The sequence below is a fragment of the Beta vulgaris genome, chromosome 9 (genome assembly GCF_026745355.1).
Source record: "Beta vulgaris subsp. vulgaris cultivar EL10 chromosome 9, EL10.2, whole genome shotgun sequence".
Lineage (NCBI taxonomy): Eukaryota > Viridiplantae > Streptophyta > Magnoliopsida > Caryophyllales > Amaranthaceae > Beta > Beta vulgaris.
Window position 1 is genome coordinate 25,685,569 of NC_079210.1, and position 72,089 is coordinate 25,757,657.

Consider the following 72,089-nt stretch of genomic DNA (forward strand, 5'->3'; position numbering starts at 1 on the left):
AGAATGAATTAGAAATGATAGCTGCTCTATTGAACTGGAAACTTATGGATTATCAGCAAGTTAAGTCTTGCTATTTATAAAGGGGTTATATATGGAACATCAATGATACAAAATAGGGATGAGAGAGAAAGCTGAATTGGAACTTTTAAGAGTAATGTTTTGCTACAGTTTTGTTAAAATACTGGGATCTTTATAGATTACATCATATGTAATTTAATTTGATAAAATAAGCTGAATTGCTTCTCCTCATATCTCTATTCTCTGTTGCAGTTTGAGAAATGAAGATATATTTTTGTTGCATTCAAGTGGTTTTCTGTTTCTTTTGTTGTGTCTCCAACGAACTTACTCTGATGAACTCTTTTGCTCTTGCAGTTGATCTGATGAAGCCTGATGCTACAGTAATCCTGCGTAATGCAAAGATTGACATGTTCAAGAGTTCAATGAGGCTTGCAGTTGACAAGTGGGGTCGTGTTGAGGTCACTGAACCTGCAAGCTTTCAGGTTAAGGAGGATAACAATCTCTCCCTTGTGGAATATGAGTTGGTGAATGTTGTCGAAGAATGATTGGAAGCTGTTAGGTCTAGCTTGAAGTGAATTTGTTTTAAAATTTTTGGTTTGTGAATTAATATTGTTATTGCTTTGCAACTTTCATGAGTTTCAACTGCAAATCATCATTGAAGAAGCATTGCCTTTTGTGTATTCGTCATACTTCTATTCATAGAATAGCGTTTTGCTCTTTGATGTTTACCTTCCAGAGTGCAGGTTTTTCTCAAGAATATACTCAAGATGAATATAACTTACCCGTCTGGAATTCTTTAGTCTGACTTTTCTGAGTTCTCAGAAAACGGGGATATTGTATAGCCTTCTCCTTTTTTGGTCGGTCAGCAGTCTGAGTTATGCTTAGGATGGATAAAGATATCAAAGGGCCAAGCTTGGACCTGGCCTGGCCAGGCCAAGCAGGCCTTTGGGTTTGGTCAATCTCAGGCTGGTTTTACTGGCCTGTGCTGCTCAATCTCAAGTAATTTTTACGTAGTGTAAGAAAAAACAGAAAAAGAAGGGTGTAACTGTGTAAGGGTATCATTTCTTGCACATTCTTGGTACGTATTGTCTCTTTCAGTTATAGTCGGATTTAGCCTTATTATGTGTCCATGAAAATCTACTTGCAAATGCTATTTAGCCATTTAAATTTCATTGCACCTAATAGTACCATTCAAATTTCATGGTCTAAAAAGATAAATATATAACATAACGAAGCTTTGAAGTGGCACATTGGGGGCTGAGGGGAGACGGGTCGAAGGGAGTATTAGGTAACAAGTAAAATTAGTGACCCTCCAACCCATTATAAGCTACAAGTTATAACCAAATGCACATAAAGAACCGATACTTAGCTCCACATACCAAAACATGTTCCAAGGCACTAGTTAAATGAGAAATGATAAACATATAACTGATAGATATTTGCAAACATCTATCAGGGATAAGCAAATAATAAAAGGTTGAAAAGGTGGTGATGTGGGTTCCAGGAAATATAACTATTTGTAGTTACACGAACACTAGTTGTAGTAGAATGAACACTATTTTTCAGCTCGTAATTTTCGAGATCACTTTTTTGTTTGACTGACAGTTTGCGGTTTTCGAGATCACTTTTTTATTTGACTGACAACTTGTTCCCATATACATTGACAGATTTATCCCTGATAGATGTTTGCAAATATCTATCAGTTATATGTTTATCATTTCTCCTAGTTAAATTAGCAACCTCCAACCCTTTATGAGTTATGAGCTACAAAGTTGTTGCCAAATGCACATAAAGAACTAATACTTGGCTCCACATACCAAAACTTGTCCTTCCAGGCATTTTTTTTCATGTCCAACTTGGTTTAAACTATGTCGTGTTGAGCTAGTTATGGGCTAAAAAATTGAAAATAATGGGGCTGTCTGCCACATGTTATTCCATCATTTGTCTACACAAGCGACTAAAACAAACGCTCGTAGGGTTTTGAGGAAACTAGTTAAGCGCTCTTGTCTCTACAGAAGATTTCTATACATTGTTTGCGTCAAAGGGGCAAAAATAGAGCCCTACATAAAGTTGAGATAGAAGAAAAAGTTGAAACCATAATGAAATTAGGAGTTCAAATGTGGTTACAAGGAGATTCATATCAAGTTCTAGCTATCATCACATGGAATCCTCTTCGCTGAATTTTGAATAGAGCCGCCATTTAGCTATATTCTTGTGTGGCATCATGTTTTGCTTCTCTGATGCTTCGTCATTACTTGTCTGCAGTTTGTACATCTGAAATGTGAGCTTTTGCACCTTCCAAGATACTAATAGAAATGATCGCAACATCTTTTACACAAAACACAACTACAGTCTACATGGAAGTATTCAACAATGGAAATGAAAAGAAACTCCACCCCCAAATAATGAGTAATTCACATACTAGCAAGTTTATGCTTCTACAATGGATGTTAGCACGGAGACACTAGTAACATAGGCCGCACACAGACTTGGCCTTTTAAAAATGCATCTGGTCAATAAGTCGTAAATTCAGTTAGAGGAGATAAATTAGGGGTGACTTTCAATCAAGCGTCCTCACATAAGAGTGATTTGGGCCAAATAAACTATGACAAAATTTTAGAGACACCATCATCTTCAAGGAATGTACCCTACCCTATGATAAGAGTGAACTTAGAGAACTTAACCAGTGTCAGATCTGAACAATTTACAGAAAATTACAGAGTAAAAGCACCATCAAATAGTCTCAATATACTTCAGGTTTCATCCCGGCTAACCTTAATTATAACAAGCTAGGAAGCCACAAGCACCAGACCCCCCCCCCCCTCGAAACATTCAAATTCTCTATCTTATTCTCTTCATCTACTTCTAATTATATAAAGTCTCAAACCATTTGCCGTCAATCAATTTCAATTTTATCCATGTCTTTAATAAGTTGTATCAAAGTTGAATGAAAATAATTGGTGAAACATCTATAACTCCAAGTGCTTCCAAAAAAGGGCAAAATAAATCAATCTTGTAATAGGCTAATAGGTGAAGAAAGCATTTAAGGTGAGAAAGCAGAGCATATTCAAATGCTACTGGTAATGATACAGAGATTGATCCTACGTGTCGTTTTGTTGAATATACGGAGAGGGAGGAGTAAAAGTGGGTTACCTTAATTTGTTATAGAACGCTTAGTTGCCAGCAAGAAAGGTTGCCAATCCCAGTTCGACCCAACTAAATTTATACCAGCTCAAACCACTAAAAGAGCAAAAAGATACTTCTTCCATTTCAATTTAGTTGTGACACTTTTAAAATCACGGACTCCTAGGCAATATTTAGAGGAGAGAGAGAGAAAAGAAAAGGTCCATGATGATAGGAGAGAGATACAAAGATTTATTAACCAAAATGAAAATGTCACAACTAAATTGAAATTTCCTAAAATAGAAAGTGTCACAACTAAATTGAAACGGAGGAAGTAAGAGAATTTAATGGACTTCAATGATTTTCATAGTTGTTGTACATTCAAGCAAACTAACCCCACAAACATAAATCGAACTCATATAAATTGGGTTTAACGCTGCAACGCGCCCACAAAGAGTAAAGATTAGAATATGGTATCCATTGACATTTCCCTAATAGTGCCCAGAACATCTGCTTACAGCATTCTTCAGATTTATCAATTCTCAAATCATCTAAAATAGATTTACTCTAATCAAGAAATAATTATTTCTATTCAAATATCTAAAGCCAAATCAAAACTTTGATAGTGCATTCAACAGTAGAACCCTAATAATGACATCAAAACATCAAAATCCATATCAAATAATCAAAACCATGATTCTACAAAAGAAAATCATCAAATAATCAGACATTTATACCATCTGAAACCCAACCATGGCAAGGACACGAGGTCGAAAGCATGGAAGTCATCAACGCAGAAGCAGTTGCCGTGTGAAAAGGCTGCATTGTCTCCAAACAAACACTCAGTTCAGCCGGACACCTACACAGTACCCCAAAATTTTCAAATATATCTTTTATTTTTGTTTGTTCCCCTGAACTTTCCATATCTATGATTGCATTCTCAAGGAACTGAATAAAATGCTATAGTTTTTTAATACTAACATAGAATAAAAATATGGACATCCTTTAGAATTTGATTGTTCAAAACTCAAAAGTAACATTGAATTTTTCCAAATTTTCTTTCAATCTTATTTCTGTCTCCTAAAATCAAGGAAAAATCGATTCCGATTATGGATTAAAGGTGCAACATTTGATTCAATATATCTGTCAGAAAATAGGGATTACCTGAAGATGCGACGAGAAAGAGCGTTATTTGCAGATCTGGGGACGGAGCGAGAAGATTTGACACCGGAAATTAATTTAGTGGCGAGGCTCTGAAAGGGAGATGATCGACAAATGGACCTTGCGGTACTGATGGTGGCCATTTTCCAACAAAGGTTTATGAGAAATTGAGAATTGAGATTTGAGATTTGGGAATTGGAGGCAGCTTAAACCCTGACATATTGGAAATTGCATCAAGGTCCTTCAACTTTGGCTATTTTTTCTGAGTCATATATTATGTTTTATTTTTGATCTATATGAGCCACGAAAGCAATATAAAGTACAAAGAAGGTAAAGGTAATCATTTTGGCTCGGCTCGTGGGTCCGGCCCATTTTTGGGCCGGGTTTTGGGCAGAATTTTTGGGCCCCGAGCCCGGCCCGGTCCTATTTTTTTGGTTTTGGGCAGGCTTTGTGCAAGCCAAAAACGACTTTTTAGTCTATTTTTTGGCCCGGCCTGTTTTAGCCCGCAAAGCCCGCTAATTTAGGCCCGAAATAGCGGGCTTTGGACAAAAAAATCGGCCCGAATTCAGGCCCGGCCCGACCAATGGGCAAAATTTTTTGACCGTGGCCCGGCCCATGATCACCTCTAAAAGAAAGGGAGGGGGATTTGAACCTGTAACATATCGTTCACAGCATCTCAATCTTAACCACTAGGTCAAGACATCCTTGGTTCGAGTCATAGATTATGTGAATAGTTATTTGTCGTCTTAAAATCTCCAAGTGTCGCCTACTATTTTGATAAAAGTTGCCCATTGTTTCTCTTACTCTCCTGTCTCCATTCTTTAACTCTTCTAACACTCTTCAGTTACTTTTAGCAAGGCTTTGTCGGAAATTTCTACCAAAATTTACAGTGATTGATGGACAAGAATTAGTGAATAATTTTGTTTGTTCAGAATGTGGTGGAATGAGCAGATATTGAGCATGCTTTTTTTTTAAAGGAGAAACAAACTAGGCATGGCTCCTAAAATGAGACCAACCTACAACATCCTTTTGCATGATGGAAGAAAAAACAACATCATTAGAAGAGAGCAAGTACACAAAAGAAGAAGCATAATGACCCCTATGAGCTATAAAATTCGTCGCTTGATTAGCTTTTCGAGAACAATTATTGATGGAAACCTCTATAAACATCTTTAGATCCGCAAGATAGTCCACTACCAAAGACTGAATAACCCAAGGAACCTTCCAACTCTACCTAATAGCATTAATAACCACCAAATTGTCCCCTTCAACAACAAGAAAATAATTCTTGTGGAAAGAGCCTTTCGCAAACCTTCTCGAAGCCCTAAGCCTCTACCTTAAGAATAGAGTAATCTGAAGAAATAGCCATAACCCCGACTAGACAAAGCTGCCACAAATTATTCCGAATAACAAAATCAAAAGAAACTTGACCATTCTCTAACTTCAACCCATCAAAAATAAGCTTGAACCTCCCCTCAGCCGGAGGGGACCACGAAACCAATGCACTAGAGAACTGAGGAGGGATCTGCCCACCCGACACAACATCACAAACCTCTTCACTGCTACGCGATGCCTCCCAATATGTAGCAAAATTGGAAATATAATATGCTACCCCAACCACAGAGGTAAAATCCTCTAGGAAAATAACTCTATTACGTTGAAACCAAACAAACCACCAAATAATAGAAAAATTGACTAAAGCAGCAGAGGAGCAAACTGATCTAAAATAATTAAGATTCTCAACAACATCATCGAAAAAGGGACCAACAGGAAATAAACTCCACCCAAAAAAATCATGGAGAGCTTGGAAAACATCTTGTAGGAAAGGACAATGAAAGAACAAATGATTCGCATCTTCAGAATGATGATTACAAAAACAACATTCCTAAGAAAGAAAGACATAACTTTTTTTTGGAGCCTAACCTTTGCAGGCAACCCATCTTGACAAATTTTCCAAAAAGAATTTTTAATTTTAGGAGGAACAACAACTTTCCAAAGCCAACTAAAAGAAACCGGAGTTAAGGGTCAATAGCTAATCCTTGAACCAATAAAGCATTGGAGTTAACCGAATATTCACCATCCGGAGTAAGTCCCAAGACAAGAACATCATCTTCCAAAGCAGTTGGAAGAAACATCCCAATAATGGCATTAATAATATTCGAAGGAACTAGATCCTCCAATAAAACCTTGTCCCATTATCTAGCATCATTAATAGGCCGATTGACCTTAATATTTTCCATCCCAACAACCTGGGAGAAAACACACGAAATAGGATAAGAAAAACCCAATTATCATCCCAAAAAGAAATAGAATCTCCCGAATTGACAATCCACATAAGACCTTTTTTGAAGACATCTCTAATGGACATTAGCTTTTTCCATTGCCAAGAGAAATTACTAGAAGGGGTGTAATCTAAAACAGAATAATTTTTTAAATACTTTTTAGAAACAAGATTAACCCACAAATTTCTAGGATTCTTAACAGATTTCCATATTAGTTTCATTTGGAGAGCTACATTATTAACACGAGCTTTGGGAAAACCCAAACCACCATACTTCTTAAGGGCACAGATCCTATCCCAACAAAATCAAATTATGAACCGAAGCCGGCAACAAGAAACTATGCATTTGGAAGTTAGCTTTAGTAGACAAATTGGCCTGAATTAAGTCTGTTCTACCAGCTTGAGAAATAGAATTAGCCTTCCATCTCGTCAATTGAGCCTTAAAAGACTAAACCACTTTTTCAAACGTATTCTTGGTGACCCTCGAATCACTAATAGGACACCCCAAATAGCTGCCCAAGGAAAACGAACTATTCATATGTAAAATAGAACTAAATCTAACAATAACCTCATCAGGATTATTTTTTGTGCACTAAAAAGAGGACTATTAAAATTAACAAGCTGCCCCGAACATAGCATAATATTTATCGAGCACTGACTTAATAATTTCACAACTTTTATTAGTAGCTTTAGCAAATAATATGGTATCATTAGCAAAAGTCAAAAAGGAAATTTTGATCCCAGATCTACCTAATTTAACTTCTAGTAATTTATCACTACTCATGGCACGGGCATAGATTTCCTTAGCCAGAAACTCTGCACTTAGAATAAAAAGATAAGGCGATAGCGGGTCCCGGCCCCTTGTCTGATTCCACGAGATGGAAAAAATCTGTCACTTGAAATACCAGTGACTAAAACAGGAAAAGAAACGGAAGCAATACATAACTTAATCCAATGAATCTAGTTCTTATCAAAGCGCATCTTCTCAAGCATAACATTGATAAAATTCCATTCTAAGCGATCATACGCTTTTTCCATATTAAGCTTGATAGCAATCGACCTTACTTACCAGATTTATTCTTAAAAGAATGAAAGACTTCATGAGCTACCAATATATTATCCTGAATTAAACTTTTCGGAACAAAAGCTCCTTGAAGTGGATGGATTATTTTCCCTAAAACAATTTTAAGGCGGTTAGCTAATAATTTAGCTATGATTTTGTATATCGTAGAACTGATATGTCTATTTTATGTAGAGTTTTCACCGCCATCCCTCATTGATTATTGGTCTTAGTTGCGCTCTTTGGAGCCATTTTGAGTACTAATGTGCTCCCTGTATTGTGTTTGTAGTTTCAGGCTGATTATTGTAGAAATTAGCATGTTTTGGTGCATTTCCTACTCATTTATACCATTACAAGAGATGATGTACTTTTGGGAGCACGATCATTTTACTTGAGTTAGATTCTACAATTCAATAGCTTTCCGACCAGTAGTCACTTGCTTAATTTCGACAAATAACGCAAAATTTATGACACTTTGAAGATTGGAATTTGGCGTCATAGACCTGATGATATCCCGGTCGGGCGACTTGACTTAGCCACATTTTGAGCTTGAAAAGAGAGCAAGCAAAGCTTCCTTGCGGGCCCAATCGGGCAACATCCGCCCAACAAGTTGGTCGGGCGAGACGATTTCATTTGTAAAAGAAGAGTTAAAGACCACCCGGTCGGGCGTAGCGAGCGATTATGGCACTTGACAACCGCCCAATCGGGCTTATTCCGCCCGGGTTGGTCGGTCAGGGATATTTTTAAGGAATCTGAAGCGCGTGTTGTGCTGAATCTTATTTTTATATAAATACTTATCCTTTTAGGTTGGAAACACTATGTTTTTCTCATTATAATTTCTGTCTTTAGTTTTCAAAGCACAATTTTCATTACTCAAGAACCCTAGTATTACTTTTTCCTAATTTACATTGAACTTTTAACAGAAGCTTTGATTTTGTAAGATTGGTTCTGCAATTGATATTTATTTTCTTCTCTTTTTATTCTTATTCAATCCTTGATTATTAATTCATCATGAGTATGTTTTCCCAAATTATGATCAAGTAGTTTATTTCTAGGGTTAAGGGGATCCATGAACATTTATGAAGGGATGTCTATAAGTATTGATTTTTGATGATGTTTGTTTATTCCTATTGAATGTATTATCTCTATTCAATCCGATTTGCCAGATTTGATTGTTATAGTATTTTAATATTAGGTTATGCGCCGAGAGGTATAACCTTGATATTAAGGGTAGTTTCAATAGGTAGAGTTGGTATTAATAAATTGCGAGAGCCTTCTAATATCATTCTATAATTAATTTCGACTCGAGAGAGCAAATTAACCTGTTTGACTGTGATATTCAATATTGATTGTTGTGTTTCATCCTGGAATATTGTTCATTAGTGAACCTACATCATAAGGTTTTTTAGTATTGATATTCTTGATATAATTATTGTCTAGTTTAGTATAATTACAAACAAACACTCGTATCCTATAATCTAGATTCGATCGACAATTAGGAAAATAAGACTGTTTTCCTTGTGGATTCGACCCTACTTCCCTGGCTACTATTTGTTAGAGGACTTTAATATTACTTTCAATTAGGTGATATGACTTTAGCCTGTCAAATTTTGGTGTTGCTGCAGGGGAGAATGGTTTTGTTCCATTTTCTTTAATTGTTTTAGAGTCTAGATTATATATTCACGTCTTAGAGAACACTTGTTCTTTGGGATAAAATCTCTTAATTGTTTGTTCTTTAGTTCGTCTATGCGTAGGAGCTTGAGTTCTGGTGGCTTCCCATTTTATCCTGAAATTGAAAGATCCTCTCATAGACTAAAGAATTTCTTCAGACAGTTGCGAGATAATTCAGGGGAGAGAAACCCTTGGATTTTAATTCTGATTCTAGATGTATTGTTTCTACTACTCCAATAGAATCAATGATGGCCCGGAGACTTACTGACTTTTCCCACCCCTCCTTGGCTGAACTTCCCAAGAGTAATCAAATGCCCGAAATCGAAGATGTTAATTTTGAGATCAAACCTGCATTGCTGAACAAGATTGAAAGGAAACAATTTGGTTGTGGAACTAATGAAGACTCTAATCTACATTATCAGGACTTCTGCCAATATTGTTCTACTGTCAAGCAGCAGGAAGTAACACAAGATCAAATTCGGGAGATTCTTTACCCATTTTCACTTTGAGATAAAGCAAAGATGTGGTACAATGGGATTAATCGAGCCACTCTTGGGATCATAGACTGGAAGACATTGGCCTTAGCTTTATACAAGAAGTACTACCCTTTAGAGAAAACTGCTAGGTTGTGTAGTCAGGCCACAAATTTCACCCAAGGTAACAACGATTCTTTACATGAGGCTTGGGAAAGATTCGAGGACCTCTAGAAAGAATGTCCCCATCATGGTCTACAAAAATGGTTCCTATTTCAGTGATTTTAAAATGGTTTGAGGAATGAGTCAAGACTTATTATTGACTTTGCAGCAAACGCGAGAGATTCATGAAACTAGAAATTGATGCCGTACATGACTTAATCGAGGAGATTACTATCCATAACTCTCAATATGGCAACCCTCGAGGAATAGCTACCAAGGGAGGCAAGCATGAGATTGATTCTATATCCCTATTGGCTGCACAGATGAATGCCATCAATAATAAGCTCGATAATATGCAACTTTCCTCTCCTGCGAGTGTTGATGCTTTTGGTAATACATCTGACATCTTGTGTGATTATTGGGCTATAGTTGGACATTGGTCACAGGAGTGTTGGAGTTCACTCGAACAAGATAATGCCTTCCTGTAATATCCCTGTTTTTAAGCGCAATTATTTAAACGTTAAATATATTTATTAAGTTAATTATGTTCCCAAAATTCTTATATTCATTTGAGTTGTGAAGTGTTATTTTTATTTGTCTTGTTGTAATATATTCGTTATATTAATTTTTTTATGGAGTTATTATTATATTATTTTATATATCGCGTTTAGTTAGCAAATTGTGGATTTGTATTTAGCCGATTAGGAAACCGAAGTCGGGCTCTCATCCCTTCTTGTTGTCGGTTTAATGAAACCCCAAACCCACCCCAATTACTTCTCTCTCTCCCTGTGTCTTCTAATCCCCAAAACCTCAAAACTGAAAAATCCCAAACCCCAATTGAGGAAACCCAAAAACCCCAGACCCGTGAAACTCTCTCGCTCGCCTTCGCCTGCGCGTCGCCGGCGATTCTTCCAGGCTCGTCGGAGTTTCCCCCTTGCCGGCGCCGTTGATGTTCTCGTTTTCTCTCTCCTCCTCTGTTTCGTTGCTGTTGTTGTTGTTTTAAGCCGTGCTGCCGCTCAATCTTCAAGTCGGTTCGTAGTGGTTGTGCCATCGCTGCTGGGACTGTTATTGTTGCTCGTGTGTCTTATCCTCCATCCTTTTGTTGTTGTTGACTTCTCTCCTCCTCTGTTCTGCGACCACCGCGGCTGGTGTCGTTGTGGCTGTTTTGTTGCTGCTGCTTTGTTCGTGGAGTTTGTCGGTGCTCCACCGCTGGGTACCGAAGCTTCGAAACTCCTCCTCCATCCCTCTATTCTTTGCTGCTCACGTTGAGCGGAGGTAATCTTACTTATTCATTTTTAATTCAGACACTTTTTTTCATAATGCCAAGCCCCAAGTTGTTTTTTGTTGTTCTTGCTACTGATTGTTGTTGTCGTTGTTGTATTGTTGTTGTATTAAATTATTGGAGTAGTAATTATTAGTTGTTGTTTTATTGTTGGTGGTGGAGGTGGTGGTGTTGTTGCTTTGTTGGTATGGTTGATGTTGTTGTTGTTGTTCTATTGTGGTGGTGTTGGTGGAGTTGTTATGTTGTTGTTGTTGTGTTGATATTGGAGTCGTGTGTTTGATGTTAAGTTTAAGAGTTATAAAATGGATTTCCTTAGGTTTTATTCTGGGATTTAGTTTGATCGGTGTAGTACGTTGTTTTAAGAAAGGTTGATTAGATTAGTTTCTTTTATTGAGATTTTGTGACAATGGTTTTAGTAATTAGTTTTATTTGTTATTGAGGTTAAGGATTGTTAGGAGTTCAAGGGAGTTCATGGAGTTGTGGAATTCTCAAAGTCTTTATATGTCAGAGCTACAGAATGGTTCTGCGTATGAGGTAACTTTTATGTTCAGTAAAATCATTTACTCATACCCATGTGTGTATGGATCTCTGTTATGTTTTTATAATACTTATGTTCGTACTAGGGCCATAGTTATGAATGTGATGTTATGAGTTGATTCTGGAAATGTTATTTGATGAATATGAATATAAATATGCAACTGTTTTGCTGGCTAAGTTTATGAACTGAAAATACGAAGTGGGTAAGGTATGGGTGGAGGATGGTTACTTTTTGACCTGAAACGATCGGCTACGCTCCATAACGAACATTGGGGGTAGTATTGCTGGGCTCCATAACGAACCTTGGAGGTAGTGTTTGTCCTTTGTCCAAAGCCCGTACTTGCCATTGATTTGCTTAAGAGAGTGATCTATGCCAGCGTTGTAACGAGATGAAAATGATTTGAAAAATAAAATGTTTATAACGGGCCGAAGTAAAGATTACGAGTTTTCCACTCATTTTGGAATTTTGTTTGTTTTGTATTTCTTCTCTGAATTTGCAGGTTTGATATTCAGAGCTCGGAATTCGAAGTGGAGCAAGATTAAGGTGTCATAGTGGCTTAAGGATTAAACTTGTATTTTAGATAGCTGATTTGAGAATAGTTATTTATATTTCGTTGTATAATATTTTGGGAATTTTAGTCCAGTTCTTGTGTATTTAAGATATTTTTCCGCTGCGATTTTATTAATTAAGATTTGTATTCCATCTTATGGTTGTTGAGTGTGTTTCTGCTAGCAGCTCGGAAGAGCGGGCTGTTACAAGATGGTATCAGAGCAATCTTGCGACCGTATGCCTAGTTGTCTCCCCAGCAAGGGTAAAAGATTCTTGGGATAGTCTGAAATCAATTTGGAATTATTAGTGGTTGAGAATTGATGCTCAGGAATTAGGAATGTTGAAGGTTAAGTTTATGATTGTTGCGCTTATGCGTGTGCTATATGATTTCAATGCCTTGTATTGTCTATTTTATGTGTTGAGAAAATTCAATGATTTGGTTAAGTAAATGATTTTCAAACTAGATCTCTGCAAATGAGATGACAGGATTCCTATGCCGAAAATTTTTCCCCTTTTGTTTTCTTTGCTCCTCAATTTTGATATTTAGTTGAAGTGGATATACAGAAGCTGATGGTAGAATTAAGGTTTGGATGACTGATATCTTACGAGTTTGAGATTTTGATTCTATTTAAATTATTATTTTCAAGTTTCGAGGATGAAACTTTAAATAAGGGTGGTAGTATGTAATAGCCCTGTTTTTAAGCGCAATTATTTAAACGTTAAATATATTTATTAAGTTAATTATGTTCCCAAAATTCTTATTTTCATTTGAGTTGTGGAGTGTTATTTTTATTTGTCTTGTTGTAATATATTCGTTATATTAATTTTGTATGGAGTTATTATTATATTATTTTATATATCGCGTTTAGTTAGCAATTTGTGGATTTGTATTAACCCGATTAGGAAACCGAAGTCGGGCTCTCATCCCTTCTTGTTGTCGGTTTAGTGAAACCCCAAACCCACCCCAATTACTTCTCTCTCTCCCCGTGTCTTCTAATCCCCAAAAGCCCAAAACTGAAGAAAACCCCAAACCCCAATTGAGGAAACCCGAAAACCCCAGACCCGTGAAACTCTCTCGCTCACCTTCGCCTGTGCGTCGCCGGCGATTCTTCCAGGCTCGTCAGAGTTTCCCCCTTGCCGGCGCCGTTGATGTTCTCGTTTTCTCTCTCCTCCTCTGTTTCGTCGCTGTTGTTGTTTGTAGTGGTGTTGCCGCTCAATCTTCAAGTCGGTTCGTAGTGGTTGTGCCACCGCTGCTGGGACTATTATTGTTGCTCGTGTGTCTCATCCTCCATCCTTTTGTTGTTGCTGACTTCTCTCTCCCCTCTGTTCTGCGACCACCGCGGCTGGTGTCGTTGTGGCTGTTTTGTTGCTGCTGCTTTGTTCGTGGAGTTCGTCAGTGCTCCACCGCTGGGTACCGAAGCTTCGAAACTCCTCCTTCATCCCTCTATTCTTTGCTGCTCACGTTGAGCGGAGGTAACCTTACTTATTCATTTTTAATTCAGACACTTTTTTTCATAATTCCAAGCCCCAAGTTGTTATTTGTTGTTCTTGCTACTGATTGTTGTTGTTGTTGTTGTATTAAATTATTGGAGTAGTAATTATTAGTTGTTTTTTTATTGTTGGTGGTGGAGGTGGTGGTGTTGTTGCTGTGTTGGTATGGTTGATGTTGTTGTTGTTGTTATTCTGTTGTGGTGGTGTTGGTGGAGTTGTTATGTTGTTGTTGTTGTGTTGATATTGGAGTCGTGTGTTTGATGTTAAGTTTAAGAGTTATAAAATGGATTTCCTTAGGTTTTATTCTTGGATTTAGTTTGATCGGTGTAGTACGTTGTTTTAAGAAAGGTTGATTAGATTAGTTTCTTTTATTGAGATTTTGTGACAATGGTTTTAGTAATTAGTTTTATTTGTTATTGAGGTTAAGGATTGTTAGGAGTTCAAGAGAGTTGATGGAGTTGTGGAATTCTCAAAGTCTTTATATGTCGGAGCTACAAAATGGTTCTGCGTATGAGGTAACTTTTAGGTTCAGTAAAATCATTTACTCATGCCCATGTGTGTGTGGATCTTTATTTGTTCTGTTTTTGTAATACTTATGTTCGTACTATGGCCATAGTTATTAATGTGATGTTATGAGTTGATTCTGGAAATGTTATTTGATGAATATGAATATGAATACGCAACTGTTTTGCTGGCTTAGTTTATGAACTGAAAATACGAAGTGGGCAAGGTATGGGTGGAGGATGGTTACTTTTTGACCTGAAACGGTCGGCTACACTCCATAACGAATATTGGGGGTTGTACTGCTGGGCTCCATAACGAACCTTGGAGGTAGTGTTTGTCCTTTGTCCAAAGCCCGTACTTGCCATTGATTTGTTTAAGAGAGTGATCTATGCCAGCGTTGTAACGAGATGAAAATGATTTGAAAAATAAAATGTTTATAACGGACTGAAGTAAATGTTACGAGTTTTCCACTCATTTTGGAATTTTGTTTGTTTTGTATTTCTTCTCTGAATTTGCAGGTTTTATATTCGGGGCTCGGAATTCGAAGTGGAGCAAGATGAAGGTTTCATAGTGGCTTAAGGATTAAGCTTGTATTTTAGATAGCTGATTTGAGAATAGTTATTTATATTTCGTTGTATAATATTTTGGAAATTTTAGTTCAGTTCTTGGTGTATTTAAGGATATTTTTCCGCTGCGAATTTATTAATTAAGATTTGTATTCCATCTTATGGTTGCTGAGTGTGTTTCCGCTAGCAGCTCGGAAGAGCGGGCTGTTACACTTCCAATCATAGCAGTTGAACAACCCATACTCCAACACATACAATTTAGGATTGAGAAATCATCCGAATTTGTCATACAAGAACACTAATGTCTTACATCTCCTACACCACAACCACAGGCACAAAAATTGAACCGAACATAGTACCAACAACCTTTTCAACATCCTCCTGGTTTCTCTAGACCACCATTCAATCCATCTCAACAAGTATATCTTGCCAATCCCATGATGGTTGAGATGAGAAACATGATGCTGTAGATGCAAAAAGACATACATAAAGTTCTTGTTTCGACAATTCTAAAGCCGGAGATGGCTTTTTACTAATGAATCGATATTCAAAATCATTCCATTCAATATATTTTTTTTCTATTAAAGTGTCGGATTTCTTCTCATAGGGACCCACTGAAATTCCTTCTAGAGCTTGTTGAATAATTTTTATGGATTCGGCCATTTCACCAATTCCTATTAAATAACGAGCTAATGAATCTCCTTATTTTTGCCATTGGACCTCCCAATCAAATTCGTCGTAACACTCATAATTATCAACTTTACGAAGATCCCATTCTATTCCCGAAGTTCGTAGCGTTGTCCCTGATAAACCCCAATTCAGTGCTTCTAAACTGACAAGGAACATATTGAGTCCATTTTAGCTCACAGCAAGATCTTAGAGAACTAGTTGGCACAGTTGGCTACTTCGAACTCTACTCGACAACAAGGTGCTCTTCCAGCACAATATGTTCAACCAACAAACACGGCAAATGCCATCACTCTCCGCAGTGGTTCTCATTATAATGGACCACCATGCCTACTGATGATACCGTGAGTGTGAGAAACGATGGGGAATGGGTCCGAGATGAATCTGAAACTAACAAGGAGAACTCTAAGCAAGCGAATGAACATGGAGAGACAAATGAAGCCAAAAAGTTTGTTATTGAGGTTCCTCCTATCAAAATTCCTTTTTCAAATCGTCAATTCAAGAGTAAGTTGGACCAACAATTTGGTAAGTTTTTGGAAGTTATCAAGAATCTTCAGGTAACTGTCCTTTTCACATAATTACTTACTCAAGTGCCTGCTTATACAAAATTCATGAAAGATATCTTGACTAGAAAAAGGGTTTTTAATGAGGTGGAGACAGTTGCATTTACTGAGGAATGTAGTGCCTTTTCACAAAATAAGTATCCACCAAAATTAAAAGATCTTGGTAGTTTCACTATTCCATGTCACATTGGCAGACTATTCATTGATAAAGTATTGCGTGATTTGAGTGCTACTGTGAGTGTTATGCCATTATCTGTTTCCTCAAAATTAAACATGAGAAGTCTAAAAGTTTCCAATATTACTCTGGAAATGGTTAACCATTCGGTTAAATACCTCCTAAGTATTCTAGAGGATATGCCTGCTAGGGTAGGCAAACTTTTTACTCCCGTTGATTTTGTTGTGCTTGACATGGAGGAAGATACACGAATTCCAATTAATTTGGGTAGGCCATTCCTTCATACTGCATGTGCAGTAATTGATGTGAAAAATGGTAACCTTACATTATGTATAAGAGATGATGAGGTCACCTTTAATCTGAGCATCGCTTTGGAAAGTCCTATGCTAGAGGGAAAATGTTATAGTATTGATGTGGTTGATGTAATTTGCCATGATATAAATGACCCAAGCTCTCTATGGAGATCCCTTGGAGGCGTTACTTTGTCTTGATTCTTCCACATGTGATGACAATATTTGGAGCAATGAGGTAGATGCTATTGAAAAGGCTCTAGCAAGCGAAGAGTTTGATCTTCGTGAGTGTCACAAGGTAAAGAGGTTAGTTCAATCTGCGTGCAATATTGAGGTAAAGAAACCCGAACTTAAACCTCTCCTATCTCACTTGATGTATGTGTTTTTAGACGAGCATGAGTTAAATCCTGTATTCGTCAGTGCTGCACTCGATCAAAGCCAACTCTCCTAACTTCTGGCTATTTTGAAAAATCATAAGAAGGATATCGGGTACAGTATTGATGATTTGAAGGGTATACGACCCAATTTTTGTATGCACAGGATACACCTTGAGGATGATCATAAGCCGTGCATTCAACCATAAAGGAGACTAAATCCAAACATGCAGGAAGTGGTTGAGAAAGAAGTGATGGAACTACTTGATGCAGGTATTATCTATCCTATTGCTGATCCATGTGTAAGAAGGGAGAATCCAGATTTTTCCGAAAAATTCAAGTGTGCACCATGCACACGATCATGCGCCAGATGCATGATTGTGCGCCCAACGCACATAAATGCCCTGCGCCAGATGCGTAGCCTGCGCCTAGTGCATGGCGCCATGCCTAGCGCAGGCTCATGCATTTGGTGCAGTGTTATGATCAGTTTTATTTTGCACGTTTTTCGATGCATTGTTTTACGCATTAGGGTGTAAAGAATAAAAATATTTTCTAAAAATTTGATTTTGCTTTATTTATAGAAAATTCAAAAAGAATAAGAATATTTGTGTTTTCAAAGAAATGTGATGGTGTCATTAGGGTGAGGTCATTAGAGTAATGTTATTAGGGTGATTAAGGATGAAGAAAATCATATTATTTGGGTTTAAAATATGATTTTCTACTTATTTGAAATCCTAGTTCATCTCCCTCATTTCTCTATAAATACCCTCCTTTTACTTCAAAACCAAGTTGAGCTAAAAACAATTCAACTTCACAACTTCACTCTTACTACTCTTCTCCTCCTTAATTTTTCCATCTAAGGAAAATTCATAATTAGTAAGTAAAGAAGGTGAGCTAAAAACCACTCAACTTCACAACTTCTCTCTCTTCTACTCTTCTCCTCCTTAATTTTTTCATCTAAGCAAAAGTCATAATTAGTAAGTAAGGAAGTTGAGCTAAAATCAACTTAATTTCACAACTTCTCTCTATACTCTCATCTTCTCTACTTCCTTTCTCTAAAAATCACATTCAAGAAAAAAGAAAGAAAAATTAGAAAGTCATTAGTAAGTAAAGAAGTTCATCAAAATAAAAAACACCAAACAAAAAAGAGTTTATGTTAGTAATTAAGTAAACTTAGAAACTCACTTAAAGATTAAGAAAATCACAAAAAAGGTAGAAAAATTTGCAAGAAGGAAGTGCGTCATTGAGCTAGCAAGGTAAAGTTGAAAGTTTTGTGATTTTTTTTTTTATTATTTCCTCAATCATCTAGTAACTTTCTCCTTGTTTCTTCTTACCAATTTTTTTAAATTTCCGGAGTGATTTTCAAATGAGGAAGTCCTAATAGGTTCCCAACTTTAAATCGCCCTACCTAAAATAGTCAACTCTAATGGGGAGACTCTTAGGAAACAATGTGTGTATACGATTTTTTTTAATCAAGTTGTTATTCATCACCAAAAATGTATTTTCATAAAAAATTCAAGAAAAGTTGTCCATACATAACATCTCCATAAAAAAGAAAATGTGTAGCTATAATTATAATCAGTTTCATTTTCGTGGTTTATGTCATTTTTCGTCTGTACCATAAAAATAGTTTTTAGGATATAATTTTTTTTATGAAGTAAAGATGTTTTCAACAACTGGGATTTAGAATTTCTAAAAAAACAAAATTTGTGCAAATAATTAAAAATCATACAACTTTGTTGTGCAAAACTGATTTTTTCCAGTACCACCTAAGCTTATTTAGTCAATTAAGTCCATAATAAATATTATTTAGATAAAATAAAAAACATAAAGTTTAAACAAAACATCAGTGGATTTCCAAAAATATTAAAATAGTGTTCATATGAATTTTATACAATTTTATATCATGTTTTCAAAAACGTTTATGTAAATCACTAAATTCCAGAATACTGATTTTCTCTTCAGTTAAGAAAATAAAGAAAATGTGATCTTAAAAATGTCTACTTTAAGTGAAAATTTTGAGTCTAGTATTTCAAAATGTCTAGAGTGATCATACCAAAATTCACGTCAAAATAAGTTCAATAAGTTAGATTTCAAAGAACAAATTGAATAAAGGTCATGTTTTGACTTGTTTTAGTATAAAATTCACCATAATTGGAGTTGTCAATAAAAGTTTGTTACATTTTGAGAAAACATAAAGAACTAACTTACCTATTCATATATGTATCACATACTCAATTCAACGCTTTGTACAAAAAGTTATGATTTTTTCACATCAGTACAAGAATAAAAGTCCAATATGAAAAATGAAATAAAGTGATTAACTCAAGTTTCATAAAAGAAAGTATTTTCTTTTCTCACGAAAATTTTGATTAAAAATCATGAAAATTTACGTTCCTATTAAAATGACTCATTTTATCATGTAAATAAAAATCAATAAAAATTGTCATAAAAATCAAAATCAAAGAGGTTAATTAATCTCTAATTTTCAGAAGTTTACAAATAAACATGAATCCCAAAGCCATTCAAGGAGATGAAGATCAAGGAGCCTCATGGTGAAGATCAAGATTGAAGATTTTGTATAGATCATATATTTTGCACATTTTGTTGTAATAATAATTTTTTGCAAATAGTTATTACGTCACCCAATTAATGAAAAAATATGGAGATGTTTATACATAATTTTCATAAATAATTCCACAATCCCTTTTGAAAAAATGAGCAAGCAATGTTAGAAATATTGCATGTTGGGCCAATATATCATAGTATATGAATCAAATGACCCAATCTCAATGAAGAGGAAAAATTGCAAATCTAACTAAGTTAAATTGTATGATGATCCATCTTACACTTTAATAATTTGTTCTCCATCTTCAAATGAATTAATCATATAATTTGACATAGTTAAATTGGTAATTATGATCTCCGAATTGATTTTCGACCGTTTCACGTGTCTCACTTTAAATGGCCAAATTTCAATTAGTCAAACACAAATCTCCAAATTCGATCTCAAATTGATCTTTTCTCTCCAAATGACTTAACAATTTTCAATTAAGATTATTTCTCCAAAGCTTCAATTAGGAATCAAACCTTTAAGACCTCTTGAAAATCGTAAATGTGATCACTAATTAAAGTAGTTATTTCAATCCTCGATTAATCGCTAATTAGAGTGATTAACTCAAACTCTTCATTTTATCACTCATTAAGGTGATTATCTTTAACCTTCATTAATTACCAATTATGGTGATTAGCTGAATCTTTCATCATATTTAATCACTAATTAGAGCGATTATCTTAAAACCTTAGTTAATCACTAATTAAGGTAATTAACTTAACCTATTTCATATTTAATCACTAATTAGAGTGATTATCTTAAACCTTAATATTGTTAATTAGGGTGATTATTTTTCTCATTTAATCACTAATTAGAGTGATTATCTTAAATCCTAATGATCGTTGATTAGGACAAATATTTTTCTTATTTAATCACTAATTAGAGTGATTATCTTAAACCTTAATGATCGTTAATTATGAAGCTTATTTTTCTCATTTAATCACTGGTTAGGGTGATTATCTTGAACCTTAATAATCGTTAATTAGGACGATTATTTTTCTCATTTAATCACTAATTATAGTGATTATCTTAAGCCTTGAATAATCACTAAGGTGATTATCTTAACCTTCATTTTTAATTACTGATTAAGGTGATTATCTTAATCCTCATCATATTTAATCAGTAATTAAAGTGATTACCTTAAACCCATTTCAATCAATAATTGGAGTGATTACCTTATTCCTAATAGATTTATTTAATTCTAAAGATGAATAATTATGCATGATCTATTCTTCCCTTTTCTTTCCCCAATGAAATTGGCCATTTAGGGTGAGACATAAGATCGAACTACGACGGTTTTGATCCATGAGTGGATTCCCATATCACAATGATTGGTATGTAGTGCAACTTCGATACTCAAACCTACCATGTACAAATGATATATTGGTCCTAAATAAAATGGTTGATGTGTATATGTGCAAATTATGTGATTTTCTTTTTTTAATAGCCATGATTACTTTAGAATGGAAGGCATTTAGTAAGAGCCAACCGTAGAGGAGATGAGTTCCAGACGTTCACACTTCTTAACCTAAACCCTCGAACCCTATCTAATGGTATGAAAGACCAATTTTTTTAAAAAAGCCTTATCCATATGAGTCATCATCTTTTTAAATGATATTTCTTTAAAATTGATTTTAAAATAATTTATCAAATAAATCTATCCCTATTCAGATATTAATAGGGGGACGACTTCAAACTTTTCTAAAACTCATAGTCCAATGAGAGACTTTCGTGGAATTCAGGCTGTTAATTGAGACAATAAAAAATCGGATACCATAGATCTATGATAAGAATCATAATTGTGGCAATCCATATGTCCTACAAGCATGTTTGGGTTTAACTGTGAGCTTATGTGCCTTAAAACTACATATATTCCAGTTTGTTTTCTTTTCATGTGTGTATGCCCACTTCTCTGAGGGATGCTAGAACTTGAGCTTTTTCTATCCATTGATGCATTGGCTATCTGATGTGTAAACAAAAATGATTATAACTCTCATATGAAATTACACCATAACACCAAATAGCCTTCCCTACATTTCTTTCCCCTAGTTAACCACTCTGAGCTAAGCCTATTTCTTTTGATAACCACGCTATGAGCTCTCCAATTTCTAAGAATACATCCCATTACCTTTGGTTGTGAAGTATTTAGGAATTGTATGTTGGTTGACATATATTGGGCGTTGGTGTGAATGAAAAAAAAAAAGAAAAGTTTGTGTACATGGAAAAGTAGAAAACTTTTGAAAATGAGACTAGCAAGGCTTCCAAAGGAAAATATAAAAGAAAAAAACAAAAAAAAGTGAAAAACATCGAGTTGGAAGTCTTTGATTAGATTATATGAAAGAAGAGAGGAGATGAAAGAAAAGAAAATTGGTTGTAGTTAAGTTGAAATTTAATATATTGCGTGGGTTGTTTCATCAAAGTTATAGCAATACTTCACTTCCTTGAGCACCACATTCCCGAATATGTACCACACCTACTACCATGAGCCCCATTACAACCTTCAATGAGTCATATGATTTGTTTTCATGTATAGTAACTTAATGTGGAGGGATGACACAAGCCTATGGACTAACTTAGTGAAGTTTGACGATTGAGTGTTAATCACCCTTCAAACACATGAGTGCGACAGTTGGGATGGGCACTAGGAGTACTAGGAGTTGGATAAAAATAGTCATTTTAACTGCTTGGAAGGTGTTCTACAAATGAGTGGAGAGTCCACTTGTGAGATCCTTCTCATTGATTTGTTATGCATGTCTAGTGGCTTTACAAATTATGATTTGTGGTGTGCTTAGATTCAATCTATAATCACCTAAATGATTTTGCAACGATTTATGTTTGGGTGAAACGACTATTACTTCCTTAAACTCTTGATTTTCAAACAGGTTTTGCTTAGGGACAAGCAAAAGTCTAGCCTGGAGGAGTTTATATAGAGTTTTTACCCCCGTCCCTCATTGATTATTGTTCTTAAGTGCGCTATTCGAAGCCATTTTTAGTACTAATGTGCTTCTTGTAGTATGTTTGTAGTTTCAGGTTGACTATTGTAGGAATTAGCATGTTTTCGTGCATTTCCTACTCGTTTATAACACTACAAGAGATAATATACTTTTGGGAGCATGCATGATCATTTTACTCGAGTTGGATTCTACAATTCAAGACCTTTCCAAAGAGTAGTCACTTACTTAATTCCGACAAATAACGCAAAAGTTATGACACTTTGAAGATTCGTATTTGGGCATCATAGACCTGACGATCGCCCGGTCGGGCGATATCCGACCTGAGCCGGTCGGGAGACTTACTTAGCCACATATTAAGCTTGAAAAGAGAGCAAGCAAAGCTTCCTTGCAGGCTCGACCAGGCGACATCCGCCTGGGTTGGTCGGGCGAGACGATTTCATTTGGAAAAGGAGAGCTGAAGATCACCTGGTCGGGCTTGGCGAGCTATTATGGCACCTGACTACCGCCCAGTCGGGTGAATGCTGCCCGGGTTGGTTGGGCGGGGATGTTTTTAAAGGAATCTGAAGCGCGTGTTGTGCTGACTCTTATTTTCATATAAATACTTATCCTTTTAGGTTGGAAACACCACATTATTCTAATTATAATTTTAGTCTTTAGTATTTCGAAGCACAATTTTAATTACTCAAGAACCCTACTATTACTTTTCCCAATTTACATTGAATTTTTAAGAGAAGCTTTGATTTTGCAAGATTGGTTCTGCAATTGGTATATCTTCTCTTCTCTTCTTATTCTTATTCAATCCTTGATTCTTAATTAACAATGTTTTACTTCTTTCATTATGACTATGTTTTTCGCAATTATGATCCAGTAGTTATTTCTAAGGTTAAGGGGATCCATAAGCATTTATGAAGGGATGTCGATAAAGTATTGATTTTTGATGATATTTGTTGATTCCTATTGAATTTATCTCTATTCAATCTAATTTGGCCAGATTTGATTGTTATAGTATTGTAATATTAGGCTATGCGCCGATAGGTATAAACTTCAAATTAAGGCTAGTTTCAATAGGTAGAGTTGGTATTAATAAATTGTGAGAGCCTGTTAATATCATTATATGGTTAATTTTGACTCGAGAGAGCAAATCGGCATGTTTGATTGCGTTATTCATTATTGATTGTTATGTTTCATCCTGGGATATTGTTCATTGGTGAACCTACTCCCTAGGCTTTTTAGTATTGATATTCTTGATAAAGTTATTGTCTAATTTAGTATAATTACAAACAAACACTCGTTCCCTATAATCTAGATTTGATCGACAATTAGGAAAACAAGACTGTTTTCCCTGTGGATTCGACCCTACTTCCCTGACTACTATTTGTTAGAGGACTTTAGGATTAATTTTGATTAGGTGATACGACTTTAGCCTGTCAACAACATAAACTAATAGGACAAAAAAATGATTAGCTATCGAAGTGTTATCAATTTTAGGAATTGACGCAAAATAGTATGGTTAATTTCAGCCAATAAATGACGAGAATGAAAAAAAGCTTGAACTGCGCTGATAACCGAATTTCCAACTAGAGACCAATACTTTTGGAAGAAAAAAAGGCGGAAAACCATCCGGACCAGGCCACTTATCAAGAGCTAAATCAAAAAGAGCAGAATTAACCTCATCCCCTTAAACCGCTTGACATAAAAAAGCATTATCATCCTCCGAAATAATGTTTATGATTAAAGAGAAATAAATCTTCGAGGAAAAGCTACAACAAGAATCTGAAATAAATATTTCCTTGAACTCAGTAGATATAGCTTTGGAAATTTGAATAGGATTTGAAATAATATTACCCTCCTTAAAAGAAGTAATGTTACTCCTGTTTTTCCTAGTTGTCGAACATCCATGAAAGTATTTAGAATTAACATCATCTTTTATAAAATTATTAGTTCTAGCCTGTTGATACCAAAATTTTTCTTGAAATTCAAACAATTTGCGACTTTTCTCCAAAAATCGATCTTGCAGTTTTTGGAGATTAACATTATCCCTATCAATGATAATGCGATTTTGAATACTCGCAAGCTTGGTATCAACAACACTCAGTTGACAAATTACATTACCAAAACGAGTTTTATTCCATTCTTTGGCATTAATTTTTAAAAGTTTACATTTATTTACTAATCTAAACATGAACGAGCAATTAAAATGAGAACACCATGTTATCTTAACAAGGATATCAAAATCCTTTCTTAAGCACCACATTTTCTCGAATTTAAAAGGAATGGCTTTACTGAAAAGAGAAGACATACATACTAAGGAAATAAAGCAGTGCTCCAATGAAGTGAAAATATGATGCTTAATTTTTGCATTTGGAAACTGATGAAGCCAATTCATACTAACCAAACACCGATCTAAGCGCTCTAAAACATTATCCCCTCCTTCCCACATTTTCTCCTTCATGTAAATCTTTGATCCATAAATGGTAGTTCAGTACACTCAATATAATTTTTAATAGCATGCATACCTTCAAATCTAGCGACACTAGCAACACCACCAAGTTTATCTGAACTAGAACTGATCGCATTAAAATCTCCTATTAAAATAAGAGAACGTATTGTGTCGGACTCGTCCGACCATAATCTTGGTCGGACGACTTTCAGGTGGTTCCAATTTTTTTTCAGGTAGTCTTCATTTTTTTTCAGGTGGTTCCAATTTTTTTCAGGTAGTCTTTATTTTGTTTTCAGTTAGTCTTCTTTGTTTTTCAGTGGGTTTTTGTGCTTCAGTTAGACTTATTTGGGTTTCAGTTGGTCTTTATTCTTTTTCAGGTAGTCTACATTTTTCTTCAGGTAGTCATCATTTTGTTTCAGTTAGTCCATTATTTCTTTCAGTTGGCCCATTTTTTTTTCAGTTGGTCCAACTGAAAGAAAAGAAAGTCCAACTGAAAGATAAGAAAGTCCAACTGAAAGAAAACAAAGTCCAACTGAAACAAAACAAAGACCAACTGAAACAAAAAAATAACCAACTGAAAATGGAAAAGATGAAAAGAATGAAGACTGAAATTAAGAATTTCATGAAGAAAACTACCAACCTCAATTTGTTGTTACTCGCCACCTTCTTCAAGTTCAAGCCTGAGGAATACAGTAATTTCTTTTGATGGACGAACAGCTTCTATGGCCGATATGCAACTAACAGTTTCATTTTTCTGTCTTTTCTCATCTTGCTCCTATCTAACTTTGTTATATGAATCTAATATCGCTGATCTATCAACTGTCTTGATCACAAAGGCTCCATTCCGGTAAAGAAGAGGTTGATGATCGTACTAGGTTCTTGTCTGTTTGTTTGACAGGCCACAGGCTTCCTGAGAATTGTATTTGGGACCTCTCACAACAGAGGGTTCGACATTCCAGAACATGGGAAAGTCATCACTCCCTCACTAAAACCATTATAGTATCCCATTAGGCTCAAACATGATTTGAAGGGGGCATCGAAGAGAGAAGGGGCATCGAAGAGAGAAGGACAGTGAATGTCTTTGTGAAGCTTACAATTGGGCTCAGCCCGTCTGACAATATGCATTGGGTCAGACGGTCTGACCCAATACTTTCACTTAAAATAAAAGGAATAGTAATAGAAGCAACATACTCAAATATTTCCTCCCAAAAAGCTTGCTTACCCCATGGCAACACACGCATAGATACATATAGCATAAAAGGAGAAGTTTAGAGATAACATAATTATATTACAAACCAAAAATCTAGAGCTTTTATAAATTCCATTGATACTAAAAGGATTTCTAACATTAGATTTCCACATTAGCCATAGACAACCCGATCTCTCAATAGTGGAAAAAAAAAATCAAAGTTCATAAATCCACATTTTTTCACAACAGCATTAGTAGGAGCAATATATGATTTTGTTTCACAAATCACCATAATATCAATGTGATTTGCAACACAAAAGCTCTTAATTTCAACAAAAAGATTTTTTCTTCGGCCACCCCTCACATTCCAAAAACCAACTGACATTTAACAAACAATGGGGTGATCATGGCACTACACCTTGGCTTAAGCCCTGGTTCTCTTCAGGGTTGCTTGATAAGATTTGTTAGAACATGAAATATACAGAGCTTAATCAGAGCCTTGTTGTTCATGATATTAATTTGCAAAGTCCTCAAAGAATTGAACCTCCTTATAAATGATCTTACATACCATGATGATAAGGAATCAGACCAGTAAGTTTGCACAACAATACAAAACATGTTCTACCAAAAAAAGAGAGCACGACTAAGGTAGACCCGGATAAGCAAATTCTCCCATAAAAATACTCATCCAATTGATCTTCTCCAAGAATATGTGGTAACAACTAATGGACAAAAAACCACCAAACAACAAAACTTCAACAGATACTTGCAAGTACTCATTAAGCAAATTCGTTATAGAAATCTCATACCAACAATAATTAGAGCCTTCTATAGGCAGATGATGAGCACAACAAACAACTCCATTCTAAGAGCTTATGGGGCATAGAATGGAGTAACTTAATAAATTATGAGAAGCCACAAATAGCATTTTGATTAAAACATCTCCAATCCAATAGCTTCTGTAGGTTAAATTGGAGTTTTTATTAAAGAGAAGATTTTTGTGAAACAACCAACAAAATTCAATCCAATAACTTCTGTAGTCTAGCTTGGATTTTGCTAAATTGGACAAAAAAAGAGCAGTCACTCCAAAATCAGAGATAACCACATCAAGATGGATATAACTGAAAACTAAGACAACCATAGATACGGGGTAGGAAGTTAACCAACACCCAAAAAATGGGCAAACAAATAATTTACGAATCCAAGAGTAGACAATTATTATAACTTTTGAAGGAACTGAATTTCTTTCTTAGCTTGCAAGTTTATGAATATATTTATATATCATAAGAAATTGGATTTCTCATAATCAAACAAATAAAATAAAACATCATACTAATTGGAAAGAATACAAACATCTTACCAAATGCTAAATAGAAATATGAAAAAATTGACAATAGAGGTCTGAACTTTGGGTCATAATTTTTAGGGTTAATTGGCTAGAACAACACAACCTTGGGCTCAAGTGCAAGGAATAGCACAAACTTAAGCGGGTGCAAAGCATAGCACCAACTTAAACACGTGGTGCAGAAAATAGCATAAATGGCACCGGAGCACGGAGATTCCACCGGAGCTAGGGAATCTCCATTATTTTAAGGGTTAATTGGCAAGGAACAACACAACATTTGGCTCAAGTGCAAGGAACAACACAACCCTTATTTCAATAAACACACCATTTGCTTAACCTCCACTACACTAAATCTACCTTAAACCACACTACATCACCGCCACCCTCTTCCCTAGCCCACAACACTACAACACCACCACCTCCCTCAACACCATCATCTTCCTTCACCACAACAAACACCACCTCTACTCCAACAATGTCATCCTCTGCCCCAAACACTGCAGCACCACCACACCAAACACCATCTCCACCACAACCTCGCATTACTCCCAGTCCACAAGAGCAGGCGCTCCGTACTAATTCACCACAAAACAGAAGAGTTCCAGAAAGTTTGAGCGACCATGGCGCGACCTCGAAGCAGGCGCTCATCAAACCAACTCTTTTACAAACAGCACGTGGAGTGGTCTTTGGTGAATCAATAGTGAATATTGAGCTAGGAGAAACTGAGATCAGCCTCCACAATTATTACACGTCAATTATTAATGATGATAGATGTAAATCCAGCGACTTGATTTCGATATTTGCGCTGATGCAATTTGTTGATGATGTGAAGATCTGTGTTGCGTCGAACAGGGAAGAAAATCGCAAAATGAGGAAGTAGCACAGCAGCAAAGAAGAGTAAAGAGGAAATCAATTTTTTTTTTGAGATTGAAGTTGAAAGTTGACTAGAACAGCACAACCTTTGGATCAAGTGCAAGGAACAACATAACCTTGAACGGAGATTCCCTAGCTCCGGTGGAATCTCCATGCTCCGGTGCCATTTATGCTATTTTCTGCACAACGTGTTTAAGTTGGTGATATGCTTTGCACCCGCTTAAGGTTGTGTTGCTCCTTGCACTTGAGCCCAAGGTTGTGCTGTTCTAGCCAATTAACCCTAATTTTTAAAAGGTCTGAACTATTAATAACCTGTGTAGGTCCCAACTTTAGGGGGACTTAACTTTTAGCGGGCCTTAGTGACTAAAAACTGGCTTAATAGGTCATCACTTGTAAAACTTGGGTCACATCAGAATGGTTAATTGAGGGAGGGATGTAGGAACTAGGTGAGATTTAAAAAAAAAAATCTTCACTTTTAAGTCGTCGAGACCCGCTAAAAGTTAAGACCTCCTAAAGTTGGGACCTACACAAGTTAATCAATAGTTCAGACCTTTTAAAATTATCACCCAAAGTTCAGACCTCTATTATCAATTTTTCCTATAAATATACTAATGATAACTTTTCTAAATTGGGAAAAGACATATTGCAGCTCACCTTACATGAAACAACCTGATGGTATTATCAATTTTTCCTAGAAATATACTCCCTCCGTCCCTTAATAGAGTGCCCATTTCTTTTTTGGACACTATTCAAAGGTAAAGAAAGCCCTCAAAAAATATTTCTAATATATAAAAAAAACATAGTCATGTGGGGTCTTGTTTGATTCGTCTCATTACGTACATTAAGAAAATCAAACTTTTATAATTTTTACTAATATGAAATTAAAGATATTAACGATACAAAACGTGCATTGGCAAACGTGCATTGGAGAAATGGGCACTCTATTAAGGGACGGAGGGAGTACTAATGATAACTTTTCTAAAGTGGGAAAAGACATATTGCAGCTCACCTTACATGAAACAACTTGATGGAATTGAACATAATTACATTTAATGCTTGAATTTGATAACCTTTTGTCTTCATCATAGGATCCCAAGCACGACTTATGAGCAACTAACATATACCATTTTATAAGCAGCAAAAAGTCGCAATATTATACTGTTTTGCCGGAAAAGCGAAGAACGGTGGCAAAACCACTAGAAGAAAAGTGCAAAATAGAAGCACCACAAGACACCAAAGAAACCAGAAGACCACAACACCAAAGAAACCAGAAGACCACAATCCACCTATAGACACATAACCGTGTCTCCACATCTAAGGATCCGATGATAAAACATACCATAGTTTTAATTGGTCCGATCCAAGGGCAGAACAGTCTAAAAAGCCATTCAAAACCAATTCAAAAAGTGTTAAAGCATGATAATTATTTGTATTTTGAGCCCAATTCTTTGAAACCCCAGTTAATTGTTTAATAATATATAATTAATTGAGTTATTTCAATAAATAAATATTTTTAAAAGGTATTTCTATAGTTAAAATCATATTAATCCCGTAAAATCAAATTTTCAGAATTAGAGAATAAAAAAACTAATCTTAAAACGCGTTTTCAAAAAAGTTGGGAATAAAGGCGTGTCAAAAGCCAGACTGGTGTGCCTGGCGCACAGCCTTGTGCTTGTCGCACTTTTCTGCGTCAGGCGCAACTTTCCTGACACGTGCCACTCTAATAAAAAATATTTACAGTGGGGTAGTCCAATCTAATACGCGCTCATCCTGCGTAGGCGAAATAAAAACACAACTACAATTTGGCGACTCGCAGACCCAAGCCAAGGTAGAATCTTGAGGGTCCTTAAATAAATTCTTTATTTTTATATTGAAATTACTAACAGTTTTCTTTCCTGATGTATATCTTTAATATAAATCGTTTTATTGTATATTTTAACCCTTATTCTTTCTTTCTTTTTATTTATTTTTATATATTATTATAGACTTGCCCGATCATTCTATACCTATTATATGATTGTCCTAATTTATTGCTTTTATCAACCACATGTTTTTTTATTGCTAAACAAGACCTAAAGAACTGTTCTAACATTAATTAGATTAATTTGGACAACCTGCTAGGAACCTTGTAATATGATTGCATAATAACATATCACTAAAAAATAGTCTTTTTTTGTGCTTCCTAAACCAACCTAGACTAACTATTTTTAGGGTGTTTTGAACATTATGTGGTTATTCTATTGCATAAAAATTGACACGAATCGATATTTAGTAGAGACCAGCAATGGACAACATAGTTCCTGATTGTGTTGTACCCTCACCCCTGAACTCAATCTTTGGTTCACTTTGACCATCTACGGAGTCTAGACGAAAAAATCTACATTGGATAAGTCCCTAATTTGTTCCTATGATTTCTCCATATTCAATTAGGTTTATGATTCTTACTTTAAAGAATTATTAGCGGCTTCGAAACATTTTCAATACAAAAATCTTTACAGTGGGGTAGTCAAATCTAATACGTGCTCATCCCGCGTAGGCGAAATAAAAACACTACTATAATTTGGCGACTCCACTGGGGGAGGATTTTAAAAAATTAATTTTTTTAAATGAGTGGGTGAAAAGTTGAAAATTACGATTCATACTCTTTTTATGCCTTCGAATGACATTACAAGTTTGCATATGCATGACTATTGTTTCAGCCACCATAAGGACAATTTACCTTGCCTCATCAGCACATGTTTTATGCGTGAGGTCACCCTCGGGTGTTTGCGCTTTATCCTTTCAAAAATCTTCATGGGTGATAATGTTGGATCATAGTTATAAGAAGACCTACCCAACCATGGATTGTTCTCTTGTTCCTGACTTGAGAACTGGAGTGCATCTTACACGTGGCCACCTCTTTAAGCAGGGGTACGAATCGTGGGATCAATCTCTTAGTCATGGACCCTCTTTTCAAACTGAAGCAAACCTAGCCAATAGTTTCAAACATAGAACTTTACTTCAGGTTGGAACCTTGGCATCCATTTTATCTCACATTTGCCCGTGATTGTGATTTTTGCCTGTTATGATCTAGTTAAATTGTCATTATTATGCGCCGTTCCTAAAAAACGCGTCTAAACACAATCGTCAATTAACCAAAACTTAGCCCTAAATCCCCCGAAAAACATATCGGGGTAATGGTGTGCTAAGCGCATTAAGTGGCGCCTAGCACACCACTCCCGTGCCAGACGCACAACTGTGCGTCGCGCTCAGCAATGCTGCACGGCACCCAGTCTGTGCATCACATGCTTTTCTTTGATTTATTCGTTATGGTGGTCGATCCTATGTTCAGTCCTATCTTTGTCTGTCTGCATTCCCGTAGTATATGGTCTTATCAGAGGTCTTACCTAATTTAAAAATCTATCTTTTCATGCAAGGTTGAGTTTGTCCTAAAAAAAAGTGCATCTAGAAAAGTGGTCAGGGTAGAGTTAGGAGTGTCATACATGTCTACCTCTTTCCATTTCATCCCTGCTGTTACATAGTGCTAAACTCGTAAAACAATACTACTGTCCCCAATAGTAGGTTCTTTAATAGGAGACTTGTGCAACAACGCGTGGACCCAAACCCGAACCTGAGCGCTGCTTTCGGACCCGCAAAAAGGGACCTACCTCGGAGGTTTGGGTGGTATTTCTCCCTCCGAAGCTTAAGTTTGATATCAGGAGTAGAAAGAAAACTTTTAGAGAGAAAAAAAGAGAGAAAGAGAGAATTCATGGCAAAATAACAATACACTGCTATGAAAAACGTACCTTTCTCTTGATTTCAAGGACTATTTATAGTGTCTGACATAATTGATGTACCCAGATGTCATCCTAATTTGGGAGCACCTGATTGGCTGAGCAATAATTTTATGACATGTGGCAAGCATTGATTGGAGGGTACATATCATCCACTTTTCATTAATGCTTTACAGGTGCTGGGCCTAAGTACAAATTGGGCCAAAAAGGTGGGCGAGTACAACTCTATTATGTAGAAGAGTGTACTTTACGCCATACACCTTTTTGGATCCTGTACTTTCTACAGCAGCGAAGAGCCACATGTCCTTTTTATAGCCTTTAATCTTTAGGCTACAACATTTGCCCATTAAAAGAGAATTTTTTACCATTAGGCGCCAAGACGGTTGGAATTCTCTTTTAACCAAAGAGAACTGCCCTAACCTTTTCAAAGTGGAGAAGGCGCCAAATTGCCGGTGTCTATAGGTCAATCCACAGAGGTTTTTTGAATGCAACAGGTATCTTTACCAGATGGAGAGGTCATTTTTACCTCCCTATAAATACAGGCCCTTGTCCTTTCTGAATTCATTTTCACACCTTGAGAGAATTTTTCTAGAGAAAGAGACTGCCGAATTTTTTACTGAACTTTTAGAGAGAGAAAGAGCATCGGTCCGAGATCTCGACAATCTTTTTCATCCGTCCAAGTTATTTCAACAGGTATCCCTTTTATATTTTAATTCTCAATTTTTGTTTTTCTTTCATTCTTTTTTAAGAAAAATGGATTTGTCCTCTTCATCGAACAATCTCGGCCGCTTAAGCATTGGCCTTAACCCTAGAACAAAGAGCCTTCCATCTTATCTTCAGCACATTCTAGAAATGGGCCTATTCTGGGCGGACATGCATTTTTTTAATGGACATAGACGGCAAAGTTATACGACCCAGTCTTTACATGTGTAGGGTAATTTAGCGCACGTCAAGCAAACTTCTCACATAAGACGTGGAGTAAATCTCCCGGCCTCAAGGTAAGAAATGGAGGCGTTAACAGGCTGAATCCCTGACGAAAGGGAGCACGAAGTTCAAAGCGCTCGGCCAACAAACAGAACTCCTTCTCCTGAAAGCAACCAGGAGGAGAGAACCACTAAGAGGTCTTCCGAGGCTAGCCCGTCCGAACAAGGCATGGTGGTGGATGAGACCAATGAGGCAGAGATTTCATCTGACCCGTCCAATGATTCAGACGAGCCTTCTACCACCTCTTCTGAAATAAGACGTCGCCTAGGTCCTCTATCAGACCCTAGGTTTATTCTAGCTAACAATAGTTGGTTAAGATGAGTAGGTTCAGACCTTAAGCATTTCTCCTCGGCAATACCTATGTTGGGGTATTCCTTCATTCTGCCGGGCAAGGAGGATGCTATCATTAGTGTTCCGTTCGACCACTTCGCTGTTTATCGGCTGGCTCTGGACGCAGGGTTGCGATTTCCCTTGCACCCATTTATTAGCCACCTTCTTCACCACTACATCCTCGGCCACAACCAACTGGCCCCTAACTCTTGGCAGAATATACTGACATTCTTAGCCGTTTGTGAGTTAAAGGGCGTTAACCCTTCTTTGGCCGGCTTTAATCAGATACATTATGTATCTAAGGTCCCGAAAACGGTAGACGGAGCTTGGCTCAGCGTCTGCAACCGTCACGGCTTCTTGACGTCTTAGGAAAAAACTTCAAAAATTAACGCATGGAAGGCGGAGTTTTTATTCGTCCAAGCCCCCAACGAAGCAGTGGCCAGACGTTGCCACTATTCTACGGGCTCTTACCAATACCGGACGAACGAATTCCTACTTAGAGCTGGAGGATAACTCAGCCGAGTAATTATTGAAATACTTCCGGCTTGCGGAGGACTCCAAACAATTTGGCCTTCAAGGGTCCGGCCAACTGGATTTCCTTCAAAGAGATGTTTTAAGCTGATAACTTTCTGGTTGTCGCGGGCTTGCGGTAGGCCGAGGATAGAGGTACACTTCTTGATTTTTTCAAGTAATGGCCTCATTGTTTGTGACTTGTTCTATTTGCCTCTTTCTTGTATGTGGTGCTTTGGGGTTTGAAGAAGGAGAAGGGTGCATGCATATATCGGAATTTTTGAGTAATTTTTAGCTTGCCTCCGACGATCTAGGTAACTAGTAGTTATCTTAGAACGACAGAGATTAGATTGTTTTTCGGTATTAGATTATTACGCTAGGAAATCATTTAAAAGTACTTTTAGAATGAAATTATTAATGAAATTTGACGTGAATATACTTGACGTATGCTGTGTGAATATACTATGAAGAAAAAAAATTCATGCATGTTATGTGTGTAGTATGTATTTCATGCCTTGAAACATTTTTTTCCTACTGTTTATTGGTTTATTTAATTGATTTATCTATTTTTGCATTTTCATGCTTACTAGTATTTAAATCCTGAGATGAAAAATCTATTTCTTTGCATATTATGCATTACCGTGAGTTTATGCATGTTATATGAATTTTTGGTAATTTTTGGGAGTTTATTCCTATTTTTAATCATTATATTGGCTTTATTGAGTATTCTGTAAATTAACGTTTAAAATTACTTTTAGAGGCCAAAAATTAGAAATAAAATTTGTACCATGTCACAAAGTCATAATAGTTGTATGATAATCTTTGTGATAATTTAGTGATCGTTTTTTTTTTTTGTTTAATAAATTTTATTGTGTTTTTGTTATGAGTTTGAGGATATTCCTTTTAATTATTTAAGGGTTTATTAACTAGAAATAGTTTGTAACCTTTTATGTTCTTGGAAGTTGATGATTTTTAGGTTACTATGGTTATATTAAGTATCATTATGCTTACATTTGGTCTATGTGATAATGATTAGTTGTGTACGTTTTACCGATTTAATAAGCTTTGAAGTTAATTGGTGGTGACGTCAGACGCAGACTAGTTAGTGCGCCAAACGCACAGTGTGGCGTTGAGTGCAAGCTCATGCGCCGAGCGCACAGTTTTGTGTAATCTAATTTTTTATATGATCTTGTACGTATGTTCTACTTGTAGTTGGTGATCTTATTTGATGTTATGCATTTCTGATTGATAATATTAGTGCTGTAAAAACTATTTCATTATTATTGTTGATGCTTAGTGATATTCAAAGTATTGTGGTTGGAGATTTTTGTTGTAAGTTTGTAAGTTACTACTTTGAGGATTTTTAAAGAGTTATGTTTGATGAATTATGGGTATAAGGCTGGTTGGCATCCCTTCTCTTTTTGACGAATGGTTTTGAGTTAGATGATACTTAATGATTTATTTATTTATTTTGAGATAAGAACATACGGTGGGATAGATGTAGTCCCCGATGAAGAACATGCCAACCACCTGGTTTGCGAACTAGGGGTACACCGGGGTTAATTGTTTGTCGTCCGAGAGGTTAGGGAGTTATGCGTGTTCTACCTTGCATCGGGAGTTTGGCCATTCTTAGGCACAGGCAGTGGGAATATAAGCCCATAGACTGACCTGGAGATTACGATCTGACAAACCTTAGGAAGTGAATTGTGATTCACTAGCGTTCGGTTTGTGACTCAATAACTTGTTCTACCTTTGTGACTCAATAACTTGTTCTACCTTTGCTTTTATTATGATTTGAGTACTCTTGAGATGATTCATTGATATTATACTATTTACTTGATATTTAATATCACTTGTATTACTTGTGAGCTTTATGGTTTTGGATGCGAGTTATAATTGTCTTAATTGTATGCTTTCCTTTCTTTTTAATCTATCTCTGAATCATGCTTTGATTTCTTTTGTTCTAGGAGAACTGATAGTTACTTCCCACTGACTATGGAATTATTTGATATGTCCTTGCAGATGGAAATGACTGCTAGACTTGTGACTGCTTGGGCTAGCAGAGTGTGGGTCAGTAATGAGAGGAAACTGCTTGTAGTCATTTTGGTAGATGAGTTCTATGCAGACAATAGGGAGTCCTATGTTATGCTAGGTCTCAAAGACATTTAATTTTATTTGAGATGATATGGGAGACTTGCATGTGTCGTAGTTTTGGATGATGTTATGTTCTATTATGTTTTGGGATATTCCTTTTTATTAGAATTATAATGTTGAGATATCTCATTTGGAAGCTATGGAACTTTAGTTTGAGGTTGTCTTAATTTATTGTTTTAGAGTAGCATAACCGTCCTGACGTTATTTCCGCTAACGTCTTTTAGTTAATCTAGAGTAGATATTGTTTAGTATCTTAGTAGTAGAAGGACGAGGTGTTACAATATTGCATAAGTCGAACTTAACCAGTAACGAGTGATATTTTTTCAATTAAATAGACTTCATCAGTCGATATTGCAACAAGTTGAATGATAAGACTTAACCAGCCGCAAAACCGCTCTGTTATAAATCAAGACTTAACCAATTTATTAGGACTTAACCAGTCCGATCAGCAAGCAAAAAGTTAGTCGAAAAGTTAGTTGGACCATTAAAAAAGACAATATTGCAATTGACAAAAAAGATGATATATTCATTGATGAGAAAATTTAAGTTCGATTACATGAGCTAAACCGACTTGATCGGTGGTACATGGCAAAAGAAAAGAATAGAAAAATAAGCCTAAGAGCTAGGAGGGAGGGAGGTCACAGCCTCAGCAGCTTGGGAGGCCTCGGCCCCATCCTCTTCTTCACCATCACATTCCTCGCCCTTCTCAAGGGAAATCTGAGCCCGAATTTTGGCCGCCTCAGCTTCATAGACTTCCTGGTACCTGGACTAGGCGTACGTCATTCCAGGGGCACGACTCGGCCAAAACGCCCTTCAGCCATTCAAGGGTCTCGTCCTCACCCATTTTATGGAACACATGGCTGACCTCTGCGTTATAATCATCGCAGGATTAAGTGGTTTGCCAATTTTCTGCTCGCCGTCACCAACTTGGCCTCGACATCGGCCTTGGCAATTTCGGCCCCATCCTTTTCCATGATGAGGTCCGCCTTTTTCTTCGCCCATTCAGCCTGCTGGTCGACTTTGATGTCCTCCTGACCCCTGCCGATGGCACTCATAGCATTGTCCAACTTTGACTCAGCAATCATTTTCGGCCTTGCTCAATTTGGAGAAGTGCTTCTTGGATTTCTCCCTCAGCTTCTTCAACCTCCTCGTATAAGGCCACTCGGTTTTCCGCAACATTGGACATGCGGATGGAGAACTATCAAAATAAAGAAATAAAAGTTAGAACCAAGGCAAAACGGGGAAAAAGAAGTAGATTCAGACAACAAACTTACGTCGAGCCAGGAGCGGTAGAGTTCATTTGTCCCGGTCTTGCCGAGAGTCTGGTTGATGTGCTCCCGGTTGGTGTCCTTGCAGATGATCCTTATGGCTTCATTCAGCCTTTTATTCCAAGCATTTCAACTCGGTGAGAGGAACGAGAACTGCCTCGGCCACCTGGTTTCCCACCACCCGGTCGGGGGTAGGATATCGAAGACTGAGGACAGAAGTCTAATGAAGCCAAAGGTCGGTCTCCCCAGATTTAGAGCCAACCCAAGGGTTGTTAACTTCGACTGAAACATCAGTCTTAGCCTTCTTCGCCGATTCCCTCTCGGTCGGGCCTTAACCAAGGCCTTCTCAGTCTGAGCCACCTTTTCTTCGACGTGTTCTTTGCGCTTCTTCGACTTAGGCTTGGCTGGATTCTGAAATAAGAAAAGTCAACCAAAGTCGGGCAAGTCAGATAAAAAAAAACCAATATTGAGCCGGTCGGTAAAAATTACCTTGGGAGCAGCAGGCTTTTTCATTGCCTTAAAACTCAACCGGGCCCTGATCCGAGCCGTTTTCAAAGTTGTAGATGTTAGACGTTCGGCCATTTTTAGATCGATACCTTTCAAGTAAGCAAGCGAAGGCTCTACAAAGTGAAAAAGAGTTAGAAAAATAATAATATATCAATAACAATCAACATAAGTAAATATGTAAACGGGACCCCCTCGACCAAATTACCCCTGGGAAAGGTAGGGCTTAGTTCCATTGTGGCCAGGATGTGTTTGTTCTTCCAAAGCCGACAATTGGGAAACCAATTGCCGACTACGAAGATCTCCCCCCCCCCCCTCGCGTTCATTATCTTGGACTCTAGCTGCATGTAGCAGGAAACTACCACTTCTTCATTGTCCAGCCCAAGGACTCGGAAGTTGAGCTCATGATTCGGCTCGGCTGTTGGTGGGACGATCGGAACCCCCCTCCCCCATTCTCCACTGAAGTAGATGAAGGCAAACCCTCTCCGAAACCCTCTCTGGGAAGAGAGCAGGTCTAGTACGGTCCGGTAGCCTCTGCGAACCTGAAAGCACCACTAACCCGGCATGTGCTCGTCGGCCATCATTTCGACAAGTTTGTACATATGATGCCGCAACGACACAGTCGGTCTGACTCCTATTATTTCGCATATAGGTTGCACATCCAAGATGCCTCCCCAGGAGTTAGGCGATAACTGGCCCAGGGATAGGTTGTAGGCATTTAGGAGATCTTTAAGAAAAAAAGTAAGGGAGAACCGGAGGCCCATCTCCATTCTTTTATAGTAAGCGGCAGTGCATCCAGGAGACGGAGTCAGAATGTTGTGAAAAGCCTCCAGTCGGACCAGATGATAGGGTTCCTTTATATGGAACCTCGCTGCTTGGCCTTGAGGATCGTCTATCAACATCTTTATTAAAGACGGAAGAGGGAAATTGGAGCCTGGACCTCCCTTCGAATCCAAGGGCCTGTTCTCCCCAACTTATTTTCAGTTCAGTTCAGTTCAATTCAATTCAATTCAGATCAGTTCAGTTCAATTCAGTTCAGTTCAGATCAGTTCAGTTCAGTTCAGCTCTTGACAATACTTTTACTCTCAAATATCACTATTCATTTCAGTTCAGTTCAATTCAATTCAGTGCAGTTCAGTTCAGTTCAGTTCAATTCAGTTCAGTTCAGTTCAGTTCAATTCAGTTCAGTTCAGTTCAGCTGTTTTATGCCGAAGAGAACAGGCCCCAAGTCTGGGTACTCCAGTCAGCCTGTTGTGGATGCCTCGCCTTTCTCCCCTAGCATAGTTATCCTAACTACACCATGAGCCAAATAACGGTCTAAGAAACTCGTCGCAGAATGATAGGCCAAGGACACCTCCCAGGGATAGGGAACAACGCCCTCGGCCTCTTTCACTTGCGATGGAGAACTCGGGAGAGAGACCATGTGGGATACAACCGAGGGATCATGACAACTTATTGAAGTTGAGACTAACACAACCGAGGGAGATGAAGCTGGGGGGTCATTAGCCCCTCATCCGAGTGGCGTCCTATCCACTCGGCCAAGGAAGATCCCTCTCCTTTTCCAAGTCACTTCCATACTTAGTAAAAAATGACTAAGTATCGAAGGGCACCCACTCGGACACCATGGGGCTCATTAGCCCCTCATTTGAGTGGCGTCCTACCCACTCGGCCATGGAGATCCTTCTCCTTTGCCAAGTCGCTTCCATACTTAGTAAAAAATGACTAAGTATCAAAAGGCATCCACTCGGACAGCATGGGGCTCATTAACCCCTCATCCGAGTGGTATCCTACCCACTCGGCCAAGGGAAATTCCTCTCCTTGGCTGATCCGCTTCCATACTTAGCTAAAATTGACTAAGTATCAAAAGGCACCCAATCGGATGACATGGGGTTCATTAGCCCATCATCATAGTAGCGTCCTACCCAGTCGGCCAAGGGAGATCCCTCTCCTTTGCCGAGCCGCTTCTGTACTTAGTAAAAAATGACTAAGTATCAAAAGGCACCCACTCGGATAGCATGGGGCTTATTAGCCTCTCATCCGAGTGGCGTCCTACCCACTCGGTCAAGGGACATCCCTCTCCTTTGTCGAGCCGCATCCATACTTAGTCAAAAATAACTAAGTGTCAAAAGGAACTCACTCGAACAACATGGGGCTCATTACCCTCTCGTCCAAGTGGTGTCCTACCCACTCGGCCAAGGTAGATTCCTCCCCCTTTGCCGAGCCGATCATCTACCTAGTCCGAAAATGGCTAAGTACAAGTTAACTAATCCCAGTCACCCGGTCGGCACCCTCCTATCCTTCAGAGAGTCACTCGGCCAGCAGTCAAGAGCGTCACTCGGTCTGCACCTCTTCTTCATGCGAAGAGCGACCTGGTTGGTGCCTCTTCTTCATGTCATGAGAGATTCGTTCGGTGCCATCAATAACCCGATCGATGCCCCTTCTCCATGCAAAGAGTGACCCGTTCGGCGCCTCTTCTTTGTGCCATGAGAGATCCGTTCGGTGCCATCAGTCACTAGGTCGTCACCTCTTCCCCAAGAAAAGAGCAACCTAGTCGGCGCCTCTTCTCCAGGCCATGAGAGACCCGGTCGGTCTCTTCGCCAAGGCTTCGAGTTTAAAGGGCTCAGGCCAACTAATGTTCCGCCACGGATGGAGGACACTCGGTTGGACCTCCATGATCCCTCACCCCTAGTTGGGGGCTAATTGTTTGGGCTCAATTGGTTAACAGCCAAATTAGGGATGAAAAGCCTCCTGGGGCCCACAACAGGTGGCAACAGTGGATCCCACCAACAAGTTGACCTAATCAAGAGTTTGGAGATCCATTAAAGGGTTGAGATGGTCAATTGCCTGAAAAGGCAATCTAGCCATTGACCTCAGAAAGGCCTACTCAACCGATGCTCCCCGGCTGGAGATCCTCAACTCTATAAATACCAATTGCTTCATGAATAAAAAGGTATTGAATTCTCACCTAACAAACCAAAGCATCTCTCTCTAGACTTTCTCTCACTACCTCGATCATCAACTGACTTGAGCATCAGAGGGGGATCCCAGAACAACCCACGGGGTAATCTAACCTTGTTGCAGGTTTTCGATGAACGGATAATGATCTCAGGTCAACGCTCTTGGGGCCTACTCCTACTCAGCACACATTAGCATCCTTAATTTCTAGACAGAAACATCTTGGCTCACTTGTTGACAAACTACGTGTTGATTTTTTGAACCCAGTGTGATGTGGGTTCGAGTCTGAAAGATAGCATTTTCTCATTTTGTTTTTGTTTTATGTTCATTTTAAGTTTTTTAATCTCGTTTTCCTTTTGTTTCTTTTTTTTTTTTAATGTCTTGCATTCCTCTACCTATTACATTTTAAATTATTTTCTTCTAATTTTGTATTTTGCAAATAGGGATGTATCTTGTATAGTTGTATACTCCCTCTGCTTTTTTTTTATTATTATTTGGTACATTGTTGGTGCGCGATTTTCAAGACATTATATACCCGTAATATCTCTTATTTCGTTTAAGTAAAAATTATAAAAATTTGATATTATGAATCTACACATCGAGACGAATATAACAAGACCATACATGATTATATTTTTACTTATAAAAAAATCAAAATAATCGGTCAAAGTTAGTGGTTCAAATTCCAAAACAACAATGTACCAAATAAAAAAAAGCAGAGAGAGTATAATGAATATCTTTCAAAATGTTCGTTCGATAGTCTTTTTATATATATGTATATATCAATGCTTAAATTAGTTATAACTAATTGCTAGTTATATTGAAAATTATTCTCTCCGTTCCGAATTAGTTTGAACTCCTTGTTGTTTAGTCCTAAATTGTTTTAACACTTTTATTTTTGAAATTATCCATCTTTATGATATTGGTTTTCAAATACCCCTTTGGTACACATAATTGATATTAATTTTTAAAAAATGTAATCCAATTGGTTAAATCTAGTTATCAGTAGTAATTTGGAATTAAGATAAATATATTAGAATATTTTAATTAATCTAATTTAATTTTTTAATGATTTCGAACCCACGCAGTTCAATTTTATGATTCGCCACTGCTTCCTTACCACCCCTCCCACCCTACCCCACCCCATCCCCTCCCTTCCCCTCCCCTTCCCCTCCCACCCACGAAATTATCTCCCCCTCAAAAGCACCATAATGCTCCTTCCTTAAATTGAATAACCAACCCCCTCATCATTCAAAATCACTAAAATTCGTCAAAATAAACAACCCCCTCATCATCTAGATCGAGAGAAGGCGACGAAAAATTGAGAGATGTAGATTTTTAAGATGTTAAATCATGTTGAAGATTGGAAATGAGAAGAGGAGGAAAAAGAAGATGGCAAGGGTGGAAGAGGGAGTGGCAGAGAGAGGAGTAAGAAGGAAGGAGAGAGAAAGAGGAGGAAGGAAACCTAAATCCAGTAAGGAGGAAGGATGCAGGAGAGGGAAAGACATAGTGAAGGGAGGAGTGAGAAAGAGGTGGAGGAGGAAGAAGAAAAAGGTTGTGGCGAAAAAAGAGAAAACAAAACGGGTTTTACCTGCTGTAGCATGTCATTAACCTGTTGGGAATAATTTCGGTAAAAATGATGCATAGTTGGGACCGCTCAAAAATAATCCTTATTTGGGACTGAATATGACAGAACTTCCATAGTTGGGATTGTTCCTATCAATTTTTTCTATTTCTTTTGTTCAGAGTGTGGCTTAGAGCTAAAGAACCACTTTCAATTTGAGGGTGTAAACCTAATTTATGTGAAACTAGTTCTTTTAGTGAAACGAATCTGATCACATTTGTAATTTAGGTGTGTAAAATCTCAATTAACTTTTTAAAGCCCTTAAACTTCAGCAAGTACTGAACGTTGGAATGTATAACAGTCGAGGTTGACCTAAATAATCACGGTGGTATGTGAATAGTAACATATCACAAGGGTATTTTGGTGTAATTTCGGAAAAGAGTAGACATTTTAGGAACTTCCCATAAAAATAGGGGAGTATTTTGATTTGGGTAGTAACTTTCTTTTTTTATCATTAAAAAGTAGAAAACCACAATTGTAATATGCACTATTTACATATCACCATAATTATATTATATGGTACTTTTTCATATCAATATTATGGTCGTTAGCCACTTTTAAGCTTTTTCGTTTCTTGATGCAAAATTTGTTCAAGAGTAGCCTTTTTTGTGACTCTACACCTTGATACACATTCAACCCTTTAAAAAGGAGGATGCCCTAAATTTCAATATGGTGGAATTGTGGAAGTCTTTGGTTCCCTCAAATTATTGATGGCGTCCAATTCCCCTCTGCCTCCATGACACCCGTGTCCTCCTTGCAAGCTCACTCTACCGGTGTGACTGTGCTCATCGCCAGCACAATCGTGCAGCCCTCGGTGGCTGCTCGTCCATTGCTGCAACCCACTGCTGGCGCACCGATTGGCTTCTCGCAAGCCTCCAGCCGTGCGGACTCCTTGGTCTTCTGTTAGAGTCCCACGCCACGCAGGCTCTTCGACGTAAACGTCGCCTATTGGTGCAGCCCACTCGGGCAATTTTGTGTCCTATGCATTGCCCGCATCTTCGTCGCCACAGCCATCCTTTGGGGTTCCACCCTCGCTGACCATCCGGGATTGCTGCCGCAACACCACATGCCCGCCGGTTATGGTGGGCCGCCAGGTTTCTTTACTCGTCAACCTAATCTTGCATCGCTCTCCTCAACGTTGGTAACATCTACTTCTAATGCTAAAAATATTGTTACTACTGTTCTCGCTCCGGACTATTGAAGATCATTTACCTTGGTGCACTCGATTCGAATCGTTTTTAGTATCTCATGCTTTGTTAGGCATGCTTGATGGTTCTATTACAATGCTGCGGTTTATGTTCTTGATCATCTTAATCGGGAATCCATGAATCCTGAATACTATCATTGGTTACGTATTGATCAAACTATTAGATCCTGGTTATTTGCTCCTTTGTCTGAAGATATACTCGTTGAGGTCCATCATGTCAAGTTCTCTATTTTGATTTGGAATGGACTTCAATCCCGATTTATGAAAGTTGGTTTTAGCCCGTTCTTTGGAACTTAAATGTATGTTGCGACATGTTTCTAAGACTGAAACACAATCCATGGACACCTATTTACTGACATAAACTTATTGTTGATTCTCTTGTTGCGGTTAGTGCTCCTATTTCATCTTGTGATTTGATTCAACATACCATTATGGGGCTTGGGAAGACTATGATTCTCTCATAACTAGTATTATTCATTTCTTTGGCAATTTGAGTTTTGATGATGTTCGGGAAAAGTTACTGATTCAAGAACAGATTATTAAAGATCGTCATGCTCCGAAACAAGGTTTTGCTTCTCATCAAGCGTTCCTTGCTCGCGTTAGGTCGTCATGCTCGATATCTTATCATTGCACTATTGTACATTTATTATATATATGAATACAAGCACCCTCATTAGGGTAAAGATGTATCATTATCTTCACAGATAATGCTTAACCTTTCAACTCGTAAAGAAAACGACTCTTACGTTGCTAAGAATTAAGCATAAGTCCATTCAATATTTTCAAACTAACATCAACATCGAATTGCTAATAAATTCATGAACTAGAGCAGAACAAATAACTATAATCAGAATCACTAAGCAAATGTTTTCTTTCAAGAATTCTATTGAATTGAAATATCTACGAACTAGGTTTTCAATTCATTCATAAATAAAAAGTTAGTACCAATGGAGCATGAACAATATGGTGTTTTCATTTCTAATCCCCCAAAGCTAATAAAGTAAAACAAAAGAAAAAGAAAATTGAAAATAAATTTTATTTCAATGTTAGCATGAGCCATTTTTCTTCATTGCCTTGAGAATTATTAAATTTAATACATCTAATTTATAAATATGTTTAAATTTAAGAAAAAAAATATATATTTTTTAAAACAGCCAAATGGTCCAACTGATCCAGTGGACCGGAAAACAGACTGAAACCATATTGGAATAGTCTCGGTCCACAGAATTTCTCCACCAGCCTAACCGGACTGGTGCTGGACCGGCCCCCCCCCCCCCCCCCCCCCGCCCACATTAGTAGTCGACTATAATAGTTGTTTAGCATTAACAAGTTTTTTTTATAGAATAGAAATCAAATATGCTTAACTAATCAAATTTAATATTTCATCTTTCCCACATTACCCTTTACACTTATTAAGGCGTTGAATATGTTGATGTAATAGGAGATTATTATATAATTTGAGTGAGTGCTGGCTTTTTGGGTCACGCTTGAAATGTAGAAAGATCAAAATAATAGTGGCCTAATTTAAAACTGGAAAGGTAAAACCTAATGTAAGGATTAGGATAGATGAAAACGAAATATAAAACATTTATAGTGTAACGTGCGTGAGACGAAGAAAATCCTATTTTAAAATTGTTAGTAACTTCAATGGCATTCTACTTAGGAGATTCTAGACCAGAGACTAAAAGAAGATTTACCGGTCCAGTCTAGTTCCAGTTCGATCCGATCCCGATCCAAAGTTGCACACCTATAAGTGCGGGAGACACCGTAGTGTTTTTTTTTTCTTCTTCTACAACCACGAGGATTAGCAGCCCGCATAGTGTTTTTTTCTTCTTCTGCAAGCACGAGGATTAGGAGATGATCTTGGAGAAGGGGTGCAACCGGTTACTAATCAAAGATTCTGCAATTTGGGTTGAAGTGGAAGGGATTGCGAGCTAGTATGGGAGAGCTTTATAGAAGATCCTAAAGAGTTGTCGGGAGAGTTGCAAATTAAATCTTAGCCAGCCCTTACTACTTGAGGTATAGTATGTGAGAGAATGGACAGGACTTGAAAATGGGTAAATTCAAATTCGATGGAAATTTAGTCCACTGCTTAAATAGCATCTTTGTAAGTTCATCACAAACAAGAAACAATGCCGACTCAATGGAATGACAAGAAAGACCAAATTCATGGCACAAAACTCCAAAGGAAAGAGATGAGTCATATGAAAGATAAGGAACACGTTTTGTAGGACAATAACACAAGGAGCGAAGGAACTAACTTAGCTAGATAGAACTATGTATCATATTTAAAAGAAAGATTATCACGCTAAAAATTCTGCTATACATTCCAACTATGTCAGAAAAGCAAGGTCACGACTATACCTGGTTATTGAACGGGATAGTTCAATGGCTAAAGGATTAGGATCAAATTTATAGGACTTTTATTGGATAGGACCATTGTTGAACAGGGCTATTATTGGGCCAACAAAAAAAACCCAATAATTTTGAGAAATATAATAGATTTTTTAAATAATATTATATACACGAATTTGTATTCATTTATACTCACTTGACTCTCTTTGTTCCTTGTTTTTCTTGCCCATTTACCACCAGTCCGCTACCCGTTTGGCCCGACCCGCTATCGGCCCTCTATGATATGACCTTAAGACCCGACCCGCACCGACCCAACCCACACAATAATGGAGCATGTTCTTTTCGGCATAAAACAGCTGAACTGAATTGAAATGAACCGAAATAAATAATGATATGTGAGAGTAAAAATATTGTCCAGAACTGAATTGAACTGAAAGTAAGTTGGAGAGAACAGGCCACAAGTCTTCACGGGGGCCAATTCATATGGCCACATATCATTATAGGAATAGATCAGTAACCCTTGGAATGCGAAAGCTCTAATTTGTAAGTCATACATGCTAATTGATTGGCAAAGAGAAAAAGTTACCTCGTATTCACAAGTAGCAACAAATTCATCGACAAGAGACCGGAAAATGATAGAAAGGTATATCATCCCACAATAAGTCCACTATTATTACAAAGTACAAGTGAATGTCCTAACTTAAAAGTATCACAAGAATATAACAAAGCTAATGTCCTCGGCACACCTTCCAGCAGCTCAAAGGTCATTAATTACAGCCCTAGAAAAGAAATAACAGTGTCAAATAAATGGGAAATGGATGTCAAATTAACAGCTGAACAGTCCCCATCAAAATTGAAATAAGAGGGATGGTAATTCACTCTTTTCCACTAATTTAGAGCAAAATTCATATGCTCTTATAAAAAGAAATAGGAAAGAATATAGGTAAGATGGTGGGTCTACAGGATATAATCAGAAACCTAAGCCTAAAAAGACATGAATCAAAAGGAAAGCTGGATGATTGAGTAGAAAATTCCTCTGAAGTACAATGGGACATTAGAATGCAACACGAGTTTATCTGGGTGGGCATCATAGTGATAGACAGGTTCAATAGAGAGGCAGAAAGATGGAAAGAGTGCAGTTCATAGACATCTTACATAGCACGTCAAACATGGAAGGATGGCCTAGAGATGATACTACATCATTCAATCAGACACCTACGGCAGCAACAAAATAACAGAATGAAAAACAGAGACAAACAGACTCACTTTAAGATGACTGTTGAAATTATCACTTTACCAAAACAGCAAGCCTATGCACCTGGACCATCTCAAATAGATTGGATAAATTAGAAATTCATTCAATCATTATCACGTAGTATAGTACCGTAACTACAACAGAATGTTTCAAGTTCCATCTAGGTTAAACCAAACCAAACATATAGGAAACTGTAATACATCATTGTTGGTTCTGACTTCTGAGTAAGCCACAACTAACACTTCAAGCATGACAGATCCACTTCATTATGGGAACAAATGACACAAAGATTTACGAGAACACATTAATCAACCATATCTAGCATCAATTGCAAGTAAGAACTTCAAATCAATAAGATCATCCGACAAACTCATTACTAAAAAGCCATGACAAATATTGTAATACATCTTCCATTACTGCAATCAGGATTGGAGGACATCATACAGATGAGAATATGATGCAGAATAGAGGAATCAAAATGATGACTAAGCTCTCTAAGCCATACTAGCCATATAATGCTCTGCACCTTATTTGAACTTCTAATATATCAGCAGTTGCAGTGTAATAAGGCGATTGTCTCAAGACTCCCATAACATCCTCTGAGCATAATCACACATCATCATTGCAAACTGATAAAACACGGATACTTGGTCAGCTCACTCAATGATTTTGTATCTAGTTAGTAATAATAACATGAATACTATATGTAAGCATGACAAACCCTCAAGGCTTTGCATCAAATGAAAGATGAAGACTATCTAAAATCCATGAAATTATAGGAATATTGATTATTGACACAACATAATTTGCTTATTTAGATTTTTTACAAGCCTGAGGATAACGAACAGTACATGCAGATATGAAATACTACTGATCCAAGGAACCTGTGGAAAACTGGGTTGTATTGCTCATCTAAGTAGTGAAGAAGGAACACGAGAAGATAGAATAGAGAAGTCAACAAGAAAGAGTCCTTTCAAGTATTCTTTTTTTCCAATCCAAAGTGATCGAGAAGAATTGCTTCAAGATGCAAATTACTTGACTTTGAACACTATAGCAATCAAATAAATAACATATAAATGTGCTTTATTGACCAAACTTCTACCAATTCTCTAATAAACCTATATCCTTCACGGCTATGTCACCCTAACATATAATCTCAGATAATTGTGTTGACACTACAACATGGGTGTGAAATCCATACCCAGGAAATCAATTTTCAATGTCTTATACCAGATTGGTAGGGACAGATTGAGAGATTATGGCACTATCTTGAATAAGATTGGAACTGAACGAGATAGTGTATTGGCTCAAATGGAGAGGTCATCCTAAAAAAATGTGTAAAGCCTTAAACTGCACAGTATATTTCATGAATACTGTTTTGCAACATGTCAGAAATTTGAGCCATGAGCATGTCACACTGGGATATGTACTTAACACAAACCTGTTAATACTTGATACATAATTAACCTCAAAGAGCTGCCACAATTTTCAAGCAACCCACTGTCTGTTTGAAGTCTCAACTGGATTTAAATTCTAATCTTTGAAAATTTTCTAGATAATGCGTTGTAAGCTCACATTACATTACACTACTCTGATACAAATATCCAAGAACACATTCTTCGCAGAAAGGTTTCGCGATGGAAGTTGCAAGAATTAGAAATACAGCACATAAAGATAACATAGAGAGACAGCCACAACCGTGGCCTTCTACCAAAAAAAAATATCTCAATTACAAACTAAATGACTACCAAACGCAAAATTACATTTTTGTGCTATTAAAATTCAAAACTCGGTTAAAGGCTAAAGAACAGCATCTTTATGCAAAAATGTCTTGCAGATGAAACCATATGCAAAAGGGTATTTTTGAAACATATGTTAATAGAGGATTAACTCCGCCTGTATGTGGCATTCAATGCCGGTCTGAAGCCCGTATAAAGGAGGAGAGTTGGCGGCCAACATAATAACTAAATCACGTTTCTTGATATGAATCAACAATGGAATATTGTGGGGGCGTCCCCTTCTCAGCGACGAGCTACACCTCTTAAGCCCGGGTGTAGTGCAAAATATGCAAGGGTTGCTAGGTCATCTCCCGAAAGCGGTTTGCCAACCCTACACCTGGAGGTGGTGTCAAATAAGTGAGGGTGCGCTGCACTTCTTAGGCCCACGAGTAGTGGAAAATATGCAAGGATTGCTAGGTCATCGCCCGAAAGCGACACACTAACTGGGATGGTGTTAAATTTCCTAGGTTTCATGGTAAGGATAAGGGTAGAGCGTTTTGAGACTTGGAACACTGGGTCTTTGACAAGGAAATCAGTACAATTAGTAAAGGTTATGAGGAGAATTAACATATTGTGTTTGTAGGAAACCAAGTGGGTTGGAAACAAGGCAAGAGAAATAGCCCCATGGGGTTATAAGCTTTGGTACTCAGGAAAAGCTAAGGGTAGGAATAGGGTCGATATCCTTGTTGACCAAGAATATATTGCAGATGTAGTGGAGGTGTCTCTAAACAGTGATCGAATTATGAGCATTAAGCTTGCAATAGGGGATGAAGTTGTAAATATTATGAGTGCATATGCATCACAAGTAGGACTAGACCCTTCCATTAGACAAAATTTTGGGACAATATGGAGGAAGTCCTGCAACACGTCCCTAGAAGTGAGAAATTGATCATTGGTGAGGATCTCAACGAACATGTAGACTCGTGTCGCGATGGATTTGAAAGCATTTATGGTGGTTTTGGTTACAGGGATAGGAATAAAGCAAGAGATGATATTTTGGATTTGACATTGGCATATGACTTGGTTATCATGAACACTTGGTTCGAGTAAAGACACTCTCACCACGTGACCAATAGGAGTGGAGGTAATGCGAGTTAGATTGACTTCTTTTAGTAAGGAATGCTTTAAGAAAGTACTACATTAATTGTAAGGTGATCCCAAGTGAGAGTACATCAATCCAACATAGACTTTTGGTACTTAATTTTCGAGGTAGAAGTTATATAAAAAAGAGAAGACCACCAGTGGAGCCTAAGATCAAGTGGTGGAGACTTCAAGGGGAACACCAACTGAAATTCGTAGAAAAGATGGCAAATGAAGGTGAAAGTTGGTGATATGGATTTGGATATAGACTCGATGTGAACAAATGGAGCACACCATAAAGGAAGTGGTGAAAGAGGTCCTAGGACAATCTAAAGGAAGCATACCACCAAGTAAGGACACATCTTGGAGGAACGAAGATGTTAGATGTGTAACACTGAGAGCTACGGGAAGCAAAGAAGGTCGTAAGAGAAGCTACAGCAAAGGTGAATCAGGAAGATTGAATACCAAAGAAGGGGAAAAGGACATCTATAGACTTGCTCGAATAAGAGACACAAAGACGCGAGACATTAAAAGGATTAAGTGTGAAGGATGAAGGATGTCGACCAAAAAGTTTTGGTGGGAAATAAAGAAAAAAAAGGATAGATGGAGTATCTACTTTGATAACCTATTCAACGGAGATAAGGGCACGATATTGGAGATATAAGTATCCAAGAGTTTATGCAAAGAATTCTAAAGGGAGAAGTTAAAATGGCATTGAAAAACTGGGATTGAAGAGGGCAGTGGGGCCCGATGGCATATCTGTCGAGGTTTGGAGATGCTTTAGGAATTAAGGGGTTGAATGGCTAACAACTCTTTTCGACAAGATTTGGGAAGTAATAAGATGCCATTAGAGTGCAGGAGAAGTACTATCATCCCCTTGTACGGAAGTAATAAGATGCCATTAGAGGACAGTACTATCATCCCCTTGTACAAGAACAAGAGTGATGTTCAAGATTGTGCCAACTATCGAGGGGTCAAACTTATGAGCCATACTATGAAATTTTGGGAGAGTTATTGAGCAAAGGTTAAGGAGAAGTGTGAACATCTCGAAGAACCCGTTTGGATTTATGCTCGAGAAATCGACTATGGAGGTCATTCATCTTATAAGACAATTAATAAAGTAATATCGAGATAAGAAAAAGGATTCACATATGGTTTTCATTGACTTGGAGAAGGCGTAGATAATTCTTTGGTAGGCTTTAAGTAGGAAAGGAATTTCACTGAAATATATTAATATCATTACGGACATGTATGAAGGAGTTAACACGAGTATGGGAACTGGTGGTGGAAAGACCGAAGAGCTCCCCATTACGGATGGAGTACATCAAGGATGTCACTTTGCCCCTTTCTTTTTGCTATAGTTTTAGACAAATTGACGGGTCAATTCAAGAAGATATACCTTGGTGCATGATGTTTTCAAATGATATTGTGTTGATTGATGAAGCAAAAGGAGCGGAAAGTAAGTTGGAATACGAAGACGAACTTTGGAAACAAGACGGGATATTTGGAGTGTAAGTTTAGTGGGGTCTGAAACATAGAGGTAAGGGTGATTACCTTAGATGGGAAGATTGTCCAATGTTATGAATTCTTCCGATATTTAGGATCTATTATCCAAAAGGATGGAAAATTGGATGGCGATGTGGCTTATAAAATCAAAAGAGGTTGGTTGAAGTGGAAGAGTGCCACGAGGTTCCTATGTAATCTAGGCATGTGAAGGGAAAATTCTAATACACGACAATTAGACAGGCATTGTGGTGGCGATGCGTATGTTAGGTTAGATGTGTGGTCACATAAGAAAGGATCGATTGAGGAATGAGATTATTAGGAAGAAAGTAGGAGTTACATTGATTGAGTATAAGATAATGGAGAATCCTTTGAGATGGTTTGGACATATAAGACGACGACAAGGTAATGCCCTAAGAAAAATTGGACAAAGGTGATTGAGAATGATATGAGTCTACTTGGGATTGAGGGAAATATGGCATTGGAGCATTGGATACGGTAGAGTAGAAAGAGAATATATGTTGATGATTTGTTTTGACATTGGGGTGTTTGGCAATTAGAGTTTTAGAGCAAAAGTAGAGTTTTGGACCACTTTTAGAGTTTTGTCTAGTCAAAAACTCTAAAAGGAGTGTTAGGTAAAAGAGTGTTTTAAAGAGAGTTTTGGAATAAAAACTCTCAAAATGAAAAAGCTCCTAATAAGAGCTTTTCCTTTAGAGGATTAGGTAAAATAATGTTCACATACTACACATATGTATTAAATGTCTATAAATATCGCTTCAAACAAACAAATGACAATAAACTTTTAGCAATTAGTTAATTGTTACCAAACACATTTATAAAAAAAAGTTGTCAAATCACAAGTCAAATCTGCTGGAAAAAAAAGTTAAAAATCTAACAGCAAACTCTAAACTCTATTTGCCAAACAAGGCCTTTATATATCTTCCCTTTTGACCCCTCTTAGTTTCTTTCTTGCCTTTTCAAATCTTTTGCATTAACCATTCTTTACATATCCCCTTTCTTAAGGTTTTCTCTAACCTTTTCATTTGTTTTGTCAACAAAGTTGTTTTTTTCTCTCCTTGTCTTTTCTTGGCTCTCTTCTATATGATATTTTCAAATGTATTTATTTGATTTATCTATCCTTACATTTTTGGTTTTTTAACTTTTCCGGTTTTTCTTACCCCCTATGTTATTTTTATTTAATTTTTTTCTTCTTGTTTTACTTTTATTAATTTCATTTTGTCCCTCTTCCTTGTTTATTCATTTTAATTCCCTTGCCCTTTCCTTGTTTCATTGATCACGGTGACGATTTCCTATGACGATTCATGTTATCTGACCCCAAATCATTTTGGGACTAAGAGTTTGTTGTTGTTGTTGTAGGTAAATAGATGATTCTTCGAAATCAAAGAACTCTTTAAAGCCACTACAAGCCAACAACAGATAATAGCAAGCAGTTAAAAGAAGCTCATAACAGCATCAATAAGAAAACAAAAATTTTAACACCCTAGAGATAATAAGTGGGTTGAGCATGTAAAACAGCATGAGAATACAAGATAGCATGTGATACCAATAAAAAGGGATGCATTAGTGGTTCCTAATTCCTAAACAGCAGATAGGATATTATTTTCGCATTAAGCACACAGATCTCGAAGGAAATATAAGGGCAATAAAAGAATATAAGTAATCCATCGATAAAGTTATGTATCAACATCACTGCTTTTACAAAGAAACACCATCTAATCTACGAAAAAAAAGACAGTCTGGTTATTTTAGCTGGAAAAGAGAGCAGATTGAGGCATCCATCTTTGCTTCTGTCTCTTCATCTAGTCTTGATACAGCCTACAAAAGAAGGAAAAAGGAATTTTCTGGCTTTAGATTATGCTAAGAAGCAGGATGAAATAATTGCTGAGTGATGTTGAGAGGATAGCAAGAATGATGGTTTATAGAAGGCCTTCATTAACCGAAAAAATGGAAAGAATACAAGTCTGAAATTTGTTCGTTGATAAACACAACGGAAGCATTTGGGTCCTCTTTGAGAGCATACAAATGAAGCTAGAGTTCTACTATGATTTTTCATATGAAATCACTCGATACATGATGGTGAACACTGACTTACCAGAAAGTCCAAAGGAAGGAAAGGGCATCAAGGGGCTCTAGAATGTGGGCTAGATACCTAATTCAATAGAGAAGAAAACAGTTCATTAGGAAGCTTATGAGAAGGGGAATGATGCTTCAGAATTTTTGTTCAACAGAATAACCACACAAGACATGTCAATATCCTAACCCAAACCTATGCGCTTGGACGGTAGTATGAACTTACAAAAAGGAAAAAGTGAAAATTAAGCTAGAATCAAAAGGCTATTAATTACTTCAAACCAAAGCTTCTATCCAAAAAGGAACAAAACTTAAAACCAGCACTTGATATTAACCAGTCAGCGAAACAAAATTTCAGTGGGCAAAAAGAGAAAATATATTCCTTCACAATCATTTTAATAACAGATGTCAAGGATGACTGTTATTGCATTTACTGATATTTGGCATATTAGAAAACAAAAGAAATCAATCAAATTCACAAGGATTGAAAGGAAAGCCATAATATTGGTTAACAACTTCAAAAAATTTGACATATTTACAGAGGACATTTGTGATAACTTAAATTTCATTTGAAAGTAACAGTAGCATATGTCAAAATTTAAGTGAATAGGACTTGAAGTAAAAAATCATCATGATGGAAGAATTAACCTTTCTATAGCAAGACATTTGAGATTTCTCCTAGCCAAAAGTTAACGGGATACAAGTTCTTGCTCCAAAAACTCAATTCGAATTCTTATGAATACAGATAGAATGTCATCAATAAGCTCACACTTAAAGCCATAATAATTATATTACCCACTCTAGATTTCAGTAAAATAACTTTGTCACTGACATCTAGTAATACTAAAATTTTTGAACTTCCATCAAAGAATGCATCAGTATTTACAAAAAAGAAAAGCATTTTCCCCCGAACTTCAACAAACATCGCCCTTTGAATTCACTCATTTCACTCATTACTAACAAACAAATAAACGCTATGTTCACACCAATCACATAAAGCAGAGTCCTTAACTGATGCTTCTCAATTGTTAACGAGGCTTTTATTTATAACTGCGATATGCACATATCACAATAGTATTTTTGGAATACTGGGACAACAAAAACGTATATTGGGGAAATCCCAAAATACTTCCCCCAAAATTACCAAAAATGGCATTGTGACATTCACTGTTGGCATATCTGCGTCACACATAGAAATCAGGAGCTTTTCAAATGTTAACATCAACTAAAATCTAAGAGCAAATATATCACTGATTGGCATATTGCTGGCATTCATTTAAAGATCACACTACCATAAATGAATCACCGTAACCGCGAATCAAACCCTCGATTTGGAAGCCATTACTCAACTAATACATCCATGACCAGATTGAAGAATAAAAATTTAAACAATAAGCTATGTTCTGAACACAATCCGATAACTGATACAGAAACCAAAGGAATTCAATTGAACTTACCATCAGGAACCCAACCGCAGCTGGCAGGAGATAGTGAAAGCATGGAAGTCATCAACGCAGAAGCAGTTGCAGTATGAAACGGCTGCATCGTCTCCAGACAAACACTCAATTCAGCAGGACACCTACAAAAAAAAAACCCAATCCACCTACCTCTTAGAGCAGCCACCAGTTCATCTCCCAGATAAACACAAACAAAACATATCTCAAATCTTTGACTATATACTCAACAACTACCTAGATGGTATGACTGTATATAGTTAAGAGCAGTAAAGTAAATCAGCTGAATATTTTATTACTAAGACTGTATATTAGCAGCTTTTCGATTTCAAAAATGCCATTTAATTTACAAAATCTGTAATTTCTCGATTTTTCTCCCTCTTCTATTATGTCCTCCAGAGATAAACAATCTAGTTCTCGCAACATGAGCCTCAGAAATTTTGGGGAAAAAAAGGATAAAATCACTAAAAGTATGAACAGCAAAGTATTCAACTTCTATGACAGTATATTAGAAGCAATTAAATTACGAAAATGCCATTTGATTTACAAAGTTTGTAATTTGTCGATCTTTTCCATCTTTTATTATGTTTTCCAGAAACATCAATCTATTTCTAGCATATGAGCCTAAAAAATTTAGAAACTAAGAGTGTGTTTGGTTCATTTTTAGTAAAGGAAAGAACGGGAAGAGAAAGGAAGGGAAGGGAAAAGAAAAGAATGGAAGAAAAAGGAAAAAAATCTTAATTTCCCATGTTTGGTATAAATTTTCTCTTTCCTTCCAAATTCCCCCGCTTTTGGGAGGAAATGAAGGTGAGATTTTATTAAAGAGTATTTCCTTCCAATTCCTCCCATTTCCTTTCACTTAATTTTTTTTTAATGAACCAAACATTGGAAAATAATAAATTTCCTTCCACTTCCTTTCTTTTCCTTCCAAATTCCGTCTACCAAACAAACTGTAAAGGAAAAAATGAATAAAAGTATGATCAGTGAAGTAAACCGCTTGTATATTTAACTTCTATGATGGTATATTAGTAGCAATTTAAATACGAAAATGCCAATTTGATTTACAAAAATTATAATTTTTCGAATTTTCAAGTCTCTTCCATATATATCAATCTATATCTAGCAATATGAGCATCACAAAAATTCGAAAATGAAGGATAAAATGATTAAAAAATGAAGTAAAAAAAATATGTTGAATTGGAAAAATAGAGAAATACACACCTGAAGATGCGGTGAGATAGAGAATTATTCGTCGGAGCGCGAAATGAAGAGCGAGTAGATTTAGCACTGGAGGAGAATTTAGAGGCGGCGCTACGAACGGAAGTTGATCGGAAAATGGATCTTGCGGCGGCAATGGTGGCCATTTTCGTCTTCTCTGAGTATCTACTGTAGTCTGTACTCTGTAGTGGCTAGAATCTCAATTCACAATTTCTGAGCTTTTATTTTTCTCCAACAGTTCTACTTTTTTTCCAGGATTGGGGTACAGCTTAAACCCTAATTCCTTAGTTAATTAATTGCGGAAGGTCCCTTCACTTTGTTCTATGGTCACACGGGGCCATGGTTACTCACTTGGCACGGGCTATAATGCTATTGTGTCGTGTCCAACTCATATCAATATATTTATACAAGGAAAAATTGCCAAAAATAAGTTAACTTTTGGCCAGTATTCCCCAAATAAACTAACCTTTTGAAAATCCAGATATAATACAACCTTTGAATCATTTTTGCCAAATTCAGGTAATATTTTTGTTTTATTTCTTTAATTTTTTTTCTTCTTAATTCTCTCTTTATTCTTCTCTCATCTCTTTCAATCTCCCGCTTCCCTCTCCTCTGTCTTCCAACTTCTCTCATCACTCATCGATCATCCAACCACCGAGCCTCCACCCACCGGTTGGTCACCCTCCGAGCATCGAACTTCCACCGCCGCAGCGTCTCCTTTCTATCTCTCCCTCTTTCGAAAGTTGGTTGTGGTGGTTTTGTTATTTTGGTGGTTTCGTGCTGGTTACAGGTTTGTTTGGGGCGGTTTCAGGCATATGTATGGTGGTTTTGGGAGGGTGACAGTGGGGTTAGGGTTTGGATTGTGGTTTCGGGTTGTAATTTCCGGGTTTGGGGTGGGTGCAGTGTTTAAGATATCAAGGTGGGGGTTGGGTGGTTTTAGGCTGAGGGGGTTGGGTTGTTGTGGGATGAAGGTGGGAGTGGGAATGGTGGTTTTGGGGAGAGTGGTGGTGAGGTTGTATCGGTGGTGGGTTATGGGTTGGGGATGGTTTCGGGGTTTGAGTTTTGGGGTTGGGTGGTGGTTTCGGGATTCGATGGTGGTTTTGGGGTTTGGTTTGGGTTCGATGGTGGTTTTGCGGTTGGGCTGGGTTCGTCGGTGGTTTTGCGGCTTGGGCTGGGTTCGGTGGTGGTTTAGCGGTTTGAGTTGGGTTCGGTTTCTAATGACGATGGTGGAGGAGTTGGGTTTCGGTGTTTAATGGTGGTGGAGGGGCTGGGTTCGGTGTTTAATGGTGGTGGAGGGGCAGGGTTCGATGTTTTTCGGTGGTGGGGCTGTTGGGTTCGGTGATGGTGGGGCTGCTGGGTTCAGTGGTGGTGGGGCTGCTGGGTTCGGTGGTGGTGGGGCTGCTGGGTTCGGTGGTAGTGGGGCTAAGTTTGGTGGTGGTGGTTAGTGGTGAAATCGGATTTAATTTTAATTCATAATAATTATATATCATTGATCATAATTAACCTTGATTTATTATAATTTATTCTAATTAATCATCATTAACCTGTTACAACCTGTATCAATAGGTAAACTTAAATCAGAAGCCTAAATTTGGCAAAAATGATCCACCATGAACATTAAAGTGTTCTTCTACTAATTAATGCTTGCACATTGTTGTTGTATTGAAGAATGCGAATCAAGCAATGGAGTTCAAGGGTCAGATTTCGGAGGGCAACACCATAAAGGTTAGTGAAATTGTTAATCTTAGCCAAATAAACCCAAATTAGTTCACGAATTACTCCTAAATCCTCCTCTAAGTATTCTGATTTTACATTGAAGTTCAATTATACATTCAATTATTGCATAATTTTGTAACTAAAATATTCCCCTCTCTCTATACATATAACGAATAGGATTAATTTATGTTTTTAGGCCTTTTGTTGTTTCTCTTCAAAAAGGTATTATCTAATATGATATTTGTTTTTTGGGATAGATTGAACTTTATTTTCATAGATGAAACTTTATTTTTCAATTCTCTTCTGTTTATTTAATTTATTGGTTTCCTGTTGTTTTTTTTTTGGTAGAGGATTTTCGTAATTAATCAACTTTGCAAGGTATTATGTTTATCTTTTTCTTTTTTTGTTTCTTTTTGCAATGTGTTGTAATTGGATTTATAATAGAAGTCAAATTCTTTCCTGTACGATTGAAGTCGCAAATTCTGTTTGTTGGTAAGTTATACATAAGAGTTCCTTGTATTTTATCGAAGCATTCTGCTGATTAAGCATAATATATGGATGATAGTTCTAGAGTGTATCTTTCTAAAATTTAGTAATCGAGATCCCAAATAGACGAAGACAAAATTTGGGTATTATATATTGACAAGTTAAGATTGATTTTGGTGTCTTTTTCCTCTTCTTCTATTTTCTGTATTTCGGTTCTGGACTTTGTCCTCTTTCAACAGCAAAAAAGAAAGAATATAATGAACTAGAACATGTGCTTCACTAGATTACTAGAAATTGTGACAACTTCATCTAAACAGCTTCAAATCACGTGTAATAGTATAAACTAATTAGACAATTGGAAATTTTCACATATTTGTGGAGAATTTTTCTGGTGGTATCTATTATTGTTGCTGATCCAAAACTATATTAGCTCATGATAATATGGGAGGCTATAATGTCAGAAAGTATCGATCATATTTCATATTGTTTAATTAAATTGAGAATAAAATTGTTTCTCTACCTACAAGTGTTACATCATTTTAAAAAGTGGCATCAAATATCTTTAGCCCAATGTGATAATTGAATCGAGTCAAAATGTGTTGCTGAAAAAATTGATCCTAGAGAAATTCATTGAATTTGTATTTGCCGCAAGAAGCCTTGAGCTTACAAAATCATAAATGCATACGTTGAGCTCCGAAAGGATCACAACATGTTGCTGTTGAACCCTCCGGGTGAGCATTTTGTTTGGCTCACGTAGTTAAGTTTGGTCCCTGTTGCACAGAAACTAAAAGATCACATACCGTCTTCCCAGATTGGGATAGGAATTTTATACTTTAGAGATTGATAGTTTAAGGATTTTCAGTCTAAACTTTATCGCTAATGCCTTCAACTATAGGGGTCCCCATATAGCTTAGTTTATCTTGACTGCCTCACAATATAGCTCTTGTGTCCTAAGTTTATCTATGCCAACCATCAAGCTGATTTAACAACTCCAACATTTTACAGGCATATTGTCTTTCAAAGAGAGTATATCCATCATAGACCACATTGCTCTTCATGATAACTAAAAAGTAATACTAAAATCGAAACTACAATCAAGTCAGTCACAACGTAATCAAGAACTAACAATACCTTGATCCTATCGTCACTACTAAAACCATCAAGCTGATTTAACAACTCCAACATTTTACAGGCATATTGTCTTTCAATCCTGATTGCAATCGGCAGTGTTCATATTACATCTAACATTCAGATCAAGCAGTGCATCTACCTGGTATCATAATTCTTCTTTCTCAGTGATAGTAATTTATCTGCTGAATTAGAAGAGGCACAAATCAACTATATTAATGCGGTTGATCATTCAGAGAATGAATTGAAACTTGCTGAAGAAGAGTTATACAAAATCCCTGATCATCTAAAAGCTAGTATGTGGGCTGCTTTTCTCAGTTCTTTGAATTGTGGCTAAGAACATCTTTGCTGGCTCTCCTTAGGCATTATAGTAAAGCACTAAAAGTACTTCCTCTTATTGCAATAGTTATGTTGTTTATATAGTCGCCACAGCTTGTACTTTAAGGCATCCAGTCTCATATACCTCTTGGTATTTATCTTTCTCACTAATCTTCTCTTTTTTGTAAGATGTTCACACTTATCGTTTAGGAGAATTGGAATAAAAGTGGGCTCAATCATGTCATGTTCTATGTTACTTTGTTGTGGCCTTTTTTTTTTTGCCTGCTGCACCTGCATTGACAGTATGACAGGTCATGACAAGAATATAGATATGGTCATGTGGAATTTGTACCTAGCACTTGACCTTGCAATCATAGTTCTCGCCACAATGAACCACAAGAGAATTTTGGAGATAGGCGGAAAAAAGAGGCCTAGGAGAGTTTAATCCACTTAGTTTAAGGAAGCTTATTATTTTTGCAACAATATAGAAGTGATTCTCCTCGCTCTCTCTCTCTCTTCTCAGAAGCTCATATTTAGGGACTAGCTTCTAAGCAGTAGTGGTGTTTTTGTATAGATCTAATACATTTTTAAGTGATTACATGCCACATGACCATAGCGTCACTACAAAAACCAACAAGCTGATTTAGCAAGTCACTGACAACTTACAACATGTAGTGGTATGAGATATCATCAGTTTATAGCTCAAAAGGAAAAAAGAAAGTCACTTGAAGTTAGAAATGTTGGATATCTTTTTTCATCTTCTTTCTCATCTTAATTATTTAACATAAACTTCTCAAAGATGCAACAACTTTAATATTTGGAATATATGTAGAAGTTGATAAATGGAAGTTGGCACATGATATTGGCTAAAAGGAACATCATCTTTAGAACAATGTGTTATTGGAAGATAATTAAGCGGAAAAATTTAGAAATTGTCTTTCTAAATATTACAGTGTATTGGAACAGTGGGTTCTCTAAAATTCACAATAAATTGTCTTTCTAAACTTTTACAATATTGTCTTTCTAAATTTTAGGATCAAACCCTTATACTACACAATTTCTAAATTTTTTTTATTATACATGGATTACATGAACTAAAACTCTCTAGGGAGAACGTCACGTGGCACAATGTCATGGTCTTAAAAAGGGTGAATCGAATTTACAGGCATATTGTCTTGCTTGGTTTCAAGAATGAAAAGGTTTCTTGATTTTCATTATTTGGAATGTGACTTTATTTACTTTTGTGTTCATGGATTTTTTAGAAGTCATTAGGGTTGGTGATTATAAGAATATTGTAATGAGTGCGACTTTTTGAATACAGGAACTTTGGGTGAATATTAATCACACTAGAAATCAACACACTTTTGGTTCATCAAAAGGTATTTCATTTCCTTCAATTAATATATTGTTTTGGCTTGCTATCAAGAAGTAATGTCAAAGAAATTCAAAACATAGTATTGCAAGTATGTCATCCCACTCAACTTGCTAGAATATTAAGAACTATGTTTGCCCAAATTTAAGTTTTGTTTGATACCTAATTAGTTTTTGTTCTTTGGTAATGCCCTAGATTATTACACAAAAAAACAAATTTGTCATTATGTAGAAAAATCATGATTAGATGACTCAATTGTTGATTGAATGAAAAACAATAGTTGTCATTGCGTACAAAAATGATGATTGATTAATTAACTGTATTATTTCATAATATCCCATATCATTTGACAATTTCACTATGAATAATCCCACAAAACTATTCACGATAAGTTACACGACTCTTTTAACCACTATCATCAACTGGTATAGTTTACCGCCACCAATGTACAAACAACACTATAAGTAGAGACGAAAATAATATGTAGCAACCATAAAGCTGAGAACCATAGAAGACGGTCCGACAACCAAAATAAACAGCCAAAAATCAAAAGAATTGGTAATTTCCACTAAGCATGCAACCCAATTAGCTATATTTAAATTGAAGGAGTGCTACCAATTTGAAATAACTGATCGATTTCAACCTAGAGAGTGTTCGCCATGAGAGGAAAAAACGTCGTATAGAAGACATTGAACGAGTAAAGGAAGAAATGAATTTCGAGACCTTAAAGCAAAACTATATGGATCTATGCTGGGAAAACAAAGCCTTAGTTGAAGAGTTACGCAAGGCCAAGGACCTATTGGACTATAAATCTGATGCAACTTCCCAAAAACTATAAAAAAACTCCAGCTTCATGAGGAATGACTTTCATTTTCCTTTGGTTCGAGGTCCAATTTTAGAGTTAGAACACAATTATCTTTCTTTAGTTTACGTGGTTCAATTTTTTTTAGATATCTCATTAACTTATGTATGTTAGCCTATTTAATGAAACAAATGCAAGTTTTATATCAAAATAACTAAACTTTTGTTAAAAAGAGACTTGGTGTATTTCTAACTGACTGGCATCAATGAAAAGGAAATCAAGTATGGATACAAAAAAGATCAAGCTAGCAAGACACAATAGACTACTACGACGCTTCATTCTCCTACAAAGAAAAAATAGAGCCACAAATCTTAGCCTGAGCCACAATATAACGACAAATTAAGACCAAAGCATCTACCAATCAGGTGGACAAATGCACCTATGCCCTCAAGATTGATTGAGGTTTAAAGAGCACACCAACCTACAACATTAACAGGTTGGTCAATCATGTACTAAAATTAATGATATATAACAAAAATGGAATATACCACATAATAACTAAGTTAAATTAAAAATACATTTGTAGGGGAGACAAGTAAAGCAATCAATAGTGAGATCGGTTCAAGTATGCCAACAAGACGACGTAAAAGAACTTACAATAGAGAAGCCACATATTCTTCAAGAAGTCGAGTCAATTCTCAAGCACCATCAGATGAAACTATAATGTCTACTAATGAAACACAATTTGACAGACCCAGTCATACCTCAACGACCTTAACTAGAGGTACCTTTATTATATTTTAGATGCAATATTAAATTTACTTAAACATGTACTAACTAACTCACTGGTTATTAAAAATGTAAAACTGTTATGTAAAAACAGTGGATGGTAACACCCAAAAACCAACTACAGAACAAGGTGAAACATCAACAACACATATTGCTTCAAAGTAAGTCCGAACGTCCTAATTTACCATTGGTAATGACAAAAAAATTTGAAAAATAACATTTTAACCCAAGTTAAGTTCACCCATGTTTTTCTTTTCTACTTCTTAAAAGGAAAGCACACAACACCATGGAACTTTGGTGGCCCAAACAAATTCTGCCTAGATTGCGGTGCAAGGGTTTGGATAGAGGAACGAGTAAAAAGAGAGAAGGCCAAAGACCATCCGAAGTACAATATATGCTGCCAAAAAGGAAAAGTCAAACTGTCGCTGCTTAAAGAACCACCCCAGTACTGAAAGTCGCTCCTTGATCTTAACAATGGACATCAACAAAATTCAAGGATTGCATTAGAGCATACAACTCTATATTTGCATTCACATCAATGGGAGGCACGAGTGGAAAAAACGGAAGGGCTGCATTTTTTGAAAAACGCAGCCCTTCTTAGTGAAGGGCTGCGGTTAGCCCAAAAACCGCAGTCCTTCACTTACGAAGGGCTGCGGTCCATGCGAAAACTGCAACCCTTTTAGTGAAGGGCTGCGGTTTTTTAAAAATCGCAACCTTATAAGTAATAAAGGGCTGCGTTTTCTAAAAAAGCGCAGCCCTTTATGGGCTTTTTTAAAAAACAAATTTGAAAGGAATTAATTGCAGGCTTAACATATTAAGCGGGCTCATTCTCCTTCCTTTTCTCCTCTCCCTCATTCTCTCTCCTCTCTCACGTCCTTCCTTCTCCCTTCTCTCTCACCCTCCTTCCTCCTCCCTTCTCTCTCACCCTCCTTCCTCCTCCCTCCTTCCACAACAACAAATATTTGTTCTCTCCCACCCTCCGACGGCAGCGAATATTCGTTCCTTCTCCTCTTAATGAGGGTTCGTCGTTCGTTGACCTGCACCGCCTTGCCACGCCGCGCTGTTCCTCGTCGTTTGTTCGTTCTCTCTCACCCTCCGACGGTAGCGAATATTCGTTCCTTCTTCTCTCAATAAGTTTTTGCATACCAGGTTGCTATCCTTTTTATATTTATAATTTATTTGAGCATTAGTGTTACTAGACGTGGTTTTATTTTTCATTTTTTTTTTAGAAATTTCTAACATATGCTCCATCTGTTGTATTGGCTGATTATAGATGCCTTTGAAGGCAGCTGAGAGAGATGTTTATGAATTTTTTTCTAAAGCTGGCAAGGTAACAATGATTATTCACTAGTGGAAAAATAAGGAAGGACTGCGCTAAAAAAGGCCCTTAGGGCTGCGCTTTTTGACAGCGACCCTTTCAATAACAGCCCTTCACTTTTTAAGTAGGGCTGCGCTTTTTAGGTAAAAGCGCAACCCTTCCTACCAAAAAAAAAATAATAATTTTTTTTTTGACATTTTTTTACTCATATATTAATCTCACATTTTCTGAATTTTAACATTTGCATTAAACTTTAAAGTAAACCATCCAAATCCAGAAGAGAAGAAATTATAGATCTACAATGCAACTAAACCCAAATATACAAAAGAGAAAAAATTATAGATCTACAATGCAACTAAACCCAAAACAAAAAAAAAAAGAACGAAACGAAAATGAAAAAAAAGGAACAAAAACTAATATATAGAGGAGAAGAAATTATAGATTTGAAAATACAAGAACATTAATCAAAATAAAGATTAAGAAATTATAGATCTGAAAATACAAGAACATCAATCAAAAACTGCCTCCAAACATTGACCTAATAATGTTTAAATACGTAAAACAAAACCCTAATACATAATTAAGGAAATAATAAAATTCGAAAATACTTAAAATGCCTATTTGGAGCCTTAAACGAACTCGGATGGCTTAAAAAGCCTATACATCACATCATAGCGGTGAGTTTGACTCGTTGGCCCGTTCCGCTTCCGAAAAGGTGTCACAATAGGCAATCGGACTCTGTCGGCATGATTAGTGCAAATCATTTCAGGTTTTTTGTCGCATTTCTGGGAGTTTTTGAGAGAGAAGGAGGAAAGGGAGGTGGGACATGAGAGAGAAGGAGGAAAAGGGAGGAGGGACGTGAGAGAGGAGAGAGAGAGATAATATATTTGAAGCCCGCGAATTTTTTATTTCAAATTTTTTTAAAGAAAAGCGCAGCCCTTCACTTAGTAGGGCTGCGCTTGTAGAAAAGCGCAGCCCTTCTGAGTGTGAGAAGGGTTGCGCTTTTCCTAAAAACGCAGTCCTTCCTGCGCAGCCCTTCCTGCGCAGCCCTTCCTTTTTTTTCCCTAGTGATTAATGCTTTTGATGTTTTGATATTGATACTACACTATGTGTAATATTCATAATGTTTTTTCAAACGTGCTTAACTTATTTGCTGGTTTCTTGAGACATTTGTTTAGACTAGATAATATAGATACATGTAAATTATAATCTCTGAGAATCAAGACTTAGTTAGTCCTATCAAATAGTAATTTGTTCATCCGTCAAGTCTCATTTACAAAAGCGGAATCATGAGTTATACAACAGCTTCTCTTCAAGTATGTGTTGTGGTGACGTATTTGGTTCTAATTGTGGGTTTTGCTTGTGTATGAGACTTATGAGTGATTTTTCTAACAATCTGGTGCAAGTTGACTTGTTGTCAGCTGGCTGGAGAAAATATTGATCTTTCTCATTAGTTCTTCTTCCCCTCCTTCCTCCGTATGTGTGTTATGTTCTTGCAGGTGAGGGATGTCCGACTGATAATGGACCGAAACTCAAGGCGTTCGAAAGGGGTTGGGTATGTTTTTTCACTTTTTAGTAATTTGAGGTGCATGCATTGTTGATAATAGCTAGTAGGTTATGTTGTTTTAAGATGTAAGCTTGACTTTATTCTTAAATGAAATAGCAATGCGATAAAGATTTCCATGACGAGGGATGATGGGAATACCTTGCTCTCATGTTTAATCAATTCATGCAGCATTCTGATTTCTGAAGGTAGATGACATGAACCTGAGCCTACTTTTTATTTTTCTTCTTTGTCAGTCTCTAAGGACTTAGATTCATTGGTATAATGGTTATTGAATTATATTTTCATTCATCATTTCTGATTGGGAGTTGTTTCAATCTAGGTAAGTTTTATGTTGGATACATCATTGTAAAGGTGGGTCGCTGAAGAAACGCCATTCTAAGGTGATACATTCAAGGCTTTGAGAACAATCAAACATAAAAGGCTAGGTGGCCAAGTTAATTATTAGTTGTTCATACTGTTAACACCTAGCGCGAAATCAACATTTAGGCCTTGATTAAGGCCTTTTGCTATATAGCTACCTTCATTTCTCTGAAATTTTATACACATTGCTTGTTCTTTTCAGAAATTCGTCTTACAAACCTGGTAAAGTACTATGAGCAAGGGAAAAGGTCGGGTTATCTTTGCAATGCTTTTTCTGTTCAGTACTTGTATTGCATAATTAAACTACTTATGTACGTTTTCTCGATGTCCAAAAAAAAAAATATAAAAAAATTGAACTACTTGATATTTATTGTAAGGGGAAAATGGTGATTTTTTTAGAATTATAGGGTCTTTAAGTATTTAGAATGTTGAAAGCTATTTACTTGGAAAAAGGGAAGATCGAGATGAAAGGTTGGGCTTTGTGACTCCCTCATATTCAATGTAATACTGCCTCAATGGGAAATTTAGCAGACCCGTAGCGCATCTGTTTATGTTATTGGTTTTTTACCTTAATCCGGACTTGGTTTATTGAGCATTGTGTTATTTTTTGCCTGTTTGGTTTTCTATCTAACCATCTCTTGTAATTGAGAAATCAGATTCTTCAAAAGAAGCTCAACTTCAGCTTTCTCTCTTATGGATTTTGTTCACCACAATTTTATCTGAAATTCTTCGTAAGTCCTGCCTGATTTTTCTGCATATCGTATTATGTGGTAAACTTACATTGATTTCTCGTGATGAGATGCAGGTATATTGAATTTTATGATGCGATGTCCGTGCCAATGGCGATTGGTCTAACAGGTCAGCTACTCTTAGGCAGCCTATGATGGTCAAACCATCTGACAGGTCATGTATGGATTAAACTTAATCATGCTATTTAACATAAGCTTTTCATAGTGGGGCAATGTGTGCCAAAATTTTGTTCTATATACTTCAAGACCTTTTCTGTTTAGCATAAGCTTTATAATTCTGTTTAGTAAAACAATGCAAAAAAAAAAATTAATTTTTTTTTGGGTCAAAAGGGTTGCGGTTATGGTCAAAATTGCAGCCCTTTGTAACAAAGAAGGGGTGCGTTTGAGGCCCAAAACCGCAGCCCCTCCATATTGGAAGGGCTGCGGTTTTGGGCCTCAACCGCAGCCCTTAGTTGTGAAGGGCTGCTACGGAAAGGGCAGCAGGCCAAAAACGCAACCCTTAGGGCTGTTTTGACCGCAACCCTTCCGTTTTTTCCACTAGTGAGGGGAAGTAGACAGGAAAATTAATCGAGGAAGGGGTCCTTATATATTCAAAATCCTTGGTCAGAACTACCATAAGATTGGATCTTTGTTACCACCTAATGGAGAACAACCAAGATTCACCCTACTCTATGTGCACGATCCAAGCAATGAAGTAAGAAACGGGATCAGCTCATTGACGAACAATGCCCCAAGTGATCTCGACCCCCAAATAGTTGAGGGGCTTTCGAGAATGTTTGATGAGCACAATGAACTAGCCAAAGTTTTCAAATGGCTAGGGAGCGCTTCTCTGGTATCGATATGCAACCTGTGCAGGTTCGCTTAATTGCTACCCGTTCTAAAGATGGTAGACAATACAACCTACCAAGTAGAAATGAGTTGGCAGCATCGATTGTGGGTAACAATGACAATGAAAGAGGCCCCGAGATGTGATAGTAGAAGAGAAAAGTCACTGTCTCCAAAGGATATCAGAAAATCACCCAAGTTTCATGGCCCTACAATATCCACTCCTTTTTCCATATGGAGAACATGGGTACAGAATTGACATCCCACACAATGATTATGACGCCACAACTCGAAAAAAAAAACAACTGTCACCATGTGCTTTCTGCTTTATTGAAAGACTGAATGAGGCTCGCACACTGATTCTTTGTGGTCGTTTACGTCAACAATTGATAGTCGACGCATTCACATGCTTGCAACAAGTGAGGCTAGATTTTATACGCAACAACCAAAAGATAATTAGAAAGGATGTCCTTTGCGGGTTGACTGATTCTGTGTCCAGAGGGGATACAACAACAACTTCAATAGGGCGTCGAGTTATCTTACCCTCTTCATTCACTAGAGGTCCTAGATACATGGTGCAATACTATCAAGATGCAATGGCCATCTACTGATGGGTTGGACCACCTGACCTATCCATAACATTTACATGTAATCCGAAATGGCAAGAGATTACAGAATTCCTAGCAAGCATACCTGCAACGACCAGAAGATCGCCCGGATGTGGTGGCTCGAGTTTTAAAATCAAGCTTGATGAATTAATATGCGATCTCACTGTGAGAGAACACTTTGGAAAGACACTGGCATGTATATATAGATAGATATTATGCTATGTAACTATATGAATGCATAATTCAAAGTAAACAAAATAAATAAGACTTTTTTTTTAATCTTATGACGGTCATATACACCATTGAATTCCAAAAGAGGGGATTGCCGCATGCACACATTTTACTCTTCTTAGATTCGGAAGATAAGCCCTAATTAGCACTTGAAGACATAGACAAAATCATATTTGCAGAGCTACCAGACCCGAAAAATAACCCTTTGGGATATGAAATAGTGGTGCAAGCGATGATGCATGGAACTTGTGGATTAATGAATGAAAAATCTCCATGTGTGCAACATGGCCAATGTTCCAAATACTACCTAAAATCGTTTCGGGCAAAAACAACGCTTAGTGAAGAGGGTTACCTAGTTTATATGAGGCGTGATAATGGTCAAACGACAACCAAAAATGGTCAAACCAGTATGGTTTTAACACACACTTGACATATTTCCACTGTCTCAAAAAGTAAGAATACTTGAATACTGAGCAAAAATAGGTGTACGATAACATCCTTGAAGCTGTCTACCATAACAAAGGTCAAATCTTCTTTGTCTATGGTAGCGGGGGCACCGACAAGACTTATTTATGAAGAGCCTTAATGACAAAGCTACGCTCTTAAAATAGCATAGTACTTGCAGTGGCATCATCTGGCATAGCAACACTCTTATTAGTGTGAGGGAGTACAGCTCATTCCCGGTTGAAGATACGAATTGATCTCAACAAGGACTCGTGCTGCAACATTGAGCAAGGATCTGATCTCGCAGAACTCATAGGACAAACAAAACTAATAATATGGGATGAGTTCCCAATGGTACATAGGCATGCGTTAGAAGCATTAGACGGTACAATTCGAGATATAATGCAACTATATGACCCATCAGCAAAGGATAAAATATTTGGAGGCAAAACACTCGTCTTAGGAGGGGATTTCCGGCAAACACTGCCAGTTGTCCAAAATGGAGGCAGAGAAAAAATAGTTGATGCATCGATTAGCAAATCGACAACCATATGACCACAATGTACTGTCTACACCTTGAGGATTAACATGCGGCTCAGACAGACAAACAATGACAAGGATAATAGAGATCTTGCAGACTTCTGCAAATGGGTGCTAGATGTAGGAGATAGAAAGATAAAGGCAACCTCAAAGGAAGATGAGGAGGATCCTATGTCGATAGAAATACCCGAAGATCTGTTGATAAAGAGTGATGAAGATCCCATAGTTGCATTAGTGCATGAAGTTTACCCTGGAATATTGGAAAACCACATGGATCCAAGGTACCTCCAACAAAGGGAAATACTAGCTCCTAAAAATGAAATGGTGGACACCATAAACAAACACATTCAAGCACTGATTCCTGGAGAGGAGATGGTGTACAAGAGCGCAGATAGAGTGTGTCGAACAATGATAGGAGAAAGAAATCTCGAAGCATTGTACCCAACTGAGTTCCTTAATAGCCTTAAGTTCCCGGAGGTGCCAAATCATGAGATACACATAAAGGTGGGATGCCCTATTATGTTGTTGAGAAACATCAACCAAAGAGATGGCTTGTGTAATGGCACACGCCTTATCGCCACAAGATAACAACAAAGAGTCATAGAAGCACGCGTCATTACAGGTACAAAGCCAGGGGAGTTGGTAACTATACCAAGGGTGGAAATGTCACTATCTGATCAGAATTTGCCACTTACCCTAAAGAGGCATCAATTTCCAATAAAAGTAGTGTGCTTTGCAATGACAATCAACAAGAGCCAAGGGTAAACATTTGATCAAGTGGGTATGTACTTGCTAGAACTAGTATGCACGCATGGGCAGCTATATGTAGCCGTCTCAAGAGTCACTACACGTAAAGGATTGAAAATATGTATCCCGAGGACAGATGTCGAAGATCAGCATATTGCAATGACAAAAAAATGTAGTCTATAAAGAAATATTTAGAGATGTATAAAAATGAACTTATGTCAGGAGTATTTGTTATATAAAAACCGATGCCTACACTACATTTTCATAAATCATTCCAAAGTTTGTTTACTATATATTGTCACTCCCATATATACTTCTACATCTCCATATTCTTTTCTAAAGTATCCATGTCGTCCAGTTTACAATTAAACAATTGATATTTGATAATGCTCATACTAACCCTTTCTCATGTAGGATTCGTAACACTGATAAATGGAATCAAAAAGACAACATATTCTTGACTTGAAGCCCACATTTAGAGGGGGACCATTGGTGGCGCCAGTCATAAGAACATGGGATGTGGTGTACAACCAAAGCAACCCAAGTTCGTTTGACATGCTACTTTATGACGAATAGGTAAAATAAAATTACAGAAAAATAGTACTCTTCCTTAAACATAACATGTTCGGTTGTAATTTATTGAAGTTACTACTCATGAATATCCTACTTCGCGTTTGAGAATTAATGTAATGTGCCAACATGAACTGTACGAGATTGATATTTGAAAAAAGTAGAATTGATAATAAGTCCGTTAAAGTGAAAAAAAATCGAATGAGTAATGGAAAAAAAACCATATTGCTTAATAAACTATAACTAACACGAACAAAATATATAGGGAGGACTCATTGTAGCAACTGTGAGAAGAGACTTGATACCGGCTTAGAAAGATCAAATCTCAGAAGGAAAAATACACACTCTAAATAATTTTGAAGTTGCTAGAAACAACAAACAACACTTGCCCGTGAAAAATGACCTAATCATCAGGTTTACACCTTACACGACTATCTTTCAAGAACGAGAAACTCAAGCTACAACCCAGGATGAAGTATTTTTGATAAACCCACTTGATCGATTGAACGAACGAAACAACAAAAGTGACTACATCATAGGTAATTATTTATTAGGAAAAATGGATCAGAATACCCCCAACTTTGGGCGGTCCGCTTTTAATACCCCCAACTTTGGAGGTGGTCCGCCAAAAATGCACCATTTACCTGTTATGACCGGATGAACTGGTAAACCAAAAACCCCACCCCCTCTGCTCATCTCTCTCTCTCTCTCTCTCTCTCTCTCTCTCTCACCTCTCCTCATCCCCCACCCCCAACCCCCACTGCCACCTTCCTTCACCACCATTTATCTCTCCTCCCTACCACCTTCACTCCCACCAACAACCACCTCTGATTTCTCCCTTCTTTGTCTGTTCTCGACCACCTTCAACAACCACTCCGCTCTATCTTTCACCTCTTGCTTCGGTGCCGCCTCCTTCTTCAAGGCTGTGGTCTGTGGAGGCTCTCTCTGGGTCTCGTATGGTGGCAGTGAGTAGTGGTGGGTGGGCGGGAATTCGACGGGGTGGTGGGGGGAGGCTGCGAGGGTGGGGCTGGGGGGCTGCAAGGGTTAGGTTGGGCGTGGAGGAGAAGAGTTCGAAGGTGGTGGTTGGGCTAGG

General features: G+C 37.2%; 5 protein-coding genes and 2 long non-coding RNA genes across 8 annotated transcripts in view; 4 read left to right on the forward strand and 3 right to left on the reverse strand.

Annotated features, from left to right (window-relative positions):
- LOC104883285 (hypothetical protein) overlaps positions 1 to 700 on the forward strand; it is a 2,502-nt gene extending 1,802 nt beyond the window's left edge. The window contains exon 2 of the mRNA XM_010667774.4: positions 373 to 700. Within this exon, the coding sequence (XP_010666076.2) occupies positions 373 to 563 (191 nt within the window). The 3' untranslated portion in view covers positions 564 to 700. The remainder of the gene's footprint in view (positions 1 to 372) is intronic.
- Positions 701 to 1,918: 1,218 nt separating this feature from the next.
- On the reverse strand, positions 1,919 to 4,498 carry LOC104883284 (hypothetical protein). The gene is made up of 3 exons (XM_010667773.4): positions 4,306 to 4,498; positions 3,879 to 4,000; positions 1,919 to 2,277 (listed from the first exon to the last, which is right to left on the reverse strand). The coding sequence occupies exons 1-3, from the start codon at positions 4,443 to 4,445 to the stop codon at positions 2,270 to 2,272; spliced, it is 270 nt and encodes an 89-aa protein (XP_010666075.2). The 5' UTR covers positions 4,446 to 4,498; the 3' UTR covers positions 1,919 to 2,269.
- An 11,394-nt stretch (positions 4,499 to 15,892) lies between these two features.
- On the forward strand, positions 15,893 to 16,795 carry LOC104883291 (uncharacterized). The gene is made up of 2 exons (XM_010667778.2): positions 15,893 to 16,091; positions 16,185 to 16,795. Exons 1-2 carry the CDS (start codon positions 15,893 to 15,895, stop codon positions 16,793 to 16,795), a joined length of 810 nt encoding a protein of 269 aa, XP_010666080.2.
- A 19,862-nt stretch (positions 16,796 to 36,657) lies between these two features.
- On the reverse strand, positions 36,658 to 45,957 carry LOC125493093 (uncharacterized). The gene is made up of 4 exons (XR_007269487.2): positions 45,390 to 45,957; positions 37,892 to 38,022; positions 37,409 to 37,813; positions 36,658 to 37,332 (listed from the first exon to the last, which is right to left on the reverse strand). It is a non-coding gene; the product is annotated as an uncharacterized LOC125493093 (long non-coding RNA).
- A 651-nt stretch (positions 45,958 to 46,608) lies between these two features.
- On the reverse strand, positions 46,609 to 56,729 carry LOC104883283 (protein NUCLEAR FUSION DEFECTIVE 6, mitochondrial). Of its 2 annotated transcripts, none has more exons than XM_019247335.3 (3): positions 56,430 to 56,728; positions 55,212 to 55,333; positions 46,609 to 46,826 (listed from the first exon to the last, which is right to left on the reverse strand). In XM_019247335.3, exons 1-3 carry the CDS (start codon positions 56,570 to 56,572, stop codon positions 46,819 to 46,821), a joined length of 273 nt encoding a protein of 90 aa, XP_019102880.1. In that variant the 5' UTR covers positions 56,573 to 56,728; the 3' UTR covers positions 46,609 to 46,818. The 2 variants fall into 2 exon arrangements, with proteins under 2 accessions (XP_019102880.1, XP_019102879.1); XM_019247334.3 differs by lacking the exon at positions 46,609 to 46,826 and adding an exon at positions 53,307 to 53,499 and having other exon boundaries at positions 56,430 to 56,729.
- A 6,870-nt stretch (positions 56,730 to 63,599) lies between these two features.
- On the forward strand, positions 63,600 to 66,098 carry LOC104883296 (uncharacterized). Its single transcript, XR_788537.4, has 3 exons — positions 63,600 to 64,367; positions 65,855 to 65,910; positions 66,019 to 66,098. It is a non-coding gene; the product is annotated as an uncharacterized LOC104883296 (long non-coding RNA).
- Positions 66,099 to 69,727: 3,629 nt separating this feature from the next.
- On the forward strand, positions 69,728 to 70,267 carry LOC125493551 (uncharacterized). The gene has a single exon (XM_048637008.1). It carries the CDS (start codon positions 69,728 to 69,730, stop codon positions 70,265 to 70,267), a length of 540 nt encoding a protein of 179 aa, XP_048492965.1.
- Positions 70,268 to 72,089: the final 1,822 nt, after the last annotated feature.

Bases quoted from the DNA above. Each gene is read 5' to 3' on its own strand.
- LOC104883291 (XM_010667778.2), top strand. From the start codon at position 15,893: ATGCCTACTGATGATACCGTGAGTGTGAGAAACGATGGGGAATGGGTC. The intron at 16,092-16,184 runs GTAAGTTTTTGG...AATTCATGAAAG, and splicing joins TAAGTTGGACCAACAATTTG to ATATCTTGACTAGAAAAAGG.
- LOC125493551 (XM_048637008.1), top strand. From the start codon at position 69,728: ATGCGGCTCAGACAGACAAACAATGACAAGGATAATAGAGATCTTGCA.
- LOC104883284 (XM_010667773.4), bottom strand. From the start codon at position 4,445: ATGGCCACCATCAGTACCGCAAGGTCCATTTGTCGATCATCTCCCTTT. The intron at 4,001-4,305 runs GTAATCCCTATT...GGTACTGTGTAG, and splicing joins CTTTCTCGTCGCATCTTCAG to GTGTCCGGCTGAACTGAGTG.
- LOC104883283 (XM_019247334.3), bottom strand. From the start codon at position 56,572: ATGGCCACCATTGCCGCCGCAAGATCCATTTTCCGATCAACTTCCGTT. The intron at 55,334-56,429 runs GTGTGTATTTCT...TTTTTTTTGTAG, and splicing joins CTATCTCACCGCATCTTCAG to GTGTCCTGCTGAATTGAGTG. The intron at 53,500-55,211 runs GTAAGTTCAATT...CTTCTTTTGTAG, and splicing joins CTGCGGTTGGGTTCCTGATG to GCTGTATCAAGACTAGATGA.